The 72,089-nt window shown below is 42.3% G+C and overlaps 1 protein-coding gene across 1 annotated transcript; it reads right to left on the bottom strand.

The window, feature by feature from the left end:
* Positions 1 to 15,449: 15,449 nt before the first annotated feature.
* Positions 15,450 to 64,307, bottom strand: LOC141334180 (protein NLRC3-like). The gene is made up of 8 exons (XM_073839309.1): positions 64,200 to 64,307; positions 62,368 to 64,131; positions 55,279 to 55,452; positions 50,172 to 50,345; positions 41,367 to 41,540; positions 18,260 to 18,306; positions 15,803 to 16,144; positions 15,450 to 15,748 (listed from the first exon to the last, which is right to left on the bottom strand). The coding sequence occupies exons 2-8, from the start codon at positions 64,128 to 64,130 to the stop codon at positions 15,570 to 15,572; spliced, it is 2,853 nt and encodes a 950-aa protein (XP_073695410.1). The 5' UTR covers position 64,131; positions 64,200 to 64,307; the 3' UTR covers positions 15,450 to 15,569.
* Positions 64,308 to 72,089: the final 7,782 nt, after the last annotated feature.

Genomic DNA, 72,089 nt, shown 5'->3' with positions numbered 1-72,089 from the left:
TTCTTGACCATAGCAGTGAGGGGAGCTGCCACCGTGCTGAACTGTCGGATGAAACGGCGGTAGAAGTTGGAGAACCCCAAGAACCTCTGAAGTTCCTTGAGAGTGGCAGGAAGTGGCCAGTGACGTACAGCATTCACCTTCCTCTCATCCATGGCGATTCCCTCAGGGCTGATGATATAGCCGAGGAAGGCGATCCTTTCCTGATGAAATTCACATTTCTCCTCCTTCACATAGAGTTGGTGTTGGATGAGACGCTGGAGTACAGCTTTGACATGTTGGATGTGTTCGGTGTAGGAGTTTGAATAAATCAAAATGTCGTCAATGTAGACTATTACCCAGCGGTTCAGCATGTCCCGGAACACCTCATTGATGAAAGCCTGAAAGAACGAGGGACTGTTGGCCAGGCCGAAGGGCATAACCCGGTATTCATAGTGACCTGAGGTGGTAGAGAAGGCGGTCTTCCACTCGTCCCCCTTCCGAATCCTGACCAGATTGTAAGCTGATCGAAGGTCCAACTTTGTGTAGATCTTGGCAGCCCGCAGTTGTTCCAAGGCGGAGGGAACGAGTGGAAGTGGGTAGCGGTACTTGATCGTAATGTCATTGAGTGCCCGGTAGTCAATGCAGGGACGAAGGCCTCCATCCTTCTTTTTGACGAAGAAGAATCCCGCCGAAGCAGGTGAGGTGGAGTGAGTGATGAACCCCTTAGCTAATTCCTCCTGAATGTAAGTGTTCATGGTAGCAGTCTCAGGTTGGGAGAGTGGAAAGATACGGCCCCTGGGTGGAGTAGATCCAGGAGTGAGATCAATGGCGCAGTCTCCTGGGCGATGAGGAGGTAGTTGTGAGGCTCGGGTAGTACTGAATGCTTCCCTGAGATGATGATATTCGTTGGGTAAGGTGCATTTGTGGTCCTGAGGAAGTGTTGACTCAGGTGCACGGATGGTGGGTTGTAGACAGTGCCGTTGACAGTGAGATGACCAGTTGGTGATGGTTCCCCGAGTCCAAGCTATGATGGGTTCGTGCAAGTTGAGCCATGGATAGCCTAGGATGATTGGTGATTGAGGTGAGGAGATGATGAAGAATCGGATGGTCTCCTGATGAGCAGGGTGAATGTGTAGGGTAAGGTCGTTGGTGGTGTGGTCGATCCGTCCGGATCCTAGTGGTCTCCCGTCGAGGGCGGCCACTGCCACAGAGGGAGTACAGGAGAGAATGGGTAAACCATTAGAAATAGCAAAGTCACTGTCAATGAAATTTCCAGCAGCACCGGAGTCTATAAGGGCTGTGGTTTGAATTGAAACATCTCCAGAGGTTAATCTCACGGAAATTTCACATCGGCTGAGTGGAGCTTTGACTTTACTCACCGATGTAGGCGGTCGAGTGGGACAGTTGGATCTGATGTGTCCTGCCAGACCACAATACAGACAGAGATGACCACGAAGCCTCCTCTCCCTCTCCTCCAGGGAGATTTTAGTAACCCCCAGCTGCATGGGTTCTGGGGCGGCCTCGGCTGCCGGCAAGGTTGAGGGCACAGAAGTGAATGTACGTGTGGCCTTACGTGCTCGCATGACGTTATCCACCCGGATGGATAAATCGATGTATTGATTCAGGGTGAGTCCTTCATCTCTACAAGCTAGTTCCACCTGCAGATCGGGGTGCAAACCTTTGCGATAATGCAGTTTGAGAGGCCCATCGTTCCATCCGCTCTGAGCCGCGAGTGTGCGAAAGTTGAGAGCATAATCAGCGGCTGTACGTCGACCTTGGCGCAGCATGACGATCTGCTCCCCCGCCTCACCACTCTCTGAGCTGGGTTGGAAAACTTCCTTGAACCGTTGAAGAAATGTGGCAAAGGTAGGAAAAGTGGGTCGATCCAAATCCCAAACAGCAGTAGCCCAATCCAAAGCTCTTCCGGTAAGAAGAGAACAAACAAATGCAATCCTGCTCTCATCGTGCTGATACAAGTGCGGTTGTTGATTCACAAAGAGCGTGCATTGTAACAGAAAACCTTTGCATTTGCTAGACGTACCGTCAAACTTCTCCGGGAAGGCTAGACGTGGGCTGGTGGTGAGAGATTGAATCCCTGCTGGTGGTGGGCTCGGCTGAGGAGCGGCGGGTTGAGCGGGTATCTGCAATCTTTGCAGAGCTCCAACTAGCTGTTCTGTGAGTTGGGTGAGTCGATCCAGCTGTTGCTGGTGCGTCGTTAAAACGGAGGCCTGGGCCGAGAGCTCCGTGGTGAGCTGGTAAACTGTCGCTGGATCCGGATGTGGCGAAGTTTTCTGTGACGTAGTCATAGACTGATCCGGAGGCGTTGGATCCATTTGCAACAGTTTTATTAACACAATCAAAGTAAACAGGCAAGGTCGAATAACAGCAGACTGGTGTGGAGCAGATAATCCGTTAGAGTGAACGATAGTCCATGCAAAGGGTCGAGGCAGGCCGCAATCGAAAGGGGTAATCCGTGAGACAGGCGTGGGTCGACAAAAGGCAGGCAGATAACGTTCACAAAGTGGATAAGCAGTCCGGTCGGCAACAGGTAGGCAGTCAGAGGTAATAGCGCTCGGGATTGTCAGCATAACTATACAAAACTTCGCAAGGAACAAGCCAGCGAGGTGATCCTTAAATGGCCGACCGAGAGGAAGTGAACCCGGACGACCCGGAACCAGAAGTGATGCGTCCCAGGTAAGGATTGTGGGTAATGTAGTGTTAGTACTCAGGTGAGGGTTCCCGCTGGCGACGGTCAGAGGGAGCCACAGAGACCGCATTGGTAACAACTTATTTGACAGATTCCATGCTTTAACCCAAGAGATATTACCAAATAAAGAAGACCCGAAAAATCTTGCTGCAGGTAAAGACACAGAACGAAGAGCATTTCTTATAATATTATTACTACACTGTTGTTTTAACACATCAACATTTTCAATGAAAATGTTTCCACAAGGATTACCCATGCTGATTCCTTCTAAATTATAGTTTTTTAAAAGTACTGTCACACTCTTTGGAATTGCGTCAATAACAATAGCAAATTCTCTTGGTCTAATTGGTAATTGAAATATTTGAAGAAATTCAGTATATGAGAATTAAATAACTGTCTTACTAAAAGAATACCTTCATTGAACCAAGTGTGATAGAATAAAGATTTGTTTTTAAATAATATATCTTTGTTATTCCATATGAAATAGTTGTGGGGTGAAAAATTGTGCTTATACACCAATTTCCATGCTAGCAGGGCTTGTCTGTGAAAACCAGCCAATTTAACAGGAATTTTGTCAACAGAAAAATTACATTTTAACAAAAAATCTATGCCCCCCAGAGTGTTAAATGTATAATTAGGAAATCCATTCCAAGGACTTTCTCTATTCTTCAAAAACTCTATTAACAATTTAATTTTAAAAGTGTCATTAAGAGTATTATAGTCCAAGACCTCCAGTCCCCCTTGCTCTTTAGGATTACAAATTACCTCCTTTTTTAAATAACGTTTTTTTTTTCCTCCAAATAAAGTTATAAAGAATTTGATGTAGATCTTTGATAATCTTGGGAGGTACGTCTAATAACAATGACGTATACACCGATCTAGATATACCTTCCACCTTGGACAATAGCACCCTTTCAAATATTGAGAGATCCTGCATTAACCACAAATTTAAATTCTTTTTAGTTTTCTCAATAATTGGCTCAAAATTAAACTGACTTCTTTGTTTTTCATTTTTACAAATTATTGCACCCAAATATGTTAGTTTATGTTTAACTGGAATATTCTATATTTCAGTAAAGGAGGAATCTTTAAGGGGAAATAATACAGATTTATCTAAGTTCATTTTAAGGCCTGATACAGCAGTGAATTCCTCAATATATCTAATTATTTTCGGTATTTCAAATTTGTTTTTCAAAAACACTGTAGTGTCATCTGCAAATTGACTAAGTTTAAATTGTACACCTAAAGCTGTGATACCATTAAATTGATTTCTTTTTATATGTGATGCTAAGACTTGAGTGACTAACAAAAATAAAAAAGGAGAGAGAGGGCATCCTTGCCTAATGCCACGATGAATATCAAATCTTTGTGAAGTACCATGAGCAAGTTTGACAGAACTATTACACCCACATTAAAATGTTTTAACTGCTTTCAAAAACATATCTCCAAAACCAAACAATTTAATAACTTTAAAAATAACACTATGAATCACTGTATCAAAGGCTTTATAGAAATCAATAAATAAAATAAACCTATCATCCTCAATTAAGTGATTATAATCAAGTCTAATATTATTCCTGATATGACGACCTTTCATAAACCCAGACTGTTCTACATCAATTATTTTGTCTAAACCTTGCTTCAATCTTCTAGCAAAAATCATTGCAAACAGTTTACTGTCATTATTTAGCAAACTAATAGGCCTCTAATTTTCAGTGAATAATTTGTCTTTATTAGGTTTTATTAGGTTTGGGAATCAGTGTTATAACTCCTTGTTTTAATGAAACAGGCAATTCACCATTTTGTATAGCTTCTACAAATACTAATAATAAAAAGGGTGAAAGTTCTTTGGAAAAAGTCTTATAAAAATCACCAGTTAGCCCGTCATTGGAGATTTGTTACTCTTTAATAAGTTAATGCACTCTCTCAACTCTTCAATGTCTATTTCTTTACCACAAAAATTCTGAAAGTTCTGATCAATCTTTTTGGTATCACTCACCAAACTATTTTAAAAAATATCAATGTCAGAAGACACTGAAATGGACTAATACAAATTACTAAAAAACTGAGCAACATATTTTGAAATAACTGAGGAGTTATCTATTAATTTGTTGTTAATCATTAATTTCGAGATTGAGGCAAAATCACTGTTTATTTTTTCCCCTTTTTCTAACCATTTAAGTCTAGTTCTAATAAATGCTCCTCTTGCTTTGTCCTCATAGATCTTATCTAATTCAATTTGCAATAAATCAAATTTTTGTAACTCACAATCAGTCAAAACTTCCTTTTTCTTTTTACACAAATTTAAAATATAATTAATAATTGTTTTTTCTTTCATTTATTTAGTTTTTGTTTCCAATTTACCTTGATTAATAAATGTCGTTCTAATATCAAACTTCATTAATTCCCAATACTTTCCATATGATTTTTCTAAATCTGCAATGTTTCTATATTTTTCAATAATACCTTTAATGTTTTCCTTTAAACCCCATTTTCAAGCAATTTGTTGTTCAATTTCCAATAACCATTTTGTTTTTTGACTGATTTCTCTTGTACCATATACATTTTTATAAATATTCCTTTATGATCCGTCATTAAGCAAAGTTCTATCAATACAGAGGTCACATTATTAGTTAAATCATTAGACACTAACCAATAGTCAATACGAGAATGAAGAGATGAGTCCTTATTACTCCATGTATATTCCTCCCTGTCTGGATTCTTACATCACCACACATTGTCACGATCTAGCTGGGTTGAGGAGTGGATATGGATGAGGAGAACCGGAGTAAATGAACAAATAAAGTTTATTAAAACAAAACACTGAAACTGATACAAAAATAAACAAAACCGGGAGTAGAAACAGGCACATGAAGCCAAACAAACAGAAGTAACATAACCATTGACGGACAAACGGGGAGTACAAACACAGACTCTAAACACACTGAAAACAAGGCGTGGTCATAAACAAGATAACGAGGGGGAAATACAATTATGGGCATAGACTAAACCAAATGAACAAGAACCAAAAGGGGGAGAACAGACTAAACCATAAAAACTAGAAACATAGGGGAAAAAACACTTGGGAAACAGAACAGAACAGGACAAAACACAGACATGATCCTGACATTACCCCCCCCCCCCCCCCTCCCCCAAAGGTGCGTCTCGCGCCTAATAACATTCATAGGGGAGGGAGGGTGGGCGCCCTGGAGACCGCTAGGTAGGGATACAGGGGACACAGGATACATGGGTGGTCTCCAGGGCGGATCAGGGAGCTCAGGTGGCCATGGCGGGTTAGGAAGCTCAGGGGGCAATGGCCGGATAAACAGTCCAGGAGGCCATGGCGGATCTGGGGGTTCAGGGGACCATGGCCAGATAATCAGTCCAGGAGGCCATGGTGGGTCTGGGAGCTCAGGGGGCCATGGCCGGGTAAACAGTCCGGGAGGCCATGGCGGATCTGGGTGCTCAGGAAGCCATGGCTGAGTATACAGTCCAGGAGGCCATGGTGGATCTGGGGGCTCAGGAAGCCATGGCCGGATAATCAGTCCAGGTGGCCATGGCGGATCTGGAGGCTCAGGAAGCCATGGCCGAGTATACAGTTCAGGTGGCCATGGCCGAGTATACAGTCCAGGTGGCCATGGCTGATCAGGGGAGTAGCCCCCCCCCCCAAAATTTTCTTGGGGGAACCTAGGGTATAGTCCACCCAGGAGAGCACGGAAGGGCACGTAGGAGAGAGCTCCGGCTCTGGAGGGCGTGCAGGCGAGAGCTCCGGCTCTGGAAGGCGCGCAGGAGAGAGCTCCGGCTCTGGAGGGCGCTCTTGAGGAGCGGGCTCTGGAGGACTGGACGACCCCAGCGGAGACTCTGGGAGGCTGGGCGGAACCAGCGGAGACTCAGGGAGGCTGGGCGGAACCAGCGGAGACTCTGACTTTACGGTAGCCATCTTGGGTGCAGTTTCAGGCTTTTCGGCCATCTTGGCCGGGGACTCAGGCTTGACGGCCATCTTGGCCAGGGACTCAGGAACAACGGCCATCTTGGCCAGGGATTCAGGCTTGGCGGCCATCTTGTCCGGGAACTCAGGAACGGTGGCCATTTTGGCCGGGAACTCAGGAACGGCGGCCATCTTGATCAGGAATTCAGGCTTGGCAGCCATCTTGGCCGGGAACTCAGGAACGGCAGCCATCTTGGCCGGGGATTCAGGCTTGGCGGCCATCTTGGCCGGGAACTCAGAAACGGCAGCCATCTTGGCCAGGAACTCAGGCTTGGCGGCCATCTTGACCGGGAACTCAGGTACGGCGGCCATCTTGACCGGGAACATAGGCTTGGCGGCCATCTTGGCCGGGAACTCAGGAACAGCGGCCATCTTGCATGCAGACTCCTGCGTTGCAGCCATTTTGCGTGCAGACTCCTGCGTGGCAGCCATCTTGCGTGCAGATTCTGGCATGGCGGCCATCTTGTGAACTGGTGTGGTGGCCATTTTGCTTGCAGAATCTGGCGTGGCAGCCATTTTGTGAGCTGACGCGGCAGCCATCTTATGAACTGGCGGGTGCGCTGGGGCAGCCACTTGGATATTTGCTGCCCGTACTGACATTAATGGTGGGTCTAGCACGCTAGCCATCAAGATAGGCCATGATGTCGGAGGGCTGGTCGTGAGCTCCGGGCTGACGAGGAGGGAGGAGCTATGGAGATCTGGAGGGAGCGAGGGAAGACCGGAAACAGCGGGCTCGTTGGAACAACATGTGGAGGAAGCTGGCTGGTGGTGAGCTGGAGTGGCCATGTGTTCTCTAATGGGGGGAAGATTAGAATCTTCAACATCAACATAAAAATTGGAATGACTAAGGGCCAGGACATGGTTAATAAATTTTGCCACAGGTTTGCAACGATCCACAGGAGTTACCGAACAGAACAGCCGATCATCGTTTAGCCCCATTAGAAAACACGTGTTAACCATAGCATCGCTCCAACTCACCAGATGACAAACGCTCAAATTCCTCAACATATTGCTCCAACGGCCTCTCCGCCTGCCGAATCTCCATAATCCGCTCCTCCTCCCGGAACATCTTACAGTTTCTTGGTCCATCAATCTGTCACGATCTGGCTGGGTTGAGGAGGGGATATGGATGAGGAGAACTGGAGTAAATGAACATAAAGTTTATTAAAACAAAACAATGAAACTGATACAAAAATAAACAAAACCGGGAGTAGAAACAGGCACATGAAGCCAAACAAACAGAAGTAACATAATCATTGACGGACAAATGGGGAGTGCAAACACAGACTCTAAATACACTGAAAACAAGGCTTGGTCATAAACAAGATAACAAGATAACGAGGGGGAAATACAAATATGGGCATAGACTAAACCAAATGAACAAGAACCAAAAGGGGGAGAACAGACTAAACCATAAAAACTAGAAACATAGGGGAAAAACACTTGGGAAACAGAACAGAACAGGACAAAACACAGACATGATCCTGACACACATCAGTAAGACCCAATCTTAAACATACATTATTCAATTCACTAGAAGGGACTGGTCTGGTTTTATGAGGCCATCTATCAATAGTTTAATTAAACATAGTATTGAAATCTCCTCCCCAAATAACTTTGGCTGAAGGATATTGGGAAATGAAATGCTGAATCCTGGATTCAATATTTGAAAAAAGTATATCATTGTTCAATTTGTTATTGGTGGCATAACAATTTACTAATACAAATTGTTTGTTATCCTTATTTAACACAAGTAATATCCATCTACGGTACCACCGCAATCATCTTTTTCGTAGTTTAATATTTGCCCTGTAATTTTATCTTGTAAAATAGCGACCCCCGGTGAGCGGTTGCTGCCAAATGACAACCAAATCTCTTTTCCCCATTGATTTTTCCAAAACACAGCATCTGAAGCATGCGTTTCCTGAATTAAACAAAAATCTACATTTTTCTCTTTGCAATACAAAAATAAGGCTTTTCTCTTTAAGATATTACGAATACCTCTGGCATTGATAGAAAATAAAGAAAGATACATAAATTTTCAAACGATTACTTTAAGAACCACAAGAGTAAATAGAAGTCTAAACTTCAAACCTCCACATAATGGGATTCTCACAAAACATACCCAAGAATTTTCACAGTTGCAAACATTAAGAGAAAAAAAAACCCAAAACAAAACAACTTAAAGTGCATCCAGTTAACCATCAGATTTAGAACTCAAAAGCATATATTTCTTCTTTTCTTCTTTTCTTTTCTTCTTTTCTCCCTTTACAAAACAAAGAGCAACCTATCATACACAATACCCCCAATTGCAGACTGCAACAAGACGGTCAAGTCTATATAGTTCCATTGAAATCTTCAGGACGAATCTCTCTACCATCGATGAAAGCCCTTGCTCTGCTGAAATATGCATTTTTTCCGTCTTTCCTTGCTCTTTCCACATTCGGCCAAAGACGATTCCGTGCTTCTCTGTCGAAAGCAGTCAAGCCCTCCTTAAGGCCGGGACACACCAACCCGACGATCGGCCGTCTGGCCTCATCGGGCAGTTGGTGGGCGTCGGTGAAGCGTGTCGGTTTGGTGTGTTCCGCACGTCGGCTCTCGTCGGCTTTCGTTGGTCTCGCGTCGGCCAAAGTTTGCCCGATTCAACATGTTGTAGTGATGGGTCGTTCTTGAACGATTCATTAATTTTTAACAAATCTTTAATGTGACTCGGAAAGAACGAGTCGTCTTGGGGAGTGATTCGTTCAGTCGCGCATGCGCAATTGCGCAACTATGAACGAACGACTCAAACCCAAAGAATCGAGAGATGAACTAATCAATTCTGTTTCCAGCTCAGGCAGCATAGGTTAAACTTACGGAGCTGTCACGTGATGAACGAACGACTCAAACCCGGACAGATAGAAGTGAGGCAGCTAATCATAGACTGAAGACCCAGGTAAACAATGAATTAATCTTTTTTGTTTCTAATAGTATTATAGTTTTGTCTTGTTTGTAGTGTGATCGATGTTTGTGTAAGCAGTAAGCATGTGTTATGGAAGTAACATGTAGCTTTTTAATTATATTTTGGTAAAATGAACGAAATGAACGAAATGACTCGAAAAAAGATTCATTCATTTCGCTGAAAGAGACTCAAAGATCCGAGTCAGTAAAATGATCCGAACTTCCCATCACTAACATGTTGAATCGGCGTCGGGCTTGTCGGGGGCGTCTGGGAAAGAGAGCGCTCTGATTGGCTGTTCAGACATCGAATCAGAGCGCGTGGAGGACTTGAACGTGTAGTAACGTAACAAGCAAAGGAATGAGTCAAGAGGGAACCAGCTCGCTCTCATCATTTCGCAATTCGCGCAATTCGAAACTATGGCTGTGTGGAACGAAGCTATTTAAGATGAGCTGATCAATTTGATCCAAGACAGGCCAGCGCTGCAATTATATAATAGCAATTACATGCATAGCCATAATAGAATATATATGTCTATGATTACATGTATGTTAGCAATTACACTTTTACTCTTACATAATTTGTTTTGCAGTGTTTATACATTGTATTAGGGATAAGTGGCCATTTTACGCAGCAGTGTACTTTCATTCTTATGCAATGAATAGATTTTTTGCAAGAATAACGGCGATTACTGTTCACCGTAACGTGTATTGTGAGAGCTTTTATGTAAAGTGTCAAAATATTGTGTGAATACATACTACTGAAGATAAAGAATACTTCTGTTATTCATTTTTTTAGCCTCCGATTATTCTTTTCTTGTTCTATAATCACTAAAATAAGAGCTGACAGTGCCAGGGCCATTTGCAGATTGTCAGATATCTTCACAAAACCGAATATCTCTGTGGTGAGCGACGAAGTAAATGTGTCGGAAACGCTGATTTGTTTGCACAGGCAACACTACTTCGGGGTTCTCTTCTTGGAATGAAAAGACAGACTACTGCCATCTGCAGGTACGCAACGTTATATCTCCTCACGCATGCGCAGAAAGCACTTTCTAGTTTGTAGTCGAGTGTCGTCAGTTCGGTGTGTTCGAGCTCAGTTTAATTGCCCAGACGCCCGCAGACGCAGCCGACTAGAGGCGAAAAGACGGTCGGCTTTCGTCGACGCTAGTTGGTTGGCGTCAGGTTGGTGTGTCCCGGCCTTTAAACTGCATCCCCTTGGTGGTCAGATACTCATTGTTTTTTGAGTTTTTCCAGATTAAATCTTTGGCGGTACGGGAAATGAACCTCATGATCACCGGTCTTGGTTTCACTCTTCTGCCATCATCCGAAGTATTAAGTCGGCCCAGACGGTGTTCCACATCCAGACTATCTGCTACCACCTGTTTGTCTGTGTCCAAAACCACCGCTTTGTGTACTTCCGTGGCTCTCATTTTCACGTTTTTATTAGTTTGCTCGGACAGCCCATACAAACGCAGGCACTATCTATGGCTGTAACGTTCCTGATCATGAATTTTAGTGTTCATTTCCTTGACCTTTTTTTCCATGAGAGCATTTGCATTTTTCAGCATTTCGTTTTCTTTCTGCAGAACCATTACATCATCATGCACTGAGGTTAGAGATTTGCCCAAAGCTTCAATATTTTCTTTAACCATTTTTTTAAGATGGTCGGATCGCTCCTTGATTTTCTCAGAGAGAATTCTGATGATATTCTCCTGCACTTCACTCAACGAAAGTTCACTTTGTTTGGCAGAGGAGTCAACAACATTTTTTTTTTTTCTGTTTTGGAGGATGATTTTTGCTTGGTGTGTTTGGGCAAGAATCACAACTGCCTCCGTTTTTTACGTTACATGCATATACGAGTGTGTATCGTTAAAACTTCTCTTCTCCTTCAAAGTGTCCACCTCCATCTCTGCGCCAAGATCCTCAGCCATTTTTCTTAATCGTGCAGTGGAACTGATGGTAGTTCAATATTACTTTGTTGCGCTACTCCAACATCAATATTTACTCAAAATCAGCGGCTATAAGCAACCTAACGATAGTAATTAGCAACTTTATAGAACTTATATGTTCATTTGTGAGAAATACCTGATTTGTTTCTCAGCATACAGAACCACGTCTATCCTCGGCGCCATCTTGGAGCTCTCCCTGAAGGCTGAAATTCTATAAGAAATAAAACTCTTTTGAAGGTGAGAGCTGATGATGATGCTGGTCTTTTACTCCACACTCGACAAAAACATCCAAAAAAGACTAAAGCTAAAGTAATATGTTTGCCAGTATATACTAAAGTTTTAATAAATACAATAAGAGATTTCTGTTCAATATTTATTGAAAAATGTTTTTACAAATACATAAAAAACATTTACAAAAAGATTCTGACGATCCCATCCATCTTTTGTTAATGTATCACTGTCATATATTAAATGTGATGGTTTTATTGTTAGTATGGCAGACACAGAATAAATTATATTAATCATCTGATCATGACATCAAATGTCAACCAATGATTAATTATGTTCATTATTATTTCTTTCACATTATTATTAAGCACTACATATTCTTCAGTTACTGAAAAACTGATGATGATCCTTTAACAACATTAAAACCTGCTGAAATAAGACATGAACTAAAGCAACAAATGCCACACATTGAATTTATTTTATTGTTGTCCTCTTATAATTTCAGTTGAATTTAAGTTTTTTTCAACTGTTTACACATTTTTAAAACTTTACACACGCATTCAAGAACTGAACACACAAAATGCAAAATTCCTCACCTCTTGCAAAATGAAGCAACTTACTTCAGTAACTTGAATTCTAAATATCACAAACACGTCTCAAAAGCAAACATTTGTCTTTTGTTGCAAAGACCTTTGCCATAATATAACATTTTTGGATATATATCATATACACAGTTATTCAAAACCTGAAGCTCTTCTTTCATGAGCTTGTACATTTCTACATTTTTATTATTTGTGCACAAAAACAATAGAGAAAAGTCAAATGATAAATTATGAGAATTACTTGTCCTTTATGAATGATGTTTGTGAAAGGCACTACATAGTAATAATGTTATACTGTTCACAGAACTGACATAATGAACAAAACCCATCTCAGTTATTCAGGTCACTACATAATGATTATGTCAAAGCATAATCGACAACACATAATCACCTTTGCTCTAGTTTGTCTGGCTGTAATAATTCATTTACAACATCCAAACAAATCTAATATTAGAAAGTGTAGTGCATGGAGCCATCAGACATGAAATAACTAGTTGTGTTCCTTAAATGACTTCTCCCCCGATCTGTGATTAACACCTAGGTGCTATGAGCCAGACCTCTGGTCACTATCCAATTCATCCCCCACCATCAAGATAAGACTCTTACAGGAATGCAGGGAGAAACACTTTCCTTATTCAGACATACAGTCCCACATACAGTTATATAGAAATGTACACGTCAATGTGTTACCTTTTCTTATATTGTTGTTTCTGTTATGTATGTCGGCCTCAAACATTAATCCGCAATAGGTGAATTATTGTGCATGCTAAGACTCTCACATTTAGAATCACTCAGTCCACCGAGAAGATACATAGATCATGTTTGGTGTCTATGAGCGGCATTTATTATCCCCTAAATGTTAATATTTGTGGCATCTTAATAACTCCTTGCTTTATAGGTATTATTGAAGTTTTGGAAGTTTTGTGGCAAAACAACCAATCAGCTTCCACATGCGAAACAGCATTTGGGAGACAAAGACTTTCAATCTTCCCTCCAAAACTCAGATCAACCGGATTGGACAAGGTCCAACTGTGGGCGTGAACGACCTACAGGTTTATAAGCCTTCCCTCTTCTCTCTTTATCTCTCTTCTCTTCCCTTCGGGACTCATCACACGTTATCCTGCACCCCCTCCCCCAGATCCATGGAGGGGGGGGCTCATCTAGCATTGGAAATGTGGCCTACAAACCTTCCTTCGAAGCCATGCGGTCATAAAGGAACTGAAAAGGACTTTCTGAACTGAACACATGCGGAACCAATGCACAACAAAAAGAGCTTGCAAGTATCCGTTCTTTCTACAAACGTAGATAGCTGCGTTTAAGGCGTTTTATGAAAAACGATTTCAGGTTGTTCAGAACCGTTTCATTCCTGTACCATGCTCTCTCTCTCTCTCTCTCTCTCTCTCTCTCTCTCTCTCTCTCTCTCTCTCTCTCTCTCTCTCTCTTATACTCTCTCTCTCTCACGCATTCTCTGTCTATTTGTGTTTTATGTACGTTTGTCTATGTGCGATCGTTTGTAAGTAGATTTAGTTTAATAAACAACCATATATTCACATATAATGATTCTCTGTGCTAATTGCTTACATTACAATAGTCACTTAAACTGTGTCGATCTCATATTGCTACCTTAAACCCTATTTTGTTCAAATTGTTTTAACTCCGTTCTGATTAGTAAAACACGTTGCCGTGACGACGAGCCAACGTAATAGTAATGAGTATCACTGAAGAATTTGCTGGACAAAGAAACAAGTCGATATCATCATTACTGTTACTGATCGGAAACTGGAAATTGCGTATATTTAATGACGATTATTATACACAATTTCCTGTGAGTTAAACTACTTTCCCTGACTGAAATGTATGTTTTAAATAACTAATTTCATCCTATTCATTGGTCAAAAAGACCTGGGGCCTCATTTATAAAACTTTCTTACACACTGATTTGATCTTTGAGTGTTCGTACGATCAAGTCCACGTCAAAGTACAGATTTATAAAAACCGTCTTTGACGTGGAAAAGTACTTATCTCCACGTCAGATTCCAGCTTGGCGTACGACCGTTTCCTTGTGGTAATGCCTGGTATTGCAGATAGTTCAGCCTCACTATAATTTGATTTCTTGCGCTCCTTTTTACTTGCCATTGTCACAGAGTTTTTGCTTTAGGAATGAGCTCATTTTATATGTTAATTAATTAAGCAGGGGCGTTTCTTACGGCGGAACATTCAGCTGCACACAATTCCACGATCATTTGTGATTTATAACCGAATGACTGGCGTACGCATGGATTTCGTGTGTACGTTCGTTTCTCTGAATCGCTCTTACGATCAAATCAGAAAGGTTCTTAGATAAAATCAAGGATGGTTTCTACGCAGGTCTTTATAAATGAGGCCCCTGGTGGAGATTTGCAGTGCACATGTGATGAGAGAAACAGTCTAATGCAGTGGTTCTCAATCCTGGTCCTGGAGGACCCCTGCTCTGCACATTTTGCATGTCTCTCTTATTTAACACACCTGATTGAGATCTTCAGCTTGTTAGTTCAGTTCATCAATCTCTACTAATGAGCTGATAATCTCAATCAGGTGTGTTAAATAAGGGAGACATGCAAAATGTGCAGAGCAGGGGTCCCCCAGGACCAGGATTGAGAACCACTGGTCTAATGCATGTACACACATATATTGATCATCTTAAATTCTTTGAGCTAAACCAAAATTCTCTACAAAAGTTAAGGATAAAGAGCCCAACTAATACAAACACGGCCCACTATAATAGTGATTCTGCTTATTAACATCAGGTGTCTTCAATAATGATCAATCATCACTCAATCAATCACTTAATTACCTCATTAACTCTAACACTGTTCAACTGCTTCAATGTTCATTTTAACACTCTTGAGTATGGACCTCAAATAAACTCCTGGGAGAGTTCATTTAACACTGGGCTTTTTGCTGTGTGCAAATGATTAATGTGACACTACAGTAAAAACTGATCTGAATAAACAAAAACAGGTTGAGAAAAGCACAGATACACATCGTCACTATTTATCACACATTTATTCTGTTACTTGAGTGACAGAAGTTGAGCTGCAGTATTAATGTGATGAAGAGACTCATCTCACTGTTACTGATTCATCATCAGCTCAAAGCATTATGGGTACAATCTCTCATCAGTCTATTCTTATTCATCAACACAGTGAAACTGATGATCCATAACCATAAACCCCAAACCCAGGATATAGCGTCTGAGTGAATGTGGTGTGGACTGTGTGGATGAGATTCATTTTGTTTTTGTAGATTCTGTAGAAGGACAGAGTTCCTGCTCCGTGATCCACATACACTCCTACTCTATAGACACCATTTACTCCTACTCTATAGACACCATACACTCCTGTTCTACTGATGATGATGGGCTTCACACGGAGATCAGTCACTATGTTATTGTGTCTTAATGAGTATCTGTCAGGAGAGCAGATCAAACTCCAGGACTGATTATTACATCCAAACAAACACTCATCATCCCGTCCCTTCCTGATGATGCTCTTATATGACACTGATATATACACATCTCCACTCCACTCAATCTCCCAGTAACAGCGTCCACACACACTCTCTCTACACAACACCTGACACCAATGATCAAATCTGTCTGGATGATCAGGATATGACTGATTCTCATATTTGTTTGTCACCTTTCTGTTGTCCTTAGACAGTCTGAGTCCAGTGTTTGCTGTGTTTGGATCCAGTGTGAGAAAACAGACCCCTGAACACAAGAACAGAGACATTTACAACAACAATCACTACAGCTGTGTGTGTGTGTGTGTGTGTGTGTGTGTGTGTGTGTGTGTGTGTGTGTGTGTGTGTGTGTGTACCTGGTATTCATCACGTTGTGGGGACCAAATGTCCCCACAAGGATAGGAATACCAGTAAATTTTGACCTTGTGGGGACATTTCTCAGGTCCCCATGAGGAAACAGGTTTATAAATCATGCACAATGAGTTTTTTTGAGGAAGTAAAAGTTTGCACAATCTCCTGTGAGGGCTAGGTTTAGGTGTAGGGTAGGTGTAGGGCGATAGAAAATATGGTTTGTACAGTATGAAAACCATTACGCCTATGGAATGTCCCCATAAAACATGTAAACCAGTGTGTGTGTGTGTGTGTGTGTGTGTGTGTGTGTGTGTGTGTGTGTGTGTGTGTGTGTGTGTGTGTGTGTGTGTGTGTGTGTGTGTGTGTTATATGTGTGTGTGTGTGTTATACAGTCAGGTCCATAAATATTGGGACATCGACACTATTCTAACATTTTTGGCTCCATCCACCACCACAATGGATTTGAAATGAAACACAAGATATGCTTTAACTGCAGACTGTCAACTTTAATTTGAGGGTATTTACATCCAAATCAGGTGAATGGTGTAGGAATTACAACAGTTTTCATATGTGCCTCCACTTGTCAAGGGACCAAAAGTAATGGGACAATTGGCTTCTCAGCTGTTTCATGGCCAGGTGTGTGCTATTCCCTCATTATCCCAAATACAATGAGCAGATAAAAGGTGCAGAGTTAATTTCAAGTGTGCTTTTTACATTTGGAATTTGTTGCTGTCAACTCTCAAGATGAGATCCACAGAGCTGTCACTATCAGTGAAGCAAGCCATCATTAGGCTGAAAAAAACAAAACAAACCTATCAGAGAGACAGCAAAAACATTCGACGTGGCCAAAAAAAAGAAGGAAAAAAGAAGGAACACACCGGTGAGCTCAGCAACACCAAAAGACCCGGAAGACCATGGAAAACAACTGTGGTGTATGACCGAAGAATTCTTTCCCTGGTGAAGAAAACACCCTCACAACAGTTGGCCAGATCAAGAACACTCTCCAGGAGGTAGGTGTATGTGTGTCAAAGTCAACAATCAAGAGAAGACTTCACTAGAGTGAATACAGAGGGTTCACCACAAGACGAAAACCATTGGTGAGCCTCAAAAACAGGAAGGCCAGATTAGAGTTTGCCAAACAACATCTAAAAAAGCCTTCACAGTTCTGGAAAAACATCCTATGGACAGATGAGACCAAGATCAACTTGTACCAGAGTGATGGGAAGAGAAGAGTGTGGAGAAGGAAAGGAACATGGTGGTGGTAGTGTCATGGCATGGGCATGTATGGCTGCCAATGGAACTGGTTCTCTTGTATTTATTGATGATGTGACTGCTAACAAAAGCAGCAGGATGAATTCTGAGGTGTTTCGGGCAATATCATCTGCTCATATTCAGCCAAATGCTTCAGAACTCATTGGACGGCACTTCACAGTGCAGATGGACAATGACCCAAAGCATACTGCAAAAGCAACCAAAAAGTTTTTTAAGGGAAAGAAGTGGAATGTTATGCAATGGTCAAGTAAATCACCTGACCTGAGTACGATTGAGCATGCATTTCACTTGCTGAAGACAAAACTGAAGGGAAAATGCCCCAAGAACAAGCAGGAACTGAAGACAGTTGCAGTAGAGGCCTGGCAGAGCATCACCAGGGATTAAACCCAGCGTCTGGTGATGTCTATGCGTTCCAGACTTCAGGCTGTAATTGACAGCAAAGGATTTGCAACCAAGTATTAAAAAAAAGTGAAAGTTTGATTTATGATTATTATTCTGTTCCATTACTTGTGGTCCCTTAACAAGTGGGAGGCACATGTGCAAACTGTTGTAATTCCTACACCGTTCACCTGATTTGGATGTAAATACCGTCAAATTAAAGCTGACAGTCTGCAGTTAAAGTATTTCTTGTTCGTTTCATTTCAAATCCATTGTGGTGGTGTAAAGAGCCAAAAATGTTAGAATTGTGTCAATGTCCCAATATTTATGGACCTGACTGTATGTGTGTGTGTAAACATACATTTCTTTATTCCTGCTGTAATCCTGGATTCTCCTCCATGGTCCACACTAAAAACACACAGAAGCACATTCAGTCAGTAAACACAGAGACATTTTATTTTATTTTTTTATTCTGTTTAATTAAAATAGTTTCAATTTGTATTTACAAAATATGTAAATATTACAAATATGTCAAGAAATTGCTGCTGCATTTTGTCACTTTAATGTTTCAAAGTGCAAACATGCTAGAACAACACTAGCATCAGCTCTCACACACTTTTGGCCTCTGTCTCTCACTGACCGACTACATCTCACAGCAAATAACAAGACAACACAAAATAAATCTGTAAATCTGCTCAGGTTTTTCTCATAAGCCTTGTTCGGTTTCTCAGCGAATGAACTGATCTAAATATATATTATAATAAGAATATTTCTTCCTGCACTTCACAAGAGCTTGAAGAAACTCCAGCAGTGAGATGCGTGTTTGAGTCTTAAACCAGAACACGAGATCAACACCTGAGTCAAATGAAGTAAATGATCAATATGACAGCTGAGTCTCACAGTTTCTCAGAAAACTCTTGACAGACTCAAATAGAGAAGTAAAGCTGGCTGCACACTAGATGATTTTCAAATCCTTACTGATTTTGAAACTATGGGAGACCACAGACATGAAGACACTTCCTCTGAACGCACACAGTAGACCAGTGGTTCTCAATCCTGGTCCTGGGTGATCCCTGCTCTGCACATTTTGCATGTCTCCCTTGTTGAACACACCTGATTGAGATCATCAGCTCATTAGGAGAGAGATCCATGAACTGAACAAACGAGCTGATGATCTTAATCAGGTGTGTTAAATAAGAGAGACATGCAAAATGTGCAGAGCAGGGGTCACCCAGGACCAGGATTGAGAACCACTGCAGTAGACAATTCGACCAGACCGTGAGACCACACACTTGTTGACAAGATCAAACGTGACTAGAGAAGGAAAACAAATGGAAGATAATGGATGTTGTCAGCTAGCTCTCCGGTGCGCGTTCGGTTTCACTTTGAAAAATAAAATATGAAGAAGAATATGGGGGATGTATTCTGCTTTCATGGCATTTTTGTGTCTGTCACATTTTAGCTATTGAAGCACACAACATCTGGTAAGTGACGCTCACTCACTCTCATTGGCTATCGCGGGTATCGTGTCAGAGGCATGTTTGACATTTACGATTTGAGTTCTGGGATGCTCCATCTTGATCGGGAGCAGTTAAATAACTGTAATGACACCACACAGAGGATTTTTTGGACAAAAAATTGTTTGCAACAAGCCTCAAATCGGGCCACAGCCCCCGATCCTTCAGGGGTGCAAATTGGGCTTAAAATCAGCCTTAAAATCCTCTAGTGTGCAGCCAGCTTAAGATGAATCATTCAGAACATGCATTTTCATATATCATACATTTATGCAAAATAAAGATAAAGATTTTGATAAAGAGTTTGTAGGAAAAATACTGACAGTAAGATGATACCGTGTTCATATTGAGGTTTTGATTGTCTTTATAACTTAGTGTAACTTTTTCATGAAACTTTGACTTTAATATTTCATGGTACTAAACAATATTTACCTCAAAGTTATGCACCATTTATCTTCATTAAAGTAATACAGTAATGTCAGTGTTTTGTTCTGGTTTCCCATATATGGTCTCCTTCCTGTTCTTGTTTAGTTATTTGATTATTACCTCCACCTGTTGTTAATTATCTCATGTATTTAAGTTCCTTTATGTTCTGAGTTCTTTGTCTGGTCTAAATGTCTAACTGTGGGCATTCTGTGTTCCTAGTTAGATTTTTATTATTTTTATTATTTATTTGTTTTATTTTTTTTTTCAGATGAAATTGATACTCCTGCATTCTCCTACCTTCCTCGAAGTGTGGCATACAAATACTAGAAAACATTTTATACGATTTTTCATCTAATGACATGAATTTTTACAATTATTTTAATATATTCCTTAGTGTTCACATAATGATAATGTTACAAAAAAAGCGCAAAAAGACATATGTACACATAAAACAAATTATATTGTCACAAATATGGCAGGTTGTGGAGTAGATATAAATGCTGGAGATCGGAGTAAAATAAAACACTGATATTTATTAAAGAAAAGAAACGTGAAACATGGAGCTGAAACAAACAGAAGCAACATTAACAACGGACAGCGGGGAGTGATCAGACACAGACTTAAATACACAGAAAACAAGGCGTGGTTACAAACAAGATAACAAGATGACGAGGGGGAAATACAAATATGGGCAAGACTAAACCAATACAGACAAAACCAGAACAGGGAGACAAAGACTAAACCATAAGCATAGGAAACATAGGGGAAAAAACACTAGGAAAACAGAACAGGACAGGACAAAATACTGACATTACACCCCCCTCCCCAAAAGGCGCATCTCACGCCATCTAACATCCATAGGGGAGGGAGGGTGGGTGTTAGACCGTTAGACAGGGATACAGGGAACACAGGATACAGGGGCGGTCTCCAGGGCAGACAGTCCAAGAGGCCATGGCTGGTCTGGGGGATCAGGAGGCCATTGCCGGGTAAACAGTCCGGGAGGCCATGGTGGATCTGGGGGCTCAGGAAGCCATGGCTGGGTTAACAGTCCAGGAGGCCATGGCGGATCTGGGGGCTCAGGAAGCCATGGCCGGGTAAACAGTCCAGGTGGCCATGGCGGATCTGGGGGCTCAGGAGGCCATGGCCGAGTAAACAGTCCAGGAGGCCATGGTGGATCTGGGGGCTCAGGAAGCCATGGCCAGGTAAACAGTCCAGGTGGCCATGGCTGGGTAAACAGTCCAGGTGGCCATGGCCAGGTAAACAGTCCAGGAGGCCATGGCTGATCAGGGAGTAGCCCCCCCCAAAAAAATTTCTTGGGTGAACCTAAGGCATAGTCCACCCAGGAGAGCACGGAAGGGCGTGCTGGAGAAAGCGCCGGCTCTGGAGAGCGCGCAGGAGAGAGCTCTGGCTCTGGAGGGCGCCCAGGAGAGAGCTCCGGCTCTGGAGGGCGCCCAGGAGAGAGCTCCGGCTCTGGAGGGCGCTCTGGCGGCGCGGTCACTGGAGGGCTGGGCAGAACCAGCGGAGACTCAGGGAGGATGGGCGGAACCAGCGGAAACTCTGGGAGGCTGGGCAGAACCAGCGAAGACTCTGGGAGGCAGGGCGGAACCAGCGGAGACTCTGGGAGGCTGGGCGGAACCAGCGGAGACTCTGGAAGGCTGGGCGGAACCAGCGGAGACTCTGACTTGGCGGTAGCCATCTTGGGTGCAGACTCAGGCTTGGCCGCCATCTTGGCCGGGGACTCAGGCTTGGCGGCCATCTTGGCCGGGAACTCAGGAACGGTGGCCATCTTGGCTGGGAACTCAGGAACGGCGGCCATCTTGACCGCGAACTCAGGCTTGGCGGCCATCTTGGCCGGGGACTCAGGCTTGGCGGCCATCTTGGCCGGGAACTCTGGAACGGCGGCCATCTTGGCCGGGGACTCAGGCTTGGCGGCCATCTTGCATGCAGACTCTGGCGTGGCAGCCATCTTACGTGCAGACTCTGGCGTGGCAACCATCTTATGTGCAGACTCTGGCAAGGTAGCCATCTTGAAAGCAGATACTAATATGGCGGCCAACTTGCTTGCAGACTCTGGCATGGCAGCCCTCTTGCTTACAGACTCTGGCATGGCGGCCATCTTGCTTACAGACTCTGGTGTGGCGGCCATCTTGTGAGCTGACGCTGGCGTGGTTGCTGACGTGCTTGATCGCGGAGAGGAAGCCTGAGGTACTGGGCTGAGGGCGAAGTCCGGCGGATTAGAGCGCGGGGATGAGGCCGGCCGCATCGGGCTGAGGACAGCGGCAGAACTCTGGAGGACGACTGGGGAAAGAAGACTGGGCTGGTGGTTCGATCCGTTGGAACGGTATGTGGAGGTTCTCGGCTTATGGCAGGCTGGCGCGATGCTCTGTGTTTGCGAGGGGACTGAAAGATGAGACCGACCAGGATTTGAAAATTCTTCAACTTCAAAATCAGATCCGTTTAAATATAGAATCAGGTTGATTAGCTCAATCAAGGGGAAATTACAAGAGGGAAGATCACAGCGAATGGTCTCATCATCCAGCCCCAAAACAAACACAGCACCAAGAGCAGCCTCGTGCCAGCCTACCTGATGGGAGAGCTCGATGAAGTCCTCCACATATCGCTCCAACTCACGGCCACCTTGCCGCAGTCTCCTCAGAGCTGCCTCAGCCCGACTCATATTCTTGTTTGTCTTGGTCCGTCGTTCTGTCACAGTTTAGCAGGGTGATGAGTGGAGATGATGAGTCGAGAACCGGAGTAAAATAAAACACTGATATTTATTAAAGAAAAGAAACGTGAAACATGGAGCTGAAACAAACTGAAGCAACATTAACAACGGACAGCGGGGAGTGATCAGACACAGACTTAAATACACAGAAAACAAAGCGTGGTTACAAACGAGATAACAAGATGACGAGGGGGAAATACAAATATGGGCAAGACTAAACCAATACAGACAAAACCAGAAGGGGGAGACAAGGACTAAACCATAAGCATAGGAAACATAGGGGAAAAAACACTAGGAAAACAGAACAGGACAGGACAAAATACTGACATATTTATATTTTTAGCTTTCATTGTAAGCCTCTGTCTGAAATTATGTTTTTGTAGAGTTTTGACAACATTATCATTTCCAGACACAGCATTAAAATAAATAAGTTACAATTTGGGATAATAATTCACAGAAAATAATAATACTGATAATTGTCTTCCTGCCGTCGAAGGCATCAGCTCAGCAACAGGCAATATCTCTGACTGTTTTGTTATGAGTAAGAAAACTTAAATAAGCATTAAGTTTAAAGTTACATTAACATGCTTTACTTTTAGTCAGCATTTCAGAGTTGTAATGTGTTCCAGGAATATGCATTTCATATGTGTTTGTATTTAGGTCATGGTCACTTTAAGATCGCGCTGTGCTAATGTCCTATTACGCGATCCATAGTTGGGAAGTAAATACTTACGCACTTCATGTGCGTTTCAGCGGTTTGCTCGAGTTTATTTTCATGGCGCTTCATCGCATCTGTCTACTTCTCATGTCTGACGTAGCATCGTCGGTATGTATACTTTGTTTGGTGAGATTATTCTGGAAGTATTATCCGTTATTTTTGACAATAATTGTAAGTTTGTAGAGTGTAATCTGCCGATGGTTTGAACTCACGTCGGCTATGCATATGCTAGCTCTCTCGTGTTCGTTTGTTACGAGCTGCACGGTAAAGGTGCTATAATGACCAGAATGTAGTTCACATGTATTTCTTTATTAGTGTTAAAATGAGTACAAACAAAATGCAACAGTAATTGAATAATTTCACTATTTTACTTAACTCCAATAAACCTGTGGAACTAAGAATTAATCTTCAGAGTCTTGGTGTGGGGAAAAAGTTTAGCTGGCCGTCAGGATATTAAGTTAACATATCGAGGAAGGCACAGTGAAACGACGTCTATCAAGCAAGCGAGATAAAGCAGAGCAAGTTGGAAGCTAGCCGACATGTCGTCGTCACTAGCATTCAGTGGACGATCAACGGACCATACTCTACAGTCAAGTGCTACTGGAGCAGCGCGCGCCACCGAGCTACAGGCTAGAGAGGAGAGTTTGCATGAAAATACAGCAACACAGGAGAACCCATACAGTGCATCGTTAAGGACACGCTCGCAAGTATGTTGTTCAGTGAGATCCAGTTCATCATCAGCGGGGTCTGCAGCAGTCAGAGCAAGAGCGAGAGCTGAAGCAGCAAAGGCACGCCTATGCTATGCTGAAGAGGAAGCTAATCTGAGGCTACAACAAGCTAAATTGGAAGTGTCTATAGAAATGCTAAAACATAAAAAAGAGGCTGCTGCAGCCATTGCAGAAGCAGAGGCACTTGAAGCTGCTGCTGATGTAAAGAGCGAGAAACATAGTTGTGACCTGAACAAAGACTCTGTTCCTTTAGAAGCCTCACAACGCACAAGGCAGTATGTGCTTGATCAACTAAAAGAAAGGTATTCAGAACTTAAGTCATGTGATAACAGTGACACACGAGCAAAGACAGCGCCGGTCCTTAACCACAACGTGTCACCTCCACCACTAAAGCCTGAAGCCTGTCCCTTCTATCCACAACAGAACAATACTGCTACACATCATCTCATCTCATAGCAGCCTTACATTAGCACATATGAGGACAGCCACAAGCCATTCAACAGGACGCCTGGAGATGTTAGTCTACCTCACATCAATTCCAGTGGTGAGCATGCTTCTCTAGTACACCACTTCAGAATACAAAATCACCACACCCAGCCTCCTCCCGCACACCATGCCATACCGCCAGACTACAATGATGGCAGCTCATACATAAATGAAGGCGGCTCACACATAAATGACTTTGTCAGGTATCTAGCCCGCCGTGAGCTTGTAGCTACAGGCTTACTTCAATTCAATGACAAACCCCAAAACTACAGAGCATGGAAGCGTTCCTTTTTGACTGCCATCAGAGGCCTTAGCCTGGAACCTAGCGAGGAGATGGATCTTCTGCTAAAGTGGCTCGGTAAGGAGTCAGCAGAGCATATTGAGCAGATAAGAGCGATACACATCAATCGGCCAGAAGCAGGACTGGCCATGGCTTGGGAAAGGCTCGAGCAAACATATGGCTCAGCTGAAGCAATAGAAAATGCTCTGTTCAAACACATTGACAGCTTTCCGAAAATAGTAAACCGAGATGGATCTAACCTGACAAAGCTGGGTGATCTGCTAATGGAACTGCAGGCCGCTAAGGCTGAAGGGGACTTACCAGGCCTGGCTTTCCTGGACACGTCGAGAGGCGTCAACCCAATTGTACAGAAACTCCCGCCTCATCTCCAGGACAAGTGGGTGATAGCTGGTGCATCCTACAAGCGTCAAAACCATGTGAGCTAATCTTTGCTGATTTTGTCAGCGAGCAGGCTCGCATCGCAAATGACCCAAGCTTCAGCCTCATCGGCAACACAGACATGGCCCCCAGGACAGAGAAGACAGTGTGGAAGCCCAACAGACAGCGGGAAGTCTCCGTCCACAAGACAGAGGTGTCACCAAGAGCCACATCTGACACGGGCGAGCCTCCAACAAAATCCGACGAAGGCGACAAACTGTGTCTGTTGCATAAAAAGCCACACCCTCTCCGTAAGTGCCGGGCATTCAGAGAGAAGCCCATTGACGAGCGCAAGACACTCCTCAAAGAAAACAATGTGTGTCAATGTCCAGTGTTTTGAATGTAAGAGCGACAGACACAACACAGCGCTTCACCCTGGAGCTGCACCCTGGCAGCAGAGGGCTGGCCCTACTGCTGAGCACAGCGGGGAGGAGGATGAAGCTTCACCGCAGTCTCAGGTCACCAACAAATGCACGAAAGTCTGCGGAGGGGAACTCACAGACCGCTCCTGCTCAAAAATATGCCTCGTTAAAGTGTTCCCAGCTGGTCACAGAGAAAAAGCTGTGAAACTGTATGCAATCATGGACGAGCAGAGCAACAGGTCACTGGTTCGCTCACAGTTCTTCGACATGTTCAACGACCAAAGTCCAAGCGCTCCTTACACACTGAGAACATGTGCCGGAGTGAAATCATCAGCAGGCAGAAGGGCCAGTGGCTATGAAGTGGAGTCTTTGGATGGAATTGTTCGCGTCTCGTTGCCAAGCCTCATTGAATGTAACGATATACCGAACAACAGAGAGGAGATTCCAACCCACGAAGTAGCTCTTCATCATGCTCATCTAAGGTCAGTGGCACACCTCATCCCAGACATTGACCCGCAAGCCCCCATTATGCTTCTCTTAGGACGAGACATTATTAGAGTGCATAAAGTCCGCAAACAGGTGAATGGCCCTCACAACCTGCCTTACGCACAGAAGTTAGACCTGGGGTGGGTCATTGTTGGAAATGTGTGCCTAGGTAATGTTCACAGGCCACTGACGATTAGCACGTTCCATACAAACTCCCTCCATTCAAGATACAATGTTCATGGAGATAATGGATGAAGGACTACAAAAAGACCCAAACAACAGTTGGGTGGCTCCATTACCCTTCAAGAGTCCACGCCCACAGCTCCCAGACAACAGGCCACAGGCGCTGAGGCGTCTCATGTCTCTCAAGCGTAACTTTGAGAAAAAGCCTGAGATGAGAGACCACTTTCTCGCCTTCATGGGCAACATGTTTCGGAACGGTCATGCAGAGTTAGCCCCCCCCTCTCAGTTCAGATGAAGAAAGGTGGTACTTGCCAACGTTCGGGGTGTATCATCCGAAAAAACCTAAGAAAATCCGTGTGGTATTCGATTCCAGTGCCCAATGCAACGGCGTATCACTCAACAACGTGCTGTTAACGGGTCCTGACCTGAATAACACACTAATGGGAGTGCTGATTCGGTTCAGAAGAGAGGCCATCGCCGTCACAGCCGACATAGAACAGATGTTCTATTGCTTCCGGGTAAGAGAGAAAGACCGTGACTTCTTACGCTTTCTCTGGTTCCAGGACAATGACCTCTCCAAAGCCATCGTGGATTACCGGATGAACGTCCACGTCTTCGGCAATAGCCCTTCACCTGCAGTGGCTATTCATGGTCTGCACAAGTCTGTTCAAGGCAATGAGTTCCACGTCGACCCAGATGTACAGCACTTCGTGTTGCATGACTTCTATGTCGATGATGGGTTGAAGTCCCTGCCCACAGTTCAAGCTGCTATCAGCCTGTTAAAAAGGACACAGGATGTGCTCTCCAAGTCGAATCTGAGACTTCACAAGATTGCAGCGAACAACAAAGAGGTCATGGACGCCTTTCCATCCAGTGACCATGCGAGTGACCTCAAAGACCTTGACCTCGACACAGACGCGCTGCCGTTGCAGCGCAGCCTCGGGCTTGACTGGAATCTCAAGACAGACTGTTTCCTTTTTAATGTCTCCAGTGAGACCAAGCCCTACACCCGGCGGGGTGTCTTATCCACAATCAATAGCCTCTACGACCCACTTGGATTTGTTGCGCCCGTCACAATCCAAGGCAAGGCTATCCTACGAGAGCTCACAGTGGAGAACGGTGACTGGGATGCGCCCTTACCTCCAGCCATGGAAGATGCCTGGACGTCATGGAGAGCCTCTCTGTCTGAGCTCGCTGAGCTTTCCATCCCAAGGCGCTACACGGAAACCTCACCGTCAGCAGCGGTAAGAAGAGAACTGTGTGTGTTCTGTGATGCGTCAGTCAAAGCTATCGGTGCTGTGTGCAACCTGATAGTGACAGACAGTAATGGCAACAACCAGATTGGATTTGTAATGGGCAAAGCCAAGCTGGCCCCCTGGCCTGAACACACAGTGCCAAGACTTGAACTCTGTGCAGCAGTGCTTGCTGTTGAGTTAGCAGACCTGGTCTCAGCAGAACTAGACCTACAGCTTGATGCCGTAACCTACTTCTCAGACAGTAAAGTAGTCTTGGGCTGTATTTGCAATGAGACCAGGCGCTTTTATGTCTATGTGAGCAACCGGGTGTTACGCATCCGAAGATCCTGCCGACCAGACCAGTGGCGCTACGTGCCAACAGACCTGAACCCTACAGATCACGCAACGCGTTCCGTCCCTGCTGGCCAACTGAAACACACCAACTGGCTGAGTGGGCCCAAATTTCTCTCCAAGTCGGAGCCCAGCATTTCTGCATGCCCTTATGACCTTGTTGACCCGAGCACAGACCCAGACATCCGCCCTCTGGTGTCCGCCTTAAGCACTAAAGCCTCAAACAAGCAACTGGATTCACAACGCTTTGCTAAGTTCTCTACCTGGAAGTCATTAACTCGTGCAGTCACTTGCCTCATTCACATAGCCTGTCATTTCAAGACAGCTAACAGAGAGAACAGAGTATGCAAGGGCTGGCATTACTGCAAAGCTGAATTCACAGTTGAGGAATCAGAGAAAGCGTCAACTGTAATCATCCAAGCAGTTCAACAGGAAGTCTACAGCCAAGAGATAAAGTGCATTCTAAAACAGAAAAGGATGCCAAAAACAAGTCCTCTCAGAAATCTGGACTCGTTCATTGACACACGGCTTTCTCAGAGTTGGAGGCCGTCATCATCATTCAAGTCTCGCTCAGGGTGAAAAGACTCCCCTGATTATTCCTGGCCAGCATCACGTCGCCACTTTGCTCATCAGACACCACCACGAGCAAATTCATCATCAAGGCCATCACTTTACTGAGGGGGCGATCCGTTCAGCTGGTCTTTGGATAGTCGGAGGGAAGAAAAGAGTAAGCAGCATCATCCACCAATGCATAACATGCAGAAGGCTCAGAGCTCCGCTCAGCAACCAGAAAATGGCTAACCTGCCAGCTGATCGTCTCTCAACAGATCCTCCGTTCTCCAGTGTGGGTCTTGATGTGTTCGGCCCATGGAACGTCTCCTCACGCAAGACCAGAGGCGGCTTCGCTCGAAGTAAAAGGTGGGCGGTGATCTTTACGTGCATGAGTATAAGAGCTGTGCACATTGAAGTCATAGAATCTCTCGACACTTCTAGTTTCATCAATGCGCTACGGCGCTTCCTTTCAATACGTGGGCCGGTCAAATACATTCGTTCCGACCGCGGCACAAACTTCATTGGTGCCTGTAAGGAACTGAAGATAGCCTCAAACATTGACAGCACTGCTGTAAAGACTTACCTCGCAGACAAGGGTTGCATCTGGTCCTTTAATCCCCCACATGCATCCCATTGGGGTGGATCATGGGAGAGAATGATAGGGCTGGCTAGGAGAATTTTGGACGCAATGTTCCTCCAGCTGAAAGACAAGCTCACCCACGAAGTGCTGGTGACTTTCATGGCAGAAGTTGCAGCGATCATCAACGCCAGGCCACTTGTTCCAGTGACCATGGACCCTGATGACTCGTTCATACTTACACCAGCTGCTCTTCGCACACAAAAGACGAACATTGTGCCTGCTCCTGCTGGTGAGTTTGGAGTTGCAGACCTCTACAAGTCCCAGTGGCGGCAGGTTCAGCACCTGTCCAACACCTTCTGGGACTGCTGGAGGAAACAATTCCTCCCAACACTGCAGGCCTGCAAAAAATGGCAGTCCACTCAGCCAAACATTCAGTCTGGAAGCGTTGTTCTCCTTAAGAACATTCAAGCACCTAGGAATGAATGGCCTCTTGGACTGATTACTCAGGCCTTCCCTAGCAAAGATGGGAAAGTGCGCCAGGTTGAGGTGAAGATCATCAAACCAGGCGGGACTAGCCTCTTTCTCAGGCCAGTCAATGAAATAGTTCTCCTTCTACCTCCAGAGGCACAGTAATGGACTGTTTAAAAAAAAAAAAAAGGTCTGTGCATGGACTGTGGGGTGACGTGTGGCCACGTCAGGTGGGGAGTGTTTTGTTATGAGTAAGAAAACTTAAATAAGCATTAAGTTTAAAGTTACATTAACATGCTTTAATTTTAGTCAGCATTTCAGAGTTCTAATGTGTTCCAGGAATATGCATTTCATATGTGTTTGTATTTAGGTCATGGTCACTTTAAGATCGCGCTGTGCTAATGTCCTATTACGCGATCCATAGTTAGGAAGTAAATACTCACGCACTTCATGTGCGTTTCAGCGGTTTGCTCGAGTTTATTTTCATGGCGCTTCATCGTATCTGTCTACTTCTCATGTCTGACGTAGCATCGTCGGTATGTATACTTTGTTTGGTGAGATTATTCTGGAAGTATTATCCGTTATTTTTGACAATAATTGTAAATTTGTACAGTGTAATCTGCCGATGGTTTGAACTCACGTCGGCTATGAGCTGCACGGTAAAGGTGCTATAATGACCAGAATGTAGTTCACATGTATTTCTTTATTAGTGTTAAAATTAGTACAAACAAAATGCAACAGTAATTGTGCAAATTAGACTTTATTTATGTGTAATTTGTCATTGCTCTTTGTGTGTGTTGCAGTTTCACTATTTTCCTTAACTCCAATAAACCTGTGGAACTAAGAATTAATCTTCAGAGTCTTGGTGTGGGGAAAAAGTTTAGCTGGCCGTCAGGATATTAAGTTAACATATCGAGGAAGGCACACTGACTATAGTCGATACATAATACTATCTATAATAATCTATCGGTACAACCCTAAATTGAAGGTTGTGATGACGCTTCGTTTCCTTGCCATAATGTAATCTCTTGAAAATTTCTTATTGTCATGTTGAATGTAAACTCCTATGAGGAATTTAACCATTCAATGTGAATTTATCTGAGAATATTTTTAAATAAGGAAATCTATTCAGTGATTGGTCTATGTGTATTTCATCATCCAAAATCCTGTTTGTGGCACAGCAAAGTGTCGTGAATCAACTCCTACGCTTCGCTTAAATTACGACTGAGATGCTTGATAACTAACTTTTAAGCATAGCTTAAAGCCAAGATTTTTTTTTTTTTTTTTACAGTTTTACAGTTTTATTTTAGGAGAAACATGCTCAAGTTCATTATTTCAGTGTGGCATATAGACGTGCGATATACACACTTGTATTGGAAGCAACGTGGTCGTGATGCATACACACACCACAAATCATGTGACAAGAACCAACCAATCAGCTTTACCTTTCCCCTAATGACATTGAAAGCTCAGCCAAGATGGAGAAACAGCTGATCATAGCTGGATATGGATAGCCTTTTTCAATAAATTTATTAGCAGAGCTACTGCAAATAATTTTTAGTGCTGGAAACCCATTTATCCTTTGCTGAAACCTCCACATCTTCATGGAGAGTGCAGGTCACGTGTCATGGGGTGACTAATTTCACAAGAATGCTTTTTAGATGGACATGTACGAGGCAAAGGATGGTGAGGACGGGGAAAGGTGGACACAGCTTAAATCAAATGAATGGCACAGCATGAGGAGAGGTGGAACACGTTCTAGTTTCGGTTGGAGAGGTGGACGAAAAGTAAAGTCCACAAAAGTGAGGAAATGTGTTGAGTGGTGCACGAACGCCGCCGCTGAATCCAAGCACAAGAGAATTGAAGAAACGCTATGATTGTCTACATGGAGGGGCGAGTCATTCGCTCCTCTGCCCAGTTAAGTGCGCGTTCCTTACATCTTTGTAGATTGACGAGGTGTCCTGTGTCGTTGTCGTTGTAGCGGACCGGGAACGAGTCGGAGGGTGCTGTCTTCTGCTTCAAGCACGAGGAAATCGAGGACGTCAGTGTTTCTACAGGGAGGGGCGAGTAACTCGCTCCCCCAGTCAGTTAAGTGTTTGTTTCCCTACCTCTCTCCTCTGCATTCCTTGCTGTGTTCTTTGGGGAACTGATTACATTGTCGTTGTAGTTGAAAGATCGGGCTGCTGGATGAGAGTCTGAGTTAAGGTAGAATGATCGTCGTTGGAAGCGTTTCGACACAAACTGTTTGGTTATAGATGGACCTGCACGTTGCATATGAGAAGAGCCACTTTGAAGATGGTGACTTGAACAAATTTAACTGTGCTGTATGTTACTGTGGATGAAGTGAATTTTAATTAGTGCCCGCCTGTGACACATGGTTACTTTGCACAGAAGGAGAAAATGGCACACGTAGTGTTTTCCATGTTTTAGGCACAACATGAACGGCCCCTAACATGTGCTTTCTGTGCCTGCGTGAGACAAATTAGCTGTCCATATCAGCAGCTATTAATAGTATACAGTATCTTACAAAAGTAAGTACACCCCTGAAATTTCAGCAACAATTTTAGTATATCTTCTGAAGGGACAATACAATAGAAATAAAACTTGGATATATTTTAGAGTCATCAGTGTACAGCTTGTATAGGAGTATAGATTTACTGTCATCTGAAATAACTCAACATACAGCCAAATATTGTCAAAATAGCTGGAACAAATGTGAGTACACCCAAAGTGATAACAGCAGTATGTTGTTTAACCATGCAAAGTCACATGGCCTGTTCATAATGTTTATGTTTTTGTCTGCTTGACAGGACCATACAAACTTGTGTATCTTGTATTAGAGCTGTTAAAATTAGGTGCTTTAAGTACAATTCTATCATACTGATGTTCAACATGGCATCTCATGGCAAAGAACTAAGGATTTGAGAATTAGAATTGTTGCTCTCCACAAAGATGGCCAAGGCTATCAGAGGTTCAGTAACACCCTGAAACCGAGTTACTCTTCAGTAGTCAGGGTCATACAGAGGTTTTCCAAGATGGGTTCCATTCGGAACAGGCCTTGCAAGAGTCGATCAATGAAGTTGGGCACTCGTTCTGTGCGTCAGGTGCAGAACCTGGCTTTAAAAAACAGATGCATGAGTGCTGCCAGCATTGCTTTAAAGGTTGCAGAAGTAGAAGGTCTGAAGTAGAAGGTCAGCCTGTGAATCAGCTTGAAGCTGGCTCACAAGTAAGCCCGCAAACAGTTTGCAGAAGACAACATGTACAATAACATGAATTACTGGAACCATGTCCTGTGGTCTGATGAGACTATAAGATAAACTTGTTTGGCTCAGATGGTGTCCAGCATGTGTGGCGATGCACTGGTGAGAAGTACCAAAAAAATAGTTTCATGGATTCCATTATGTGCTGTACATTCTGAAGCAGAACATGACACCTTCCCTCCAGAAACTAGGCCAAAAGGCAGTTTTCCAACATAACAATCCCAAACACACCACCAAGATGACAACTGCCTTGCTGAGGAAGCTGAAGGTGAAGGTGATGGGGTGGCCAAGTATGTCTCTAGACCTGAACCCTGTGGGGCATCCTCAAGCGTAAGGTGGAGAAGCACCATGTGTATAATGTCCAGCAGCTTTGTGATTTCATTATAGAGGAAAATAATCCCAACAACAACTTGTGCAGCTCTGGTCAATTCCATGCCCAGGATGATTAAGGCAGTGCTAGATAACAATGGTGCTAACACAATATATTGACACCTTAGACAAGTTCACTTAGAGTGTACTCACTTTTGTTACCAGCTATTTTAAAATGATGGCCGTATATTGTATTTTCAGAGGACAATAAATCTATACTGCTATACAGGCTGCAAATTGACTGCTCTAAAGTTTCATTTCAATAGTATTGTCGCTTGAGAAGATATACTAAAATGTTTGCTGAAATGTGAGGAGTGTACTCACTTTTGTGAAACACTGTATAAACACATACTTTAAAACGATCATTTTGCCATTTCCATTAAAAAATGTAACTTTCAATATAATACAGTACATATTCCAGTGCATGTGACAAAGAGGTCTGCATACTTGAGCTAAGGAAAGAGGGTTGCAAAAAGTGAATGCAAATTTGGCTTATTCAGTATTTAATAAATCTCTATACAGTACAGTGAAATACTACAGGAAGTGTAGTATACCACTCCTAATTTTATTTTTTTCTTTATTTAAAAAAAAAAAATTTTTTTTTATTAATATACATTGGGGGCTGAGCACCCCTAAAAATGAAAATCCTAGAATCGCCCCTGCACCTCTGGCTTGCTTGTTGGGGACACTTAATTTCCAGCGATATTGTTGACTTGGTTGCACTGATGAACTGAGCTAGATGATGACTTTACTGAATTTAATGATGAACTGCCGTTAACTGAAAATGGAATGTTGTCCTTTAGCATTGTCACAAGGAGGGTCAGAGACGTGCGGATCCATTTGCAGCAGTTTATTCAAACAAACAAACACAAAGGGGCAGGCAGAAATCGTGGTCAAAAAACAGGCAGAAAGGTCGGGGCTGGCAGCGAGAATCAAAACACGGGGAGTAGTCCAGGAATCAAACACAGGGAAAACAAACACGGAAAGAAACGCTCGGAAATACAGACCATACGGAACAATAAGACTTCGCAAGGTGGCTGTGTGTGTCAGTGGCTTAAATGCATGAGAGTCAATGTGAAACAGATGTGTGCAGCAATCAGTGCAGTGGGAAACGAGGAGCAGCTGTGTGCAGTGATTGGTGCAGTGGCTTATGGGGATTGCAGTCCAGAATGTGTGTGCAAGAGTTCATGATGACAAGACGACCAATACGTGACAAGCATTATTGACTCACTATTTTTCTATTTAATACTGTAAAGCTGCTTTGACACAATCTGTATTGCTAAAAGTGCTATATAAATAAAGGTGACTTGACTATTAATATTGCTATTAACAATTATTTTTGTTATCAGTCCTTAATAATATTAAAAATGTATAATTATTACAGATGTTTTAATTCATAGACAGATATACACATTATTTTTGCATATAATGTGTAGGAGTAGTTATCTTCCCTGTAAAACAAGTTACAAAGTAGGCAATCTGCATGGCATGTTGAAATGCATTACATTTTATAAGCAAATTATTACTGTAAATAATTTGTATAAATTTACATGTGAAAAGCACCTCAGGACTCACAGAAGGGAGTACTTCAGAGGGAAGTTCTGAGGTGGGCTCCACATTAGATAAGACTACCAAAACTCAAAACCTGATGACAGAAAAAGTCTTAGAGTGTTTCACACCTGCTTCATTTAGTTTGGTTGAATCGCACTAGAGTTCATTTTCCCTATTGGTGCAGTTTCGTTTGGGCAGGTCTGAATGTAGCAATCGCACTTGAGTGCACACCAAAAGTGGACGAAAGGAGCGTACCAAGATTTCCTTGAAGAGGTGGTGCCGTGACTTGCTCGTAGAGTGTAGTCAGTTGCCGAATGCAGTTCCTGCACCAACTTTGGGTCGGGAGCACCCTTGTGCAGATCTTTTAATACCTTGGCTTAATATACCTACAGGATGGCCATGGCATGCAGGACAGACACAGCTTGTCTGAAGGCTGTATAAGCGATCGCCACGAGTGTGGATGAACACTTACAGGCCCTGGACGGGAGTCTTGGGCGATCCCACCAGGTGGTGGCAATTTATGGGCACAAGTGCATGACAATCGCTCTCTCCACCTGGGGGACCTCCGTATACACCCTCGCTGGACCCCAATCGAGGGTGGTGAAGAAGGAGGAGTTGGAGTACCGCACACGAGCCGATAGAGGGGCTTTCCACGAGCCGATAGAGGGGATTTTGTCAACTCCTCGTCCACTTAGGGGAAAAAAGACACCGGGGGTGAGCTTCATGGGCGTCATGGTCATCCCCCAGATACCAATCATCCAACCTAGAGCATTTGGGATGAGGCAGAGTGTTCCACACAAGCCTGATCTCTTTGGCTGTCCATTTGAGCACTGCCACCATTTCTGCATCAGTGATCGATTAAGACTCAATCCCCAGTGGAGATCTGATGGATCTTCTTTTGAGATTGCGGTCGAAGCACCCAGGTGACTGCAGCTGGCTGAGTCTGAGAAGGGAGAGACCGCTGCCCGTGCCTTAGATTCCAATGATGAAGAGGTGAGTATGCTGCTTCTCACAAAGAGATTGGCTCAGAAGAACAGAACGAACGAGCAGATCGCATGCTGGCCTATTTACACCCGTGGCCAGCTATGCAAAATCGGCACCCAATTTCATTGGCCTTTTCTCAAACATCAGAGGTGTTTGGGCTCTCAAGAGCGACCCCTAGTGTCGTAACTTTCGGCACAACATCAAAGTGAACGACAGAGAGGGAACTATAGTTGTCTTTCTGAAGAAATATGTAGCTGCGATGTTTTACAGACACTTCCAGCATGAATAAATCTAAAGTGTACAGCTGCAATGATGATGTAGTTAGCTTGACATTTTTTTAGTTAAAATCACATTTTTGTGAGTACATGGTCTGCTCTGCTCCATACAGCACTTGCTGCAGGGCTGAGGCACAGTGCATCAGATGTTACTAGGGGTGTAACAATATTCAAACTGAACCTGAAAAAACATGATACACCACCTACAATACATAACCACGATACTCTCAGGTGTATTACGATACTCCCTTGACCTACCCTGGCCCCTGCTGAGACACTTCAAAAGTGTACAGTGATAACGGATTTGAATTGCTTGAATCACATTGAAAAGCAAGGTACAGTACCACTAAGGGCAACGTGCAGAACAAACCTATCAAACTTCCTACACAAAATTGTATGGAGAACATGACTGTAAAAATATTATTTATCTCGTACAAGCATTTAGTTGAGTTACGCTGCAGATCTCTTCAGGGCGCAGCGCCAGCAGTACAAACAACTATGCAGAATATTAATACTTGAATGTCATATACTTTATACATTAAATAAAATATAAAATTTTCCTCAGCCAAACATCATTCCACAGCCATTCCTGTCACACACCCACTTTTAAAATAAAATTGTCATTATCTGTCAAAAATAATAATAATAATGTATTTATGAGTTTTTTAAATTTTCTAATAATTCTAATTTGTAAAAAAAAATAAAAAAAAAAATATATATATATATATATATATATATATATATATATAATAAGCAAAATAATATAAATAAGTTATAAATCATTTAAAGCATATGTACATGGCTACGGTAAGGTGCCGCATTTCATTCACAAAACGGCTACCTTCAACGTCTACCCGGGCCAGTTAGGCAAGCCTTTCGGCTGCCTCGGTTAGGCGCTTGGGCGACCTCCGGTAACACTTTATAACAACTATCCGTTATAACTAGTTAATAGACCATTAATAAACTGTTAGTTAATGAGTAATAAATGACTTGTTAAATAACAGTTAATAGTTTGATAATTATTTATAACTGTGCCTTATAGATAGCCAATAGATAACTTACAAGCTGTTAGTTAACAAGTTATAAATGACTTGTTAACTGTATTTTAATGATTTATAACTATACCTAATAAATTAGTAATAGATCATGAACAAGCTGTTAGTAAATTACTTACTAAAGACTTGTTAAGTATCAGTTAATAGTTTATATATGTTATCGGGACGTTATTCTAAAGTTGCAACTATTCTTCATTTATTAACTGTTAGTAAATGAGGAATAGTTGCAACTTTAGAATAACGTCCCAATAACATTCATAAGCTAATAACTAACACTTAACTAATACATTAACTCACACTTTACAGATCAGTTGTTCATAGTTTGTTAACATCTACTAATACCAGTGAAACATGGTAGAACAGCAAATGGATGGAACAAGTTCAAGCTACAGAAATTTGATGTGATATTTAAAATATAACATTTTTGTACCTCAACCTTGTTCCACCCATAGGCTTTTCTGTGTACTGTATTTTACCAAATAAACTCCACAGATGAAATGTTGAACATTGTGTTTACTGTATAGAAACACACATACTGAGCCATCACATGGCAGAACAGCAGTATACAACAGAATACAAACCCATGAGGTTTGGGCACTTTATCCTGATCAAACATCTTTAGTGAAAAGATAGCAAACAGTCTTGCTTACCGTCACCTTTGTTGTCCATGTGCACAGCATGGTCTACAGGTGTAGCTTTCTTTTTAATGGAAGTACCCGCTGTTGACTTCTTTTTCTTTCTCCAGACAGTACCTGGATTTATCTCAGTATTTTGCGCATCGCAGCTGGTTCACTCAGTATAGAGGGTCCAAGGTGTGATAAAACATGTTCATATCAATAATGCCAATGGCTAGATTTTTATTTATTTTGTTTTCATGTATAGCACAAAAAGTGCCCAAACCTCATGGGTTTGTATTCTGTTGTATACTGCTGTTCTGCCATGAGATGACTCAGTATGTCTGTTTCCATCCACTAAACACAATGTTCAAGATTTCATCTGTGGAGTTTCTTTGGTAAAATACAGTACAGTCATGGCCAAAAGTTTTGAGAATTACATAAATATTGGAAATTGGAAAAGTTGCTGCTTAAGTTTTTATAATAGCAATTTGCATATACTCCAGAATGTTATGAAGAGTGATCAGATGAATTGCATAGTCCTTCTTTGCCATGAAAATTAACTTAATCCCGAAAAAAAAACTTTCCACTGCATTGTTAAGAAGGCTTCAGGGCGTCCAAGAAAGTCCAGCAAGCGCCTGGATCGTCTCCTAAAGAGGATTCAGCTGCGGGATCGGAGTGCCACCAGTGCAGAGCTTGCTCAGGAATGGCAGCAGGCAGGTGTGAGCGCATCTGAACCAAGCGTGCCGTAGGTGTCCTGAAAAGTGAAGCCAAAAGTTTTCGATCGCCCCCCGGTGGCTGGCTGCAGTATAGGTCATAAACCCCGCCCTCCCCATGTAATCTAATGGGACGTGAGCCAAACTAAATAATCGAATTACACGGCAAATAATTTTTTTCCAAAGGTGATTTTCATCGTGTGAGGTAGTTCTTATAATGCTGATTCATGCTCTGGTGTTCTTTTTTCTAATAAGTTTGCTTTTAAGTAGTTATTTGATGCTATAAAAACGGGGTGTGGTGTCATGATTGTGATCGTGCGATTGGGTCTGCGGGAGTTTGGGCGGGACTTTGACACCGCGGCTCCGCCTCACAACACTACTGCGCATGCTCTGGCTCCAAACGAACCTCTACTGCGCATGCTCTGGCTCCAAATGACGTAATTTCCCCCAAGATGGTAGCGGCCATATTGAGCTGTTTTGGCTTCACTTTTCTATAGTGGAAAGAAGCGGAGACGCGTTGTCCATCTTTTTTTACAGTCTATGATCTGAACGCACAGTGAGGCCAAGACTTTTGGAAGAAGGCCTGGTGTCAAGAAGGGCAGCAAAGAATCCACTTCTCTCAAAAAAAAAACAAACATCAAGGACAGATTGATCTTCTGCAAAAAGTGGGCCTGGGGCAAAGTCATATTCTCCGATGAAGCCTCTTTCCGATTGTTTGGGGCATCTGGAAAAAGGCTTGTCCGAAGAAGAAAAGGTGAGCGCTACCATCAGTCCTGTGTCATGCCAACAGTAAAGCATCCTGAGACCATTCATGTGTTAGGTTGCTTCTCATCCAAGGGAGTGGGCTCACTCATAATTTTGCCCAAAAACACAGCCATGAATAAAGAATGGTACCAAAACACCCTCCAACAGCAACTCCAACAATCCACCAACAGTTTGGTGAAGAACAATGCATTATCCAGCATGATGGAGCACCGTGCCATAAGGCAAAAGGGATAACTAAGTGGCTCGGGGACCAAAACATTGAAACGTTGAAGGTCCATGGCCTGGAAACTCCCCAGATCTTAATCCCATTGAGAGCTTGTGGTCAATCCTCAAGAGGCGGGTGGACAAACAAAAACCCACTAATTCTGACAAATTCCAAGAAGTGATTATGAAAGAATGGGTTACTATCAGTCAGGATTTGGCCCAGAAGTTGATTGAGAGCATGCCCAGTCGAATTACAGAGGTCCTGAAAAAGAAGGGCCAACACTGCAAATACTGACTCTTTGCATAAACGTCATGTAATTGTCGATAAAAGCCTTTGAAACGTATGAAGTGCTTGTAATTATATTTCAGTACATCACAGAAACAACTGAAACAAAGATCTAAAAGCAGTTGAGCAGCAAACTTTGTGAAAACTAATATTTGTGCCATTCTCAAAACTTTTGGCCACGACTGTACACAGAAATGCCTATGGGTGGAACAATGTTGAGGTACAAAAATTGTGTATTTTAAATATCACATCAAATTTCTGTAGCTTGAACTTGTTCCATCCATTTGCTGTTCTATCATGTTTCACTGGTATTAGTAGATGGTTAACAAACTATGAACAACTGATCTGTAAAGTGTGAGTTAATGTATTAGTTAAGTGTTATTTATTAGCTTATGTATGTTATTGGGACGTTATTCTAAAGTTGCAACTATTCCTCATTTACTAACAGTTAATAAATGAAGAATAGTTGCAACTTTAGAATAACATCCCAATAAAATATATAAACTATTAACTGATACTTAACAAGTCTTTAGTAAGTAATTTACTAACAGCTTGTTCATGATCTATTACTAATTTATTAGGTATAGTTATAAATCATTAAAATACAGTTAACAAGTCATTTATAACTTGTTAACTAACAGCTTGTAAGTTATCTATTGGCTATCTATAAGGCACAGTTATAAATAATTAACAAACTATTAACTGTTATTTAACAAGTCATTTATAACTCATTAACTAATAGTTTATTAATGGTCTATTAACTGGTTATAACGGATAGTTATTATAAAGTGTTACCCGACCTCCTGGTGACGGTCTCGAATGCTCCTCTGGGTAAACCCCCACAGACCTCATAGTCATCACGTAGCCCTGTGGTGTTGCCAATGTAGGCCTCTCCCCTGCCCAGTGGGCCTAGTGTCTACCTTGGTGCACCCGAGGAAGATTGACATCCTATCACTGCATCAGAGGGGGAGAATTCGGCAGCAGAGGCGGACAACTCGGCTGGACAGCTCCCCTGTGCGGTTATGCTTCTCTGCTCTGTCTAAAAACACACATGTGATGGCGATTTACTACTGATTACAGGACCGGCTTTACTGACTAGATGCGCATTGGATATCGCATGCGATTAATCGTGCAGCCCTAGGCCACATCAAGTGTTATTATAAATTTTTTTTTTAAATAATTTAATTTTTGCTATTCCATTTTATTTATCCATGACGCATGCCATTTTTATATGTAGCCTAGGTAATTTCGTCTTATGGCTTGTTTGCAATATTTAGGCATTATTTAATTTTATTTACATTTTTTAAGGCAATTTATTATTGGTTACATTTTGCAAACCAACCATTTTTAAAGTATCATCTGTATGCACTATTTAACATGTTCTATCAATAGCTATTATCATTATTAATCTACTTAAATAGTGCCATGCCATTAACCCTAAACCCACAGAAAATGGAACAGAACCAAACCAAACCATTCCACATTGTTTGCTAAACTTTCTATAATTAATCAATATACAATACAACACATGGTCTATGCCATGCCTCGTCTTATTCATTTATAATTTATAGGAGTAATAGCAGACAATCCTAATTGGTTTCACAGACTTTCAACATGCCCATGCAGAAATTAAGGAGTGTAAGATTTCAGAATTTTGTTACCATATAACTACAATCTATGATAAAAGCAAAACTATTCATGCATGGATTAACTCTGATTAACTTTTGCTGTAGCAAAAAAGAGAGACTAAATAATATTTTGGGAAAAGTAACTAAGAAAGTTAGTTGCACCAGCACGACCAGTAGGAAGAATGAGCCTAGAGGTCTGTTTATGCTTGAAATAACATACGCAACATACTTGAGTTTGTCCAGTGTGTATTTTGGGTCCTCCAGTTTCTCAGAGAGCAGCTGGACTCCTGAATCTCCTGGGTTTTTGTAGCTCAGATCCAGCTCTCTCAAATGTGAGGGGTTTGAACTCAGAGCTGAAGACAAATAAAAACAGCCTTCCTCTGTCACCATACGGCCAGATAACCTACAAACACACCAATAGTTCACAAGACATTAGTTTTAAATCAGACAATCCAATGTCTTGTAGATACACCAAGAATGGCACATGGCAAGACATGCTATTTTTTTTAGTTAACAGGAATATTCTTAATTGTCTCATAACTTAAGGTAAGGCTACTGTTGAGGTCACTGATATAACCCATTTTAATAAGGTTATAAAATGTCATACTGCAGAGGGTATAGCATGATTTGCAACTTGTGGTTTGATTGTAGCTTTTGTTTTTTTTATTTACAAAATGTATTTTCAATGAAAATCATTACTGGTGTTTGTACTCATGTGAACACCAGTGATGACCTTGTGAATAAACTAATACAAACATTATGATTAACTCTCCTTACATTATAATCTCTTTGTCATTGTTTTTGTTTTTTCAGTTGATGGAATCAGGTTTTTGCCACAGATTTTATACCTTTTTTAATAAAATAATGAAATTATAACAATACAATAATAATACAATTTTAGGCAAAAAGTGACAAATGCACTGCCAATGTTTTCAGTTTATTGTCAAGTCATGGCAAGGGTGCACCACATGGTGCACTGAAGAGAAAGTCTGACACATCAGTTTGCAAGGTTAAGGGCATTCCTGATAAAGTAAAGAGCTACACTCGTACTGCCCCTCAATATATGACATTCTTCATGCTGTTCTGCTGAACTTCAGAATGCACCCATTTGTTTGGTAATACTTTAGAATAGGAGTACATGAATAATCATGTGCTAATGTCTAAATTAATACTTCATCACGTCAATGATTGTTAAAGGTGTTAACTAATTATAAACTAACAAAGAGCTACCTGTGTGTGCCGATAGCCTTGTGGGCAGTGCATTGACATGCAGTGCCATTGCGCTTCAGGCATCCCATGTTCGAGTCCTGGCTCGTGGACCTTTCCCAATCCTGTCACCCCTCTCTTTCCCACTTCATTTCCTATGTAACTATTGTCCTATCAATAAAAGGCAAAAACACCAAAAAATAAAAAAAATACTTGAAAAAAACAAAAAGCCGCCTTAAGTACATGTTAGTACATGTTTGATAGTCAGCTTTAATTAACGTTTATGGGTAAACTAAATCAACAGCATTTTTAAAAGCAATAAGAAATATTTTAATACATACAATGACTTTTAAAATAATTGAAATAATTTAATACTACTAACATTTCATAATTTGAGCATTTGACATCTTCAGCATTGTTATAAACATTATTCCTCATAAAATGTAGAAATTACTAAATTGTAACAGGTGTTTTGGGGTTTTGTTTCATGTTCATGTTTCCATGTCTTTTATTTTGTATTTGATTCATGTTGTGCTGTCTTGCTTCCCTTGCCCTCATGTTTTCCTGCCATTGGTCCCTTAGATCCATGTGTCATATTCTTATTGGTTGCTATGTCTTGTTCCTTGTTTTTCATTGGTTTGTTTGTGTCATGTGACCTGTATTGTCTTGTGTAAATAGTCCTTATGTTTCATTGATTGCCTGTCATGTATTGAAGTTGTCTCTGCTGTTGGTGAGTGTCAAGTCTGTTCCATGCCATGTTTAGTCTGTTTCAAGCCAAGTCTGTTTATGTCAAATTTGTCAAGCCAAGTCAAGTGGATTATGGATTTCACACTTATGTAAATAAACTGCACTTGGGTTCATCTTACATCTCGCCTCTCAGTAGACTACTTATTACATAAATAAACCAATGACTAATCTTGTCTGTTTTGTTTCTTCTCTTTCCATTTAAATTGCCCTGTTGTGACGTATATGCAGACTAATAAAGAATAAGAACCCCAAACCTACAAAGAACATTTGTAGAAAAATTTCTAAAGAAATGCTCAAACTGCAGAGTTCACTCTCCATCCAGACACAGCCATGATGATCTTGCACCTCTGCTCTTTAACTTCTTGAAAATCCACACATCATCTCTTATCCAAGCTGAATACTCACTGTGTTAGTGGTAGTATGTGTATTTCAAAGTATAACATAAATCATGAGCTGCGTTTCGTAAGTAGTTAACAGTGAATTAATTAGGATTGGGCCCCCTCAAGTAAAGTCATGTCAAAATCAACTTTAACAAGCCAATAGTTAATGTTATTGTATGGGTAGTTAATAATTAGTTAGTAATGATGAAGTGACACAATGACATATTAACAAATCATCAAATTACATACCATTGCACATGCTTCAAGAGTGCCCTCCTTATTCATTTACACCACCAGTACTGTCACGATCAGACAGGAACACACGAACAATGACGTAATAAAAAGTAAGAGTATTTAATAAATCCAATGGGAAACAGGCAGACACAGGAACACAAGGAGGTAACAATAAAGACCGACAGGATTGAGGGGAAAACACACACACTAAATACACAGACTAACACATCCAGGTCAAGACAATAAGGGAGAAACCAAAACACTCAGATCTGCAGGGGGAATTGATTGGAGAAACCAACATAAAAGTCCGGGGGTGTGACAAGTACCACAAACAATGATTTTTAGTTATTATTCACTCAAAAGAAAGTAACAAACATAATGTTACCTCTAAAAAAACAAACCTAACATACTGTAGTCCTGTTTATTTGAAATGATTAAATTATTGTTTGTTGAAAGCATTAGTGCCATTAATTAGATCTGTTAAATCAAATGTAGAAAATAGACCAATAACTAACACTAATATATTGTATGATTTATGTTTAGTCATAGCATCTTTTCTTCCTGTGACTACAGATTTGTTTCTGGTGGGACACTCATTAATGGCGCACTCTAAGTGCTTGCTTGGCGGGTTAGATTTGTTGTTACGGTAATGTTGACATTTTAATCTAATAATTGTCTCTGTCTCAGTTGTTTCTGGATGGAGTGTGAACTCTTTGGAGTTTGAGCATTTCTTTAGGAATTGCTCTACAAATGTTCTTTGTGGGTTTTGGGTTCTTATTTTTTATTAACCTGTGTATAAGTCACAATAGGGAAAGAGAAGAAGGGAAAGACAAGAACATAAAACAGACAAGATATACCTTCAAAAAGATGCTGTTTGATTTCAGTTTTTCCATAAATGTTAATTAATGCATTAAACATGAACTAACATTTAGTTAAGGCTGCCTGTCACGGATCATGCATGATTTTTTTCAGGCTGGTCTGCCTCAGCTGTCTAACAGCACTAGTGAAAGTCACAATGATGTAGACAATCAATGAAATAAAACAAGGTTTGAAAGATATTAGATGCATGTTGCATTTTCACATCCATGCTATAAGTGACCCAAACCCACAGCACTTGCAACCTGAGTTCATGTAAAGTGGTATTTACTGTGAACCGAGCCACTCTGAAACACTAAAAAAAATACTAGTTCATGAGCTTCTTGCATGTAAATGAACATTGTGTTGTGCTGTGTTTTATAAAATTACATTACAAGCTTTACAATTTGATAATCACACCACACATTTTTATTTATTTTATCAAAAATAATTTACCTCAATATCTCCAGCTGACAGTTTGGACTCTTCAGTCCATCAGAAAGCATCTTCACTCCAGAATCCTGCAAGTCATTGTTAGTCAAGTCCAGCTCTCTCAGGAGGAAGTTTGCGGATTGTAGAACTGATGAGAAACTCTCACAAGACTGAGCAGTGAGGTAACATTCACAAAGTCTGTGTAAAGAAGAAAACAAACAGCGATATTACTGTGTTTATCTGGTAGGGTTTATAATTTGGAGCACAGATGACCTGTAAAAAAAACTTTCTCTATCTAAAACAACTACATTCTTACATAAAAAAAATATTAATTGTATTATTGATCAAATAAATTAAACTAGTTTTGGTCATCCAATTTGACACTCACCGTGAGAAATACTGCAAGTGAAGTGATAGAAATTGTAAAACATTTCCAAATGCAATATTGAGTGAATGACTGGAAAGAGCGATTCAGATTCAAGGGCCAGAAGTAACTGTTGTATAATTTCTAATAATTCAATAAGGACCAGAGCTACCACTATTTTCTGAGGCTGAAGTCATTTAAAGAAGTTTACTTCCGGAACAAAATTTTACAGATTATGTCTCTTTCTTCAGTTGTAAAGAAATTATGTTTTTGAGGGGAAAAAAATCAGGATTTCTTTCCATATAGTGGACTTCTATGGTGTCCCCAAGTTTAAATGAATCCTTAGAGGGCTCTTAATGATCCCAGCAGTGGAAAAAGGGCCTTATATTAAAATTGACAATACACATATTTTGTTTAATGTTTTAAATATCTAGCTCTGCGATGCATACTCTGTGCATGTCTGGTTCAAGACTGTTAGGGTATGTCGAAAATCTCCTATCTCATTTTCTCTTCCTGCATCACTTTTTTTTTGAATTGCAGGTTTTGACATGGGTTTTCATAAGTCCAAAGCATAAAAACATCTATACAAGCTGTGTAGATTTAACAAGGCATAAACAAATGATATGGGCATGAACATAAGTTATTACATAAGTTATTAAAAAGAAATTAATAAATAATAAATAAATAAATAAAAATAGAAAATAAAACTAGGAACAAAAAAAAAAACAGTATAGCCATTAAAATACAGTACTATAGGGTAGCCTTTTAACCCATTTAACCCCTTTTTTGGGGTGTTTCTTTCACCCCAAGATAAATCAGTAAAGGGTATTGACGGAGTTTCATCTGTTATCCAACATACAAGTATGCACTTGCGAGCACAGTATAACAGAATTTGGAGAAGGTGAATCCCTTGAAATTTGAAGGGAAATTCCTGACTTATAACTAGAAGACATGCTTTTGGTTGTTTGAGTTGTAATGGACAGTGGAATATATTCTCAAGTATCTTCAGGATGCCCTTCCAGAATTATTGGATCTTCATGCAACTCCAAAAACAATGAATCAGGGTTCCCTCAAATCCTTCACATTTATTACAGAGATTAGATTATTTAGGGTTTATCTTATGCCTTTGGGCTGGAGTCACATGTAACTGGTAGACAATTTAAACTGCATTTCCCAGGCAGAGTTGTTGGCAAGATAAGATGGCTTCTCAAATACAGCTTTCCAATTGTTGGAAAGTGCCGACAAACAGAAAAAAAACAAACAGTGCAAAGTCTTAGGAGGGGGCTTTGGTGGAGGACGGACTCCCGGGAGGAGGGCACAAGATGTAGTCCAGGGTGGTGACGGAGGGAGGAGCCAAGGAGGTGACAGGAGAGGGCTGGAGCAGGAGGAGCCGGGTGGGACCCAGAACTCAGCCATGATGGAATCCCATGGTGGAGCCGATGGAGGGAGGAGCCATGGTGGAGGAAGGGCTGACAACCCCATGGGGCCGACCGACAGAGGCGGAGCAGGTGGTGGGAGAGCCCGAGGCAGAGACGGAAAGCCGATGATCTTGGGCGACACCGCGGATCCGGAGGGCCAAGGCGGAACCCAAGGCTCTGGCGACCAAGGCGGAGATGGAGATCCGGAGGTCCGCGGCAGAGCCGGAGCGACAGAGGGCCGAGGCTGTGCCCGCGGGAGGGAGGAGGTCCACAGAGCCGGTGGGACGGAGCGACGTGGCACAGCCGGAGGAGTAGAGTCCAGAGGCGAAAGTGGGGCGACGACTGACCAGGGCGGAGCCGGAGGGACGATGGAGCCCGGTGGAGCTGGTGGATCGACAGGCGACGGCGGAGACGAAGGAGCAGAGAGCCGGGGTGGAGCCACAGGGTCGGAGGGCCGAGGCGGAGTCCTGGACTCTGAGGCTGGAGGCGTTGGTGAGGGATCCTCCAGCCATGACACCGATGGAGACTGGCAGACCCGCGGCGAACCCACCACACAGATGGTGGGCTGAGGGTGAGCAAGGGGACAGACAGAAGACAGTGGAGATTCAGGACGGCTGGACGGAACCAGCGGAGATTCAGGACGACTGGACGGAACCAGCGGAGATTCAGGCATAGACAGAAGAGGGAGGGATGGTGGGAAATCCAGGCAGACAGGTATTTCCATGACAAAGTCTATTAAGTCCCCAGAGTTGTGCTCATGCTCACCCCCAGTGGTGGTGCAGTGGGTAGGGCTCTCTACCGCCCTCTCTTGCTCCACGAAGCACTCCAGTGCCATTAATTAGATCTGTTAAATCAAATGTAGAAAATATACCAATAACTAACACTAATATTTTGTATGATTTATGTTTACTCATAGCATCTTTTCTTCCTGTGACTACAGATTTGTTTCTGGTGGGACACTCATTAATGGCGCACTCTAAGTGCTTGCTTGGCGGGTTAGATTTGTTGTTACGGTAATGTTGACATTTTAATCTAATAATTGTCTCTGTCTCAGTTGTTTCTGGATGGAGAGTGAACTCTTTGGAGTTTGAGCATTTCTTTAGGAATTGCTCTACAAATGTTTTTTTGTGGGTTTTGGGTTCTTATTTTTTATAAATCTGTGTATAAGTCATAATAGGGAAAGAGAAGAAGGGAAAGACAAGAACATATAACAGACAAGATATACCTTCTAAAAGATGCTGTTTGATTTCAGTTTATCCATAAATGTTAATTAATGCATTAAATATGAACTAACATTTAGTTAAGGCTGCCTGTCACGGATCAGGCAGGAACACACGAACAACGACGTAATAAAAGACGTAGATTTAATAAATCCAACGGAATACAGGCAGACACAGGAACACCAGGGGAAAACATCCGTATAACATCAAAGACCGACAGCAATGAGGTGACAAACCACACACTAAATACACAGACAGATTATAAACACAGGTAAAGACAATGAAGGATGAACCAAAAAACGCAGAGCTGCGGGGGGAATAGATGGGAGAAACCAATAAGAAGTCCGGGGGTGTGACATTACCTCCCCCTCCCGGAAGGCATGGCCTCTTGCCAACAAACAGAAAAAAAGAAACAGTACAAAGTCTATGGAGGGGGCTTTGGTGGAGGACGGACTTCCGGGAGGAGAGCACAAGATGGAGTCCAGGGTGGTGACGGAGGGAGGAGCCAAGGAGGTGACAGGAGGGGGCTGGAGCAGGAGGAGCCAGGTGGGACCCAGAACTCAGCCATGATGGAATCCCACGGTGGAGCCGATGGAGGGAGGAGCCATGGTGGAGGAAGGGCTGACGACAGACAGAAGGGGACAGACAGAAGACAGCGGGGATTCAGGATGGCTGGACGGAACCAGTGGAGATTCAGGATGGCTGGATGGAACCAGCGGAGATTCAGGATGGCTGGATGGAACCAGCGGAGATTCAGGATGGCTGGACAGAACCAGTGGAGATTCAGGATGGCTGGACAGAACCAGTGGAGATTTAGGATGGCTGGACGGAACCAGCGGAGATTCAGGCATCGACAGAAGAGGGAGGGTGGGTGGGAAATCCATTCAGACAGGTATATCCATGACAAAGTCTATTAAGTCCCCAAAGTCTTGCTCAAGCTCACCCCCAGTGGTGGTGCAGTGGACGGGGCTCTCTACAGTCCTCTCTTGCTCCAAGAAGCACTCCACCGTCGCAGATGTAGTAGCCAGCTGTCGCACCTGGTCAGAAGTTTTGACCCCATCGGCACTCCATAATTCTGTCGCTCCGGGCTCGGGCTTCCAGTCTACGATTAGCTCAGGCTCATAATCTGCGGGTCGGGGTGGCTGGCTGGGCTCTAGGTCCAGAGTGACACTGGCGAGATTCTCCTTGGAACAGGCGGGGAACGAGGATCGGTTTCTCGCCAGTGTCCACTCCACAAACAAGGCAAAATCGGCTCGAGGGTCGTCCTCGGACGACGGCGCTCTGCATGACGCGTTCAGACTCGCGTCATAGAACGCACAGAGCACGTCGTCCGGGTAGCTGGTGGTGTTAGCTACTAGCTGGAACATTAATGTGTAGCCCTCGAGCGGTAATTCCCCCTGCTTCAGCCGTAGGAGGAGGAATTCTGGGCGGAGTAGGGGATCCATAAAAAACAAACGACAGAAACAAAAAGACTGGAAAAAACGAACGGGAAACAAAACGGAGGTGAAATACGCAAAAAAAAACCTGTATCGGTCAGTCTTTCTGTCACGGATCAGGCAGGAACACACGAACAACGACGTAATAAAAGACGTAGATTTAATAAATCCAACGGAATACAGGCAGACACAGGAACACCAGGGGAAAATATCCATATAACATCAAAGACCGACAGCAATGAGGTGACAAACCACACACTAAATACACAGACAGATTACAAACACAGGTGCAGACAATGAAGGATGAACCAAAATACACAGAGCTGCGGGGGAAATAGATGGGAGAAACCAATAAGAAGTCCGGGGGTGTGACACTGCCGTTATTCATGCATGATTTTTTTAAGGCTGGTCTGCCTCAGCTGTCTAACACCACTTGTGAAAGTCACAATGATGTAGACAACCAATCAAATAAAACAAGGTTGGAAAGATATTAGATGCATGTTGCATTTTCACATCCATGCTATAAGTGACCCAAACTCACAGCACTTGCAACCTGAGTTCATGTAAAGCAGTATTTACTGTGAGCCGAGCCACTCTGAAACACTAAAAAAATACTAGTTCATGAACTTCTTGCATGTAAATGAACATTGTGTTGTGCTGTGTTTTATAAAATACCATTACAAGCTTTACAATTTGATAATCACACCACACATTTTTATTTATGTTATCAAAAATAATTTACCTCAATATCTCCAGCTGACAGTTTGGACTCTTCAGTCCATCAGAAAGCATCTTCACTCCAGAATCCTGCAAGTCATTGTTAGTCAAGTCCAGCTCTCTCAGGAGGGAGTTTGCGGATTGTAGAACTGATGACAAACTCTCACAAGACTGAGCAGTGAGATAACATTCACAAAGTCTGTGTAAAGAAGAAAACAAACAGTGATATTACTGTGTTTATCTGGTAGGGTTTATAATTTGGAGCACAGATGACCTGTAAAAAAAACTTTATCTAAAACAACTACATTCTTACATAAAAAAAATTAATTGTATTATTGATCAAATAAATTAAACTAGTTTTGGTCATCCAATTTGACACTCACTGTGAGAAATACTGCAAGTGAAGTGATAGAAATTGTAAAACATTTCCAAATTCAATATTGAGTGAATGACTGGAAAGAGCCAATCAGATTCAAGGGCCAGAAGTAACTGTTGTATAATTTCTAATAATTCAATAAGGACCAGAGCTGCCACTATTTTCTGAGGCTGAAGTCATTTAAAGAAGTTTACTTCCAGAACAAAATTTTACAGATAATGTCTCTTTCTTCAGTTGTAAAGAAATTATGTTTTTGAGGGGAAAAAATCAGGATTTCTTTCCATATAGTGGACTTCTATGGTGTCCCCAAGTTTAAAAATAAAGTTTAAATGAATCCTTAGAGGGCTCTTAATGATCCCAGCAGAGGAAAAAGGGCCTTATATTAAAATTGACAATACACATAATTTTTAAATGTTTTAAATATCTAGCTCTGCGATGCATACTCTGTGCATGTCTGGTTCAAGACTGTTAGGGTATGTCGAAAAACTCTTATCTCATTTTCTCTTCCTGCATCACTTTTTTTAATTGCAGGTTTTGACATGGGTTTTCATAAGTCCAAAGCATAAAAACATCTATACAAGCTGTGTAGATTTAACAAGGCATAAACAAATTATATGGACATGAACATAAGTTATTACATAAGTTATTAAAAAGAAATTAATAAATAATAAATAAATAAATAAAAATAGAAAATAAAACTAGGAACAAAAAAAAAAAACATTATAGCCATTAAAATACAGTACAATAGGGTAGCCTTTTAACCCATTTAACCCCTTTTTTGGGGGTGTTTCTTTCACCCCAAGATAAATCAGTAAAAGGTATTGACGGAGTTTCATCTGTTATCCAACATACAAGTATGCACTTGCGAGCACAGTATAACAGAATTTGGAGAAGGTGAATCCCTTGAAATTTGAAGGGAAATTCCTGACTTATAACTAGAAGACATGCTTTTGGTTGTTTGAGTTGTAATGGACAGTGGAATATATTCTCAAGTATCTTCAGGACACCCTTCCAGAATTATTGGATCTTCATACAACTCCAAAAACAATGAATCAGGATTCCCTCAAATCCTTCACATTTATTACAGAGATTAGATTATTTAGGGTTTATCTTATGCCTTCGGGCTGGAGTCACATGTAACTGGTAGACAATTTAAACTGCATTTCCCAGGCAGAGTTGTTGGCAAGATAAGATGGCTTCTCAAATACAGCTTTCCAATTGTTGGAAAGTGCCGACAAACAGAAAAAAAAACAGTACAAAGTCTTAGGAGGGGGCTTTGGTGGAGGACGGACTCCCGTGAGGAGGGCACAAGATGTAGTCCAGGGTGGTGACGGAGGGAGGAGCCAAGGAGGTGACAGGAGGGGGCTGGAGCAGGAGGAGGCAGGTGGGACCTAGAACTCAGCCATGATGGAATCCCACGGTGGAGCCGATGGAGGGAGGAGCCATGGTGGAGGAAGGGCTGACGACTCCATGGGGCCGACCGATGGAGGCGGAACAGGTGGTGGGAGAGCCCGAGGCGGAGACGGAAAGCCGATGATCTTGGGCAACACCGCGGATTCGGAGGGCCAAGGCGGAACCCAAGGCTCTGGCGACCAAGGCGGAGATGGAGATCCGGAGGTCCGCGGCGGAGCCGGAGCGACAGAGGGCCGAGGCTGTGCCCGCGGGAGGGAGGAGGTCCACAGAGCCGGTGGGACGGAGCGACGAGGCACAGCCGGAGGAGTAGAGTCCAGAGGCGAAAGTGGGGCGACGACTGACCAGGGCGGAGCCGGAGGGACGATGGGGCCCGGTGGAGCTGGTTGACCGACAGGTGACGGCGGAGACGAGGGAGCAGAGAGCCGGGGTGGAGCCGCAGGGTCGGAGGGCCGAGGCGGAGTCCAGGACTCTGAGGCTGGAGGCGATGGTGAGGGATCCTCCAGCCATGACACCGACGGAGACTGGAAGACCCGCGGCGAACCCACCACACAGATGGTGGGCTGAGGGTGAGCAAGGGGACAGACAGAAGACAGCGGGGATTCTGGAAGGCTGGACGGAACCAGCGGAGATTCAGGACGGCTGGACGGAACCAGCGAAGATTCAAGACGACTGGACGGAACCAGCGGGGATTCAGGCATAGACAGAAGAGGGAGGGTGGGTGGGAAATCCAGGCAGACAGGTATTTCTAATAATTCAATACTAGTTCATGAGCTTCTTGCATGTAAATTAACATTGCATGTAAATTAACATTGTGTTGTGCTGTGTTTTGTAAAATTACATTACAAGCTTTACAATTTGATAATCACACAACACATTTTTATTTATTTTATCAAAAATAATTTACCTCAATATCTCCAGCTGACAGTTTGGACTCTTCAGTCCATCAGAAAGCATCTTCACTCCAGAATCCTGCAAGTCATTGTTAGTCAAGTCCAGCTCTCTCAGGAGGGAGTTTGCAGATTGTAGAACTGATGACAAACTCTCACAAGAGTGAGCAGTGAGATAACATTCACAAAGTCTGTGTAAAGAAGAAAACAAACAGCGATATTACTGTGTTTATCTGGTAGGGTTTATAATTTGGAGCACAGATGACAGATAATTGTATTATTGATCAAATAAATTAAACTAGTTTTGGTCATCCAATTTGACACTCACTGTGAGAAATACTGCAAGTGAAGTGATAGAAATTGTAAAACATTTCCAAATGCAATATTGAGTGAATGACTGGAAAGAGCCAATCAGATTCAAGGGCCAGAAGTAACTGTTGTATAATTTCTAATAATTCAATAAGGACCAGAGCTGCCACTATTTTCTGAGGCTGAAGTCATTTAAAGAAGTTTACCTCCAGAACAAAATTTTACAGATAATGTCTCTTTCTTCAGTTGTAAAGAAATTGTTTTTGAGGGAAAAAAAAATCAGGATTTCTTTCCATATAGTGGACTTCTATGGTGTCCCCAAGTTTGAAAATAGAGTTTAAATGAATCCTTAGAGGGCTCTTAATGATCCCTCCTATCTCATTTTCTCTTCCTGCATCACTTTTTTTTAATTGCAGGTTTTGACATGGGTTTTCATAAGTCCAAAGCATAAAAACATCTATACAAGCTGTGTAGATTTAACAAGGCATAAACAAATGATATGGACATGAACATAAGTTATTACATAAGTTATTAAAAAGAAATTAATAAATAATAAATAAATAAATAAAAATAGAAAATAAAACTAGGGGAAAAAAACAACAGTATAGCCATTAAAATACAGTACAATATGGTAGCCTTTTAACCCATTTAACCCCTTTTTTTGGGGTGTTTCTTTCACCCCAAGATAAATCAGTAAAGGGTATTGACGGAGTTTGATCTGTTATCCAACATACAAGTATGCACTTGCGAGCACAGTATAACAGAATTTGGAGAAGGTGAATCCCTTGAAATTTGAAGGGAAATTCCTGACTTATAACTAGAAGACATGCTTTTGGTAGTTTGAGCTGTAATGGACAGTGGAATATATTCTCAAGTTCCTTCAGGACACCCTTCCAGAATTATTGGATCTTCATACAACTCCAAAAACAATGAATCAGGGTTCCCTCAAATCCTTCACATTTATTACAGAGATTAGATTATTTAGGGTTTATCTTATGCCTTCGGGCTGGAGTCACATGTAACTGGTAGACAATTTAAACTGCATTTCCCAGGCAGAGTTGTTGGCAAGATAAGATGGCTTCTCAAATACAGCTTTCCAATTGTTGGAAAGTGCCGACAAACAGAAAAAAAACAAACAGTACAAAGTCTTAGGAGGGGGATTTGGTGGAGGACGGACTCCCGGGAGGAGGACACAAGATGTAGTCCAGGGTGGTGACGGAGGGAGGAGCCAAGGAGGTGACAGGAGGGGGCTGGAGCAGGAGGAGCCAGGTGGGACCCAGAACTCAGCCATGATGGAATCCCACGGTGGAGCCGATGGAGGGAGGAGCCATGGTGGAGGAAGGGCTGACGACTCCATGGAGCGGACCGATGGAGGCGGAACAGGTGGTGGGAGAGCCCGAGGCGGAGACGGAAAGCCGATGATCTTGGGCGAGATGGAGATCCGGAGGTCCGCGGCGGAGCCGGAGCGACAGAGGGCCGAGGCTGTGCCCGCGGGAGGGAGGAGGTCCACAGAGCCGGTGGGACGGAGTGACGTGGCACAGCCGGAGGAGTAGAGTCCAGAGGCGAAAGTGGGGCGACGACTGACCAGGGCGGAGCCGGAGGGACGATGGGACCCGGTGGAGCTGGTTGACCGACAGGTGATGGCGGAGACGAGGGAGCAGAGAGCCGGGGTGGAGCCGCAGGGTCGGAGGGCCGAGGCGGAGTCCAGGACTCTGAGGCTGGAGGCGATGGTGAGGGATCCTCCAGCCATGACACCGACGGAGACTGGCAGACCCGCGGCGAACCCACCACACAGATGGTGGGCTGAGGGTGAGCAAGGGGACAGACAGAAGACAGCGGGGATTCTGGAAGGCTGGACAGAACCAGCGGAGATTCAGGACGGCTGGACGGAACCAGCGAAGATTCAAGACGACTGGACGGAACCAGCGGGGATTCAGGCATAGACAGAAGAGGGAGGGTGGGTGGGAAATCCAGGCAGACAGGTATTTCTAATAATTCAATACTAGTTCATGAGCTTCTTGCATGTAAATTAACATTGCATGTAAATTAACATTGTGTTGTGCTGTGTTTTGTAAAATTACATTACAAGCTTTACAATTTGATAATCACACCACACATTTTTATTTATTTTATCAAAAATAATTTACCTCAATATCTCCAGCTGACAGTTTGGACTCTTCAGTCCATCAGAAAGCATCTTCACTCCAGAATCCTGCAAGTCATTGTTAGTCAAGTCCAGCTCTCTCAGGAGGGAGTTTGCAGATTGTAGAACTGATGACAAACTCTCACAAGAGTGAGCAGTGAGATAACATTCACAAAGTCTGTGTAAAGAAGAAAACAAACAGCGATATTACTGTGTTTATCTGGTAGGGTTTATAATTTGGAGCACAGATGACAGATAATTGTATTATTGATCAAATAAATTAAACTAGTTTTGGTCATCCAATTTGACACTCACTGTGAGAAATACTGCAAGTGAAGTGATAGAAATTGTAAAACATTTCCAAATGCAATATTGAGTGAATGACTGGAAAGAGCCAATCAGATTCAAGGGCCAGAAGTAACTGTTGTATAATTTCTAATAATTCAATAAGGACCAGAGCTGCCACTATTTTCTGAGGCTGAAGTCATTTAAAGAAGTTTACTTCCAGAACAAAATTTTACAGATAATGTCTCTTTCTTCAGTTGTAAAGAAATTATGTTTTTGAGGAAAAAAAAAATCAGGATTTCTTTCCATATAGTGGACTTCTATGGTGTCACCAAGTTTGAAAATAGAGTTTAAATGAATCTTTAGAGGGCTCTTAATGATCCCAGCAGAGGGAAAAGGGCCTTATAATAAAATTGACAATACACATAATTAAGTTGGCTTGGGAAAGCCAACTTACTGAAATCCTATTTAAACTTCTTCTTCTTCTTCTTCTTCTTCTTCTTCTTCTTCTTCTTCTTCTGACCGCAAAATTTTTTAGACACTAACTCCTCCTAGACCGTTCAAGCTACATACTCCAAACTCGGGGCAGATCTTCATACTGTTCTGACTTTGTGTGCTATATCTTTTCAGACTGGTTTGAGTTACGGTTTTCTTAAAAATTAATATTAAAAATCATAAAAAGTCCCATAGACTTTCATTGACTAAAAGTCCATGTCTGTTTGAACTATGCTTAATGTAAACTGCTAGAAGCCATTGATACTCAATTAAGCTTTAAGCTATCTATGTTCTTTCTAACTAATAACTATATCTATCTATCTATCTATCTATCTATCTATCTATCTATCTATCTATCTATCTATCTATCTATCTATCTATCTATCTATCTATCTTCAAACCTTTATCTATCTATCTATCTATCTATCTATCTATCTATCTATCTATCTATCTATCTATCTATCTATCTATCGATCTATCTTCAAACCTTTATCTATCTATCTATCTATCTATCTATCTATCTATCTATCTATCTATCTATCTATCTATCTATCTATCTATCTTCAAACCTTATCTATCTATCTATCTATCTATCAATCTATCTGTCTATCTGTCTGTCTATCTATCTATCTATCTATCTATCTATCTATCTATCTATCTATCTATCTATCTATCTATCTATCTATCTATCTATCTATCTTCAAACCTTATCTATCTATCTATCTATATATCTATCTATCTATCTATCTATCTATCTATCTATCTATCTTCAAACCTTATCTATCTATCTATCTATCTATCTATCTATCTATCTATCTATCTATCTATCTATCTATCAATCAATCTATCTATCTATTTATCTATCTGTCTATCTATCTATCTATCTATCTATCTATCTATCTATCTATCTATCTATCTATCTTCAAACCTTATCTATCTATCTATCTATCTATCTATCTATCTATCTATCTATCTATCTATCATATCATCTAGTCATGCTAAAATCTTGCTAGCGACTTGCTAGTCATGCTAAAATCATGTTAAGGACTTGCTAGTCATGCTAACATCATGCTAGCGACTTGCTAGTCATGCTAAAATCATCCTAGCGACTTGCTAATCATGCTAAAATAATGTTAGCGACTTGCTAGTAATGTTAAAACCATGCTAGCGACTTGCTAAAATCTTGCTAGAGACTTGCTAGTCATGCTAAAATCATGTTAGCGACATGCTAGTCATGCTAAAATCATGCTAGCGACTTGCTAATCATGCTAAAATAATGTTAGCGACTTGCTAGTCATGTTAAAATCATGCTAGCGACTTGCTAAAATCTTGCAAGTCATGCTAAAATCATGTTAGCGACTTGCTAATCATGCTAAAGTCGTGCTAATGAATTGTTAGTCATCCTAAAATCATGCTAGCGACTTGCTAGTAATGATAAAATCATGCTAGTGACTTGTTAGTCATGTTAAAATCATGCTAAAATCATGCTAGCGACTTGCTAGTCATGCTAAAATCATGCTAGGGACTTGCAAGTCATGCTAAAATCATGCTAGCGACTTGCTAGTCATGTTAAAATCATGCTAGCGACTTGCTAATCATGTTAAAATCATGCTAGCAACTTGCTAGTCATGTTAAAATCATGCTAACAACTTGCTAAAATCATGCTAACGACTTGCTAGTCATGCTAAAATCATGCTAGTGACTTGCTAATCATGCTAAAATCATGTTAGGGACTTGCTAGTAATGCTAAAATCATGCTAGAGACTTGTTATTCATGCTAAAATCATGCTAGTGACTTGCTAAAATCATGCTAGCGACTTGCTAGTCATGCTAAAATCATGCCAGCGACTTGCTAGTCATGCTTAAATCCTGCTAGCGACTTTGCTAGTAATGCTAAAATCATGCTAGCGACTTGCTAGTCATGGTAAAATCATGCTAGCGACTTGCTAAAATCTTGCTAGCGATTTGATAGTCATGCTAAAATCATGCTGGCGACTTGCTAATCGTGCTAAAGTCGTGCTAATGATTTGCTAGTCATCCTAAAATCATGCTAGTGACTTGCTAGTAATGCTAAAATCATGTTAGTGACTTGCTAGTCATGTTAAAATCATGTTAAAGATTTTGTTAGTCATCATAAAATCATGTTAGAAACTTGCTAGTCATGCTAAAATCATGCTAGTGACTTGCTAGTCATGTTAAAACCATGCTAGCGACTAGTCATGCTAGTAAAATCGTGCTAGTGGCTAATCATGTTAAAATCATGCTAGCGACTTGCTATTCATGCTAAAATAATGCTAGTGACTTGCTTAAATCCTGCTAGCGACTTTGCTAGTCTTGCTAAAATCATGCTAGCGACTTGCTAGTCATGCTAAAATCATGCTAGCGACTTGCTAAAATCTTGCTAGCGACTTGTAACTGGTAGACAATTTAAACTGCATTTCCCAGGCAGAGTTGTTGGCAAGATAAGATGGCTTCTCAAATACAGCTTTCCAATTGTTGGTAACTTAGGTCAGTTTTTTAGCACTGTAGGGAACAATATTGAGTCTGATAAGGGAAAAGTTTAAAGGCTCTGCTGGAACTCATCAGCCACACAGCTACTCCATCATTTGCATCACGTGACCCCCTGCATCACTGTTTTAACCTTCTTTTGGTAAGGGCATTTGACCTTCTTTACACGTTCACTTTGTAAACACTGGGTACTTCTGCAGCGATGTAGGACAATTTTGAAGTTGAGGCGGATAATGAGATGGGAGTTTTTCGACATACCCTAACTGTTATGAAGTGTCATAAAGTTTACACAGAGCTAGACAAGTTGAACATTTGAGGTTAAAAAGTATATACATTTTTTTTTTTTCTAAAAATGACCGATCATTTTGCTAGATCTGTGATCATTAAAAGCCCTTTGAAGATGCACTGAAACTGCATTTTGAAAGTTAAAACTTGCGGACACCATAGATGTGTACTATATCAAGTCAAGCTTTATCGTTCTGCTACATGTGTGGACATAGAGTGGAATGAAATGTCATGTCTCACAGGACTACGGTGCTACATAAATAAATGCTACATACAGCCTGGTGTCAGGTTTTAGTCTTGTATTTTCTGTTTTCCCAGTGTTTTTCCCCTTCTGTTTCCAGTTCATATGGTTTAGTCCTTGTCTCCCCCTCTAGTTTTGTTTCCAGTTGGTTTAGTCTATGCCCATATTTGTATTTCCCCCTCGTTAGCCTTGTTATCTCATTTGTAACCACGCCTTGTTTTCTTTGCATATTAGTGTCTGTTTGATCACTCCCCAGTGTCCGTCCTTATTGTTACTAACGTTACATGTTTTCATTTCTTGCTCCTGGTTTTGGTTTGTTTGTTTGTTTGTATTTTCAGTATTGTATTTAATAAACTGTATTTTTCATCTACTCCGGTTCTCCTCCTCCATCTCCACTCCTCAACCCAGCCAGAGTGTGACAGAACGACGGACCAAGACAAATAAATATGACCTGGGCTGAGGACAAACTATGGAACCTCCAGCAAGGTGAGCGTTCGCTGGAAGAATATGAGGAGGAGTATTTACCATCTGGTGAGATGGAGTGATAAAATGATCAACGCATGCTTCCAGATGGGACTCAAAGATGATTATTTGTTCCAGTTGATTACTCCAAATGATTGCTACTGTCCCGTAGCAGATTTGTGTGGTTCCTCGTTTCAAGTCGTTTCATAGTAATCCTCCTCCCATCTGGAAGCCTGCAATCACCCCATCTCACCAAAAGCAAGAACCCTCCGCATATCACTCCAGCGACCTCACCCCCTCTTTGCCTCCCACGTGTCCCCAAGTCCTCCTAAGCCCCACGTTGGTCCTCAGCCCAGTACCTCAGGCAGCAACGTCAGCTCACAAAATGGCTGCCACGCCAGAGTCTGTAAGCAAGATGGCTGCCACGCCAGAGTCTGTAAGCAAGATGGCTGCCACGCCAGAGTATGCAAGCAAGATGGCTGCCATGTCAGAGTCTGCAAGCAAGATGGCTGCCATGCCAGAGTCTGCAAGCAAGATGGCTGCCACGCCAGAGTTTGCAAGCAAGATGGCTGCCACGCCAGAGTCTGCACGTAAGATGGCCTCCGTTCCTGAGTTCCCGGCCAAGATGGCCGCCAAGCCTGAATACCTTTCCAAGATGGCCGCCGTTCCTGAGTTCCCGGCCAAGATGGCCACCAAGCCTGAATCCCTGGCCAAGATGGCCGTTGTTCCTGAGTCTCTGGCCAAGATGGCCGCCAAGCCTGAGTCCCTGGCCAAGATGGCCGCCAAGCCTGAGTCTGTACCGAAGATGGCTACCGCCAAGTCAGAGTCTCCGCTGGTTCCGCCCAGCCTCCCAGAGTCTCCGCTGGTTCCGCCCAGCCTCCCAGAGTCTCCGCTGGTTCCGCCCAGCTTCCCAGAGTCTCCGCTGGTTCCGCCCAGCCCTCCAGTGATCGTGCAGCCAGAGCGCCCTCCAGTGACCGTTTGCCCAGAGCTTGCTCCTTCAGTGTCTCCGCTGGAGACGCCCAGCCCTCCTGAATCTCCGCTGGGGTCGTCGAGCCGTCCAGAGCCCGCTCCTCAAGAGCGCCGTCCAGCGGAACCAGCAGAGACTCTGGGAAGCTGGGCGGAACCAGCGGAGACTCTGGGAGGCTGGGTGGAACCAGCGGAGACTCTGGGAGGCTGGGCGGAACCAGCGGAGACTCTGGGAGGCTGGGTGGAACCAGCGGAGACTCTGGGAGGCTGGGCGGAACCAGCGGAAACTCTGACTTGGCGGTAGCCATCTTGGGTACAGACTCAGGCGGCCATCTTGGCCGGGGACTCAGGCTTGGCGGCCATCTTGGCCAGAGATTCGGGAACTCAGCCACCTGGACTGTTTACTAGGTCATGGCCTCCTGAGCCCCCAGATCTGCCATGGCCTCCTGGACTGTTTACCCGGCCATGGCCACCTGGACTGTTTACCCGGCCATGGCCACCTGAACTGTTTACCCGGCCATGGCTTCCTGAGCCCCCAGATCCGCCATGGCCACCTGGACTGTTTACCCCGCCATGGCCACCTGGACTGTTTACCCGGCCATGGCTTCCTGAGCCCCCAGATCCGCCATGGCCACCTGGACTGTTTACTCGGTCATGGCTTCCTGAGCCCCCAGATCCGCCATGACCACCTAGACTGTTTACTCGGTCATGGCCTCCTGGACTGTTTACCCGGCCATGGCTTCCTGAGTTCCCAGACCCACCATGGCCACCTGAGCTCCCTGATCCGCCCTGGAGACCGCCCCTGTATCCTGTGTCCCCTGTATCCCTGCCTAACGCCCACCCTCCCTCCCCTATGGATGTTATTAGGCGCGAGACGCGCCTTCGGGGAGGGGGGAGTAATGTCAGGTTTTAGTCTTGTATTTTCTGTTTTGCCAGTGTTTTTCCCCTTCTGTTTCTAGTTCATATGGTTTAGTCCTTGTCTTCCCCTCTAGTTTTGTTTCCAGTTGGTTTAGTCTATGCCCATATTTGTATTTCCCCCTCGTTAGCCTTGTTATCTCATTTGTAACCACGCCTTGTTTTCTTTGTATATTAGTGTGTGTTTGATCACTCCCCAGTGTCCGTCGTTATTGTTACTAACGTTACATGTTCTCATTTCTTGCTCCTGGTTTTGGTTTGTTTGTTTGTATTTTCAGTCTTTTATTTAATAAACTGTTTTTTTCATCTACTCCAGTTCTCCTCCTCCATCTCCACTCCTCAACCCAGCCAGAGTGTGACACCTGGTACAAAAAGTGGTTTTGGTTTATATAGGTAGTTTTGCCCTTCATATAAACTGTGAGGGGGGTGAATTTTTTTAGAATAGGGATTGCTGCTGCCGTCACCACTGTCACGCTAATCAGGCATGGTTTCAGGAACCAGCTCCAACCATTGTCCCGCCTCTTTGCCAATTTTTGATTATCTGGGACATTAAAATAACCAAACCTGTACAGATCAACTCTTTGGCGGGATCCAGCGTTTTTGAAAAAAAGTTGCCAGCCACCACCAATTAAAGAAATGAAATGTGGAAATTTTCATACAATCCATACAGACAGTAAATCATTAACTCAAACACCATTAGAGGACAAACACTCCAAATCTATTAGCTGTCAGTTTCACATGCATCAGCTCTCACACAGACACATAAAAACCTCCTCAGCTGGTTTATTAAGTGTCTCTCACACATCCTGCTCTCTGTCAGAAATGTGATTTTTGTAGGATTTTCCCCATTTTGTTTCTCTGGTAAGAAAGCACATGCTAGAATCATAAATGTGATAATGTTTTGATAGTGGAGTGATTGTTTTCCGTGTTACTTACCGAACTGATCTGGATTCTTTAACCACAGGTAACAGATTCTGAAGGACTTCATCTGCTGTATGTTGTGCTCCAATAAACTGTTTCAGATCAAACACATCCATCTTCTGCTCTGATGTCAGCAACACATAAACCAGAGCTGACCACTGTGAAGAGGAGAGATTGGTTTCTCTTATTTCTCCAGATTTCAGATAACCTTGGATCTCCTGCATCAGTGAATCATCACCCAGTTCATTCAGACAGTGGAACAGATTGATGGATTTCTCTGGAGAGCGATCCTCCATGATTTTCTGTTTGATGTACTCAACTGTTTCCTCTTTATTATAGGAACAGCTTCCTGTCTGCGTCAGTAGTTTTTGTAAGAGAGTCTGATTGGGCTCCACTGAAAGACCCACAAGAAAACGCAGGAAAAGATCCAGATGTCCATTCTTACTCTGTAAAGCCTCATCCACAGCTCTCTGATGCAGCTTAGATAATAACCACGTCCAATTTGAGACAGAGAAAAGACTTTCTTTGGTTTGATCAATTATGTTTTTGATTATAAAGGAGATGTGCTCATATAGAGCTGCTAAATGTTCCTGAATGCTCAAATGAACAAAGCTGAAGACTTTCCCCTGATACAAGCCCAACTCCTCTCTGAAGATCTGAGTGCACAATCCTGAGTACACTGATGCTTCTGTCTCATCAATACCACACTCTCTCAGGTCTTCCTCATAGAAGATCAGGTTTCCTTTCACAAGTTGCTGGAAAGCCAGTTTCCCCAGTTTGAGAATCATGTCCTCATCTGTCACCTTCTTCTCATAGTCCTTCTCATGTTTGATGGTGGTCTGGAGGATCAGGAAGTGTGTGTACATTTGAGTGAGAGTCTTGGGAATCTCTCCACTCTCTGTTTGACTCAACATCTTCTCTAGAACAGCGGCTGAGATCCAGCAGAACACTGGGATGTGGCACATGATGTAGAGGCTCCTGGATGACTTCAGGTGTGAGATGATCCTGTTGGCCAGACTCTGATCACTGATTCTCTTCCTGAAGTTTTCCTCCTTCTGTGGCTCATTGAATCCTCGTACCTCTGTCACTCGATGGACACACTCAGAGGGGATGAGATCAGCTGCTGCTGGTCTGGAGGTGATCCAGATGAGAGCAAAGGGAAGCAGATTCCCCACAATGAGGTTCATCAGCAGCACATCCACTGAGGCTGATTCATTTACATCACACAACCTCACATTGCTCTGAAAATCCAGAGACAGACGACACTCATCCAGACCATCAAAGATGAACAGCACTTTATATTCATCACTGGATATTTCCACTTCTTTAGTTTCTGGGAAAAAGACATGAAGAAGATCTGAAAGACTAAGTGTTTTGTCCTTCATCAAGTTGATTTCTCTGAAAGGAAGTGGAAATATGAGCTGGACGTCCTGATTCTCTTTCTCTTCAGCCCAGTCCAGGATAAACTTCTGCACAGAGACTGTTTTTCCAATGCCAGCGACTCCCTTTGTCAGCACAGTTCTGATGTCTTTGTCTTGTCCAGGTAAAGGTCTAAAGATGTCATTGCATTTGATGGCTGTGTCCTCTGTTGCTGTTCTCCTGGATTGTGTCTCAATCTGTCTCACCTCATGCTCATTACTGATCTCTCCACTCTCACTCTCTGTGATGTACAGCTCTGTGTAGATCTCATTCAGGAGTGTTTGGTTTCCTTGTATTGCTATTCCCTCATACAGATGCTTAAACTTCTTCATCAGATTTGCTCTAAATATGTTCCTCATCCTTTAAATAAAACAGTTAATGAGCATAATATCTATTCTGTGTCATATTTTGAGATCATATGTGAATACCTGAGCCATGTATCTCTAGTCTTGAAATGTCCTCACCTAACTGTAGACTCGTCACTCCTCATAAACACACAGCTGGACTCTGGTCCTGATCTCTTCTGATGAACTTGATGACTAAAACAGAGAGAGAATGAAGTTCATCTTTTAAATTACTGTATGTAACAAATCAACTGTACATTTATCATTATTTAAAACTTTAAAGAACACTTATAACCATTTCATAGACTGTTTATACAACAATTGTGAACTGAACTTGGAAGATAAATGACAATATTAAAATTCACTTTCACAGTTCATCCCTGTCATTGTATGTTGACACATGCTGTGTCCAGAATGGCACACTAACTTACTGTTTACTGCCCAGTACACAGTATAACTGCCTACTACTTTTTAGGAAGCATGTGTGAAACAGGACACAATAAGCAATGAACAACATTTTAGAGTAGTATGCAACAGTGTTGTCACATGGCGAACAGTGAACGTTAAATCAGCACAGCTGTCAAGGCCCTAACCTTACAAATAGATGTAACCATTCTTTTTACAAAGGTGGAAAAAGAGGAAAAAGTGATATATACTAGTTACACTATTTGCAAATAATGACACATTCTGTTTACACTAGAATAGCAGTATTTTCTTTACCAATAGGCTAAGTGTAAATAGTAGATAGATGGCATTTATTTATACACCATTACTGTAGTACATTATAAAAAAGTGTGCAATAACATTCAGTGTAATTTATCACATTTATTAAAATTATTAAATGGATATCACCTAGAACAAAGCCCTCCCTAAACCCAGGGCAAAGTCCAACATTCCAGCTTTGTGAATATTCATATTGAATTCTCAGTGACACGAGTCCAAACCAGTGAAATATGATTTTCAAACTCATGCTGATGAAAACAAAATGATTGCGCTGACTGAGATTTGCAAAGTGTGTGCATTAGAAATGTCTTTCAGAGTGCATGTGATTTCCCTATAAAGTACATTATTGTGAAATATGTCTTGGTGAGATTCACACAAACATGTCTTTTGTAAGGCCTGGAGAAAAATCTGTAAAATGTGTAACATTATATTAGATCCATGCATTACAGTAGGTTTTAATATAGATGTGTCCCAATGTTAATCAAACATTTAAAGAGAAGACTCAAAGCTCTTTATTAAACTATTTATTTTCAAATTTGTTTTTATTTTTAGTAACAAAGATAAAATAAAAATAGCTATATTGTGATATAGTAATATACTTAACTTAATAATAATATAGTATATTAATAATAATCAAATGTAGTACTTATTATTAAGAAAAGAATTGGAGGAAAATATGCAACATTGCTTGGTGATTTTGCTTTGGAATCTTTTGATCTTTTGAAAACTTTAATTAAAATTTTCTTCAAATAAACTGCTGACTCTATCATGGTTGGATTGAACTGAGGGGGGCGTTCCACAGCTAAATTTGCCCAGGGCCCCGCAAATGAGACTGAATTATTTTCTGTATATATGTGACCCAGGACAACACAACCAGTCATAAGGGTCTATTTTTTTATTTACATTAAAATTAAATACAACTATTAAATACAACTATCTGGAATCAGAGGGTGCAACAAAATCTAAATATTAAGAAAATTGTCTTTAAAGCTGTCCAAATAAAGTTCTTAGCAATGCATATTACTAATCTAAATTAAGTTTTGATATATTTATGGTAGGAAATTTACTAAATATCTTCATTGAACATGATCTTAATATCCAAAAGATTTTTGGCATAAAAGTAAAAAAAAATCGATCATTTTGACCTGTACAATGTATTTTACAAATATACCCGTGCTATATAAGACTGGTTTTGTGTTCCAGGATCGCACATTATATCTTATTTATATATTATATTACTGTAATATTATTATTACTTAATATATGCATTATTTAATGTCTGCAGATTCTGGTAAATATGTTATGTCATCTGGGTATTTCATGCATACAGAAAGTTTGCACAGTATACAGTACTCTTTCAATACTATTTCTGTTGTATCCAGAATGTACTGTGATAGTATGAGGCTACGTTTACATTAATCCGGATACATTTGAAAACGGAGTTTTCATTTTAAAACGCTCTCCGTCCACACCAGCGTTTCCAAGCGTTTTCCAAAAGTTTCTCATCCACACTGAAACGTAGGAAAACATCAAATTCGCCTTACTGCGCATGCGTAAAGCCTCAAAAAGTATACAGACGTAATAAGTTTTCACGCAATTCTTCTGGCGGGATAATTTACGGAAATATCTCATCCTCCACTGACGCGTCTATTTCGCGCTCATTCATATTTTATCTGAAAAGCAGTTGTCGTCATGTTTTTTCAGGACAGCAAAAGTAAATTTTCTGTCATCATTTTAGGACTGCAATTTGAAGAGTGTAAAAGGTAAATCTCTTTAGCAGCGGTGTGACAGTGAAAAGCACAGGCACAATTACTGGTGTAAACATAGATATCTATTGGTACAATATGCGTCACATGACTAAATATGCGTCATCGTTTTCAAAAGCCTCCGTTTTCACAGTCCACACTACAACGTGAAAACGGTGTTTTCAAATTTATCCACTTTGGCCGGAGTTTTTAGAAATAATCGTTTTCTGTGATAAAAACGGGGTTTTCGTGTAAATGAGAGGCCAAACCGCAGGGAAATATCTGCGTTTTCCCTTCGTGTAAACGGGGCCTGAAACACAACATCAGTTTCCTAATGTGTATCTGTTAGTTCCTAATGAAGTTCAGCTGTTGTTCATTCAGATCCTCATTTACCCTTGTGTGTATAGTTCTGTCTGTGTATTGTTCTATGTCGTTGATAGTAATGTGGTTGTTGCTACTTTGGTTACTCCTGCATGTTTAGAGTCTTGTTGAGTCCTGCTTGTCACCTACTATCTACTATAATCATATTTTTATACAACTGTTATACCTGAGATCAGTCCTTGAATCTACACTGTTAAACATTATTGGTGGATTCATAGACGCGTTACTCCTCAAAGACACACAGCTGGGCTCTGCTTCTGATCTCTTCTGATGAACTGATCTAAAACATAGAGATATTAAAGTTTATACTTCAAATTACTGTAACAACACATTTATCCCTATCAAATTCACTTTAAATTGCACTTTATTATCTTTCATACACTGTTTATACAAAAAATGTAAACTGATATGCAATAAAATATATGATAATATAAAATATCATTCTATAATCATATCTTTTAAAATATAATATACCTGAGACCAGGCCATGAATCTCCACTGTTAAACATTATTGGTGGATTCATAGACGCATTACTCTTCATAGACACACAGCTGGGCTCTGCTTCTGATCTCTTCTGATGAACTGAACTAAAACAGAGAGACATTAAAGTTTATACTTCAAACTACTGTTACAACACATTCATCCCTATCAAATTCACTTTAAATTGCACTTTATTATCTTTCATGTAGTTGTCGATACTTTGTTTACTCCTGCATGTTTGAGTCTTCTTAAATCCTGCTTGTTTCTTTGAATGTCCTGCGTTGTGCGCTTGCTGCAGTCACCCACAATCTGCTATAATCATACTTTTAAACAACTGTTATACCTGAGATCAGTCCTTGAATCTCCACTGTTAAACATTATTGGTGGATTCATAGATGCATTACTCTTCATAGACACACAGCTGGACTCTGCTTCTGATCTCTTCTGATGAACTGAGCTAAAACAGAACAGATTTAAACCTTATGAGAACCATCATATTAACATGAAACCTTCAAAATGAAATGAAAAGCTCTTATTGGGGTTTTATGGTGTTATTGTTTTCAATAAATATTAGACTGTCATCTTATCAATAACATCAGTTATTTAATATTTTACTCAAAGTACCTGCATTCTGGTAAATAATCTTCATCTCCAGATGTTTGAGTTTCCTCCATGATGAATCTGATCAGTTTGATCTCCACTGACTCTAGATGGAAGAGACAAACAATCAGAAGAACTAAACGAATCAAATAGCCTTTATCTGCTTTGTTTCTCAAATAAGCTATTTTGTGTCAATGTGTGAGAATTGTGAAACATCAGCCTTTAGTTAAATAACTACAATAATAACAGTAAACGGAAACAACTATGTGTGCTACAAACCAGTGTGTTTACGCTTATAATAATGAATTTAATTTAATAGATTACAGTGTGAGATATCAAGCTGAAAAACAGCATATGCTCGTTTTTTTCAACAGGGAGAATAACAAACTGTTTTTGTAAAGCTGAATACCTGGATAAAAATGACACCTGAAGCCTCACGCATTATTACAATAAGGATAATAAAGTACATATTTCAGAGGAATAAGAGTTGGAGAAGTAGATTAGGAACTGCGTCACATGCTAACACACAAATGCTACATATATTGTTTTGAAGAACAGCAGTCAGCACGAAACACATATTATAGTACATACCGATTCACATTCACATCAGATAGCTGCTCACAAATGACTGCTTTAGAGATGATCAACGATCATATTAAAGATGTAGAGATGTTCTGTATTGTAGATCATCAGTTATGTCTGCTTAAAATGGCGACAAGAAGTCTGTCTTTTTGCTTTCACTTTCACTTTCACCGATGACTATAGCGGCTCATTGATGGTTGCTAGATTCCGGAAAAATGTTCATCATGCCAGATCCGGTTGACGATTTCCAGCCCAAAAGCTCACCAAAACCTATGGTTTTTGTAGTAAAACTATAGTAACTACAAAATAAACCATGGTTCTACTACAGTAACCATAGCAATATATGCAGTACATGTAAAATGTAATGTAAAACATTTTACGTATCTTTATTTTGATGATTAGAGCTTACAGCTCAACAAAGTTAAAAATCCAGCATCTCAAAATATTAGAATATTTCCTAAGATAAAAAAAAGGATTTGCAAAAAGAAAAGTTCAAGTTCTTTAAAGTATGCTCCTTTAGCACAAATGACAGCATCAGTGAAGTGTGGCATGGAAGCAATCAGCCTTTGGCCCTGCTGAGGCACTATCTGAGCCTTCAGCTTGTCTGTATATTGTTGGTTTATTTGGTTTAAAGTTCAAAGGTACAGCACGCACATCCAAAACAATAAAACTGGGTGCTGGGCAGACAAATAGTTGCAAAGGTAAACAATGAGTCCGCACACCAGAAAATGCTCCTAGCAATTTTAATAGTTGCTCACCACATGTGACGTTTCGGGCCCAAGCCCTTCATCAGACATGAAACAAGTAGGGAAACACACCTCCATATATACAGCCATGCATGATCACATGATCACATACATCCATGATTAATCACATGACCAATCAAGTGAAAATGCAATTACCTCAAAGAAACAGATAAAAAAATAAAGAAAAAAATTATCAACATTTAAATATAAAAATACATTAAACATATTAGAAATATATCAGTCACATACCAAAAGTATATTAGAAACATATTAGAAATATATCAAATATACATTAGAAATACATTAAGTGGCTAAGGGAAGGTCTGCAGTGCTTAAAATATAACCTAAGAAAGTTTTTTTTTTAAAATGTCTCTACCACTGTTATGAAGCAGACGGGACAACAAGGTAAGTATAATACAATTGATGTTTATTAATATTAGCAGCGGTGCCGGAGGTGACAGGAGATCCTGTGATGGTGAGTACGTGATGGTAGGAAGGTTTCTGAGCCGGTTTGGAACTTGATGGGAATAACAGATCCTTTTCTTTGTAGGTGGCGAGACGGGAGGATTCCAAGAACTATCGAAGGAGGTATACTTGAGAGTCCGTGAGTCCACCACCCTCCGCTGACGTGGAAGTCAGCTTACGGCCACACACCACTGACGACTGGAACTGAGAAGACACAGAAGACTGGAACGAGACAGAGTTCAGGTAAGTACAATAGGGTAAGTATTTAGATAGTGAGACTCGTAGAGAGACACTAGCAGTCCGCTTTCGCTAGAACGAGCCCGGACAATGAGTGGTGTGTGGAGAGTGGCTTTTGAGTGCTGGTGATGATTGCGTGCAGGTGTTCATTAATCAGTACTCAGGTGACGGTGATCTGGGAGTGATTGTGGGTGCAGAACCTGACCAATCCGTGACACTACCCCCCTCCCCAGGGCCCGCTCCCGAGGGCCGAAGTCTCTTGCGCCGTGGTGGTCTACCTCGTCCTCGGGGTGCAGGGAACTCAGGATGACTAGCGTGGAACTCCTCAGTGAGCGTGGGATCTAGGATGTCGTCTCTTGGGACCCATGACCTCTCCTCTGGTCCATAACCCTCCCAGTCTACCAGGTACTCGAGTAGACCACCACGACGACGAGACCGGAGAATCTCCCGGACGGAATAGACGGCTCCATCTTCCAGCATGAGGGGGGGAGGAGGTTCCTCTTCGTGGTCAGGTTCTGTGGAGGGAGTGAGAGGTGGGTGAAATGGTTTCAATAGTGAGACATGGAAGGTGGGGTGAATACGATACTCAGGTGGAAGTTGAAGCTTGTAGGTAACGGGGTTGACCTGTTCCAGGATGTTGAAGGGACCAACAAACCTGGGACTCAACTTCTTGCAGGGCAGTCGCAGACGGATATCCCTAGTAGAAAGCCATACCTGATCGCCTGGCCTGAATTCTGGAGCTGGAGCCCTCCTCCGATCAGCGAAGGCTTTCTGTCTGCGTACTGCCCTCTGTAGATGGTGGTGTGCTTCGTCCCAGACCCTCTCGCTCTCCCGGAACCAGTAATCCACTGCGGGGACCTCAGATGGTTCACCATTCCAGGGAAATAGCGGTGGTTGGAACCCGAGGACGCACTGGAATGGTGTGAGGCCGGTGGATGGTTGCCGCAGTGAATTTTGGGCATACTCTGCCCAGCCCAGAAACTGGTTCCAGGAGTTCTGGTGGTTGTGGCAAAAGGTCCGGAGGAACCGCCCCACTTCCTGGATTTTCCTCTCCGTCTGGCCATTAGACTGCGGATGATAGCCAGAGGAGAGGCTGATGGTCACACCTAGGAGACGGAAGGAGGATTTCCATAGACGGGAGATAAATTGAGGACCGCGGTCCGATACAATACCCTGGACGAACCGCTGCACATCCCTTGCCATCCCAGGCCACCAGAAGCGTTCGGATAGCAACGAGAGGGTGTTGCTGGTCCCGGGATGTCCAGTGCCCAGGGAAGTGTGGATGGAGCGAATGAGATCTACCCGTTGTGTCCTAGGGATGTAACGTCGATTAGGAGGACAGCCCGGCGGAGGGCGAGGCTCAGGAGTAGCGACACTAGGGGGAGCTGACCATTCGATGGGGTTGATGAATATGTCTTGAGGGAGGATATAGCTGGGAGGTTCAGAGGAATCAGTGGAATCGTGGATTCGGGACAATGCATCTGCTCTGATATTTTTTGGACCTGGACAATATGAGATGGTGAAGTGGAACCTTGAAAAGAACAGTGCCCACCTGGCCTGACGTGGGCACAGTCTTTTTGCATCACGGAGGTATTGGAGATTTTTATGATCAGTGAGTACTTGGAAAGGCTCCCTCCAACCAGTGTCGCCACTCCTCCAGGGCGAGCTTGATGGCGAGAAGTTCCCGGTTGCCGATGTCCTAGTTCTTCTCCGCCGGGCTGAACTTCCGGGAGAAGTAGGCACATGGATGGAGTAAGCTTGGGGTACCGTGATGCTGGGAGAGAATATCTCCGACTCCTGATGTCGACGCATCCACCTCCACCACGAAAGGGAGTTCGGGATCCGGATGGCGCAGAATGGGAGTCTGGGTGAAGGCGTCCTTGAGAGATTGGAAGGCTGCGGCGGCCTCAGGGTTCCAGGTGAGTTTATTCGGTTTCCCTTTGAGCAGGTTGGTTAATGGCGTTGCGATGATACTGTAACCTTGAATGAAGCGGCGGTAGAAATTCGCAAAGCC

Source organism: Garra rufa, chromosome 4 (assembly GCF_049309525.1).
Source record: "Garra rufa chromosome 4, GarRuf1.0, whole genome shotgun sequence".
Lineage (NCBI taxonomy): Eukaryota > Metazoa > Chordata > Actinopteri > Cypriniformes > Cyprinidae > Garra > Garra rufa.
Note: the sequence above shows the minus strand (reverse complement) of the source record. Positions and strands in the feature narration are given on the sequence as shown.

What these genes read in the sequence shown, in the direction of transcription:
- LOC141334180 (XM_073839309.1), bottom strand. Translation starts at nt 64,130, where the DNA reads ATGAGGAACATATTTAGAGCAAATCTGATGAAGAAGTTTAAGCATCTG. An exon ending in AAAGAATCCAGATCAGTTCG is followed by an intron (nt 55,453 to 62,367) that starts GTAAGTAACACG and finishes TTCTTTACACAG; the next exon opens with ACTTTGTGAATGTTATCTCA. An exon ending in TGTCAGCTGGAGATATTGAG is followed by an intron (nt 41,541 to 50,171) that starts GTAAATTATTTT and finishes GTGTGTTTGTAG; the next exon opens with GTTATCTGGCCGTATGGTGA.